Source organism: Salmo salar, chromosome ssa17 (assembly GCF_905237065.1).
Source record: "Salmo salar chromosome ssa17, Ssal_v3.1, whole genome shotgun sequence".
Classification (NCBI taxonomy): domain Eukaryota; kingdom Metazoa; phylum Chordata; class Actinopteri; order Salmoniformes; family Salmonidae; genus Salmo; species Salmo salar.
Window position 1 is genome coordinate 13,375,117 of NC_059458.1, and position 56,988 is coordinate 13,432,104.

General features: G+C 43.3%; 3 protein-coding genes across 8 annotated transcripts; 1 reads left to right on the top strand and 2 right to left on the bottom strand.

Moving 5' to 3' along the window:
• Positions 1 to 2,346: 2,346 nt before the first annotated feature.
• Positions 2,347 to 8,166, bottom strand: LOC106575193 (ras-related protein M-Ras). The gene is made up of 6 exons (XM_014151527.2): positions 8,024 to 8,166; positions 6,261 to 6,472; positions 5,810 to 5,963; positions 5,561 to 5,660; positions 4,240 to 4,319; positions 2,347 to 4,026 (listed from the first exon to the last, which is right to left on the bottom strand). The coding sequence occupies exons 2-6, from the start codon at positions 6,451 to 6,453 to the stop codon at positions 3,927 to 3,929; spliced, it is 627 nt and encodes a 208-aa protein (XP_014007002.1). The 5' UTR covers positions 6,454 to 6,472; positions 8,024 to 8,166; the 3' UTR covers positions 2,347 to 3,926.
• An 812-nt stretch (positions 8,167 to 8,978) lies between these two features.
• On the top strand, positions 8,979 to 45,246 carry LOC106575192 (tyrosine-protein phosphatase non-receptor type 4). Of its 4 annotated transcripts, none has more exons than XM_045698817.1 (26): positions 8,979 to 9,410; positions 13,648 to 13,802; positions 24,803 to 24,910; positions 25,556 to 25,598; positions 25,695 to 25,773; positions 25,902 to 25,946; positions 26,057 to 26,109; positions 27,376 to 27,496; positions 27,780 to 27,867; positions 28,071 to 28,159; positions 29,048 to 29,111; positions 30,155 to 30,327; positions 31,464 to 31,532; positions 31,769 to 31,915; positions 32,143 to 32,256; positions 33,778 to 33,934; positions 34,043 to 34,183; positions 34,309 to 34,468; positions 35,326 to 35,516; positions 38,617 to 38,707; positions 38,856 to 38,920; positions 39,212 to 39,358; positions 39,546 to 39,674; positions 39,853 to 40,001; positions 40,283 to 40,418; positions 41,065 to 45,246. In XM_045698817.1, the coding sequence occupies exons 1-26, from the start codon at positions 9,326 to 9,328 to the stop codon at positions 42,307 to 42,309; spliced, it is 4,044 nt and encodes a 1,347-aa protein (XP_045554773.1). In that variant the 5' UTR covers positions 8,979 to 9,325; the 3' UTR covers positions 42,310 to 45,246. The 4 variants fall into 4 exon arrangements, with proteins under 4 accessions (XP_045554773.1, XP_045554775.1, XP_045554771.1 ...); XM_045698819.1 differs by having other exon boundaries at positions 32,146 to 32,256; XM_045698815.1 differs by having other exon boundaries at positions 8,980 to 9,410; positions 32,143 to 32,304.
• A 494-nt stretch (positions 45,247 to 45,740) lies between these two features.
• LOC106575191 (ras-related protein ralB-B) lies at positions 45,741 to 55,825 on the bottom strand. Of its 3 annotated transcripts, none has more exons than XM_014151519.2 (5): positions 55,530 to 55,665; positions 54,026 to 54,207; positions 53,639 to 53,847; positions 51,152 to 51,329; positions 45,741 to 45,847 (listed from the first exon to the last, which is right to left on the bottom strand). In XM_014151519.2, the coding sequence occupies exons 2-5, from the start codon at positions 54,137 to 54,139 to the stop codon at positions 45,806 to 45,808; spliced, it is 543 nt and encodes a 180-aa protein (XP_014006994.1). In that variant the 5' UTR covers positions 54,140 to 54,207; positions 55,530 to 55,665; the 3' UTR covers positions 45,741 to 45,805. The 3 variants fall into 3 exon arrangements, with proteins under 3 accessions (XP_014006994.1, XP_014006993.1, XP_014006992.1); XM_014151518.2 differs by lacking the exon at positions 45,741 to 45,847 and adding an exon at positions 50,047 to 50,903 and having other exon boundaries at positions 55,613 to 55,825; XM_014151517.2 differs by lacking the exon at positions 45,741 to 45,847 and adding an exon at positions 50,047 to 50,903.
• Between the last annotated feature and the right edge of the window lie 1,163 nt (positions 55,826 to 56,988).

Genomic DNA, 56,988 nt, shown 5'->3' on the forward strand with positions numbered 1-56,988 from the left:
CAGAAACCACTCCTCAGTAAAAGGAGTTTGTGGGCACATGACAGACCATTTGGAGTTTGCTAAAAGGCACCTAAAGACTCTCAGACCATGAGAAACAAGATTCTCTGGTCTGCTGAAACCAAAATTGAACTCTTTGGCCTGAATGCCATTCGTCACGTCTGGAGGAAACCTGGCACCATCCCTATGGTGAAGCATGGTGGTGGCAGCATCATGCTGTGGGGATGTTTTTCAGTGGCAGGGACTGGGAGACTAGTCAGGGTCGAGGCAAAGATGAACGGAGCAAAGTACAGAGAGATCCTTGATGAAAACCTGCTCCGGAGCGCTCAGGACCTCAGACTGGGGCGAAGGTTCACCTTCCAACAGGACAACGACCTTAAGCACATAGCCAAGACAACGCAGGAGTGGCTTCGGGACAGGTGTCCTTGAGTGGCCCAGCCAGAGCCAGGACATGAACCAGATCAAACATCTCTAGAGAGACCTTAAAATAGCTGTATAGCAACGCTCCCCATCCAACCTGACAGAGCTTGAGAGGATCTGCAGAGAAGAATGGGAGATACTCCCCAAATACAGGTGTGCCAAGCTTGTAGCGTCCTACCCAAGAAGACTCAAAGCTGTAATCACTGCCAAAGGTGCTTCAAAAAGTACTGAGTAAAGGGTCTGAATAGTTATGTAAATATAATATTTCCGTTTTTTATGTTGAAGAAATTAGCAAAAAAATCTTCACAAAATGTTGAAAAAGTCAAGGGGTACTTTCCAAAGGCACAGTATGTGAAAACAGCGCGCTTCTAGGATCTGTGGTTAAAAAGATAAGGTCCTAAAAAAATGCTTAGAAGTAAAAAAAAACGGTGATTTTCAAAACCTGGAACGAGTTTCTAGCACAAGGTAGGGTATTCTCTTGCTCCCCACATCCCCTTGAATCTCATATTGTTTGAAAATCACTGTTTTTAAAAAACATTTTTTACTTTTGATGATGTCATCGGGTAGAACATTTCAACTTAATATTTCATTCTATGAAACTTAGAAATGAGCCATTTTCACATATGTTGACACTGATATTGTGCTGGAGATAATGCAAATGACGTTGAAAAATTGTCCTTTAAAGCAAATTACCTGCAATTCTACCCATTTTGCCATGGGGCAGAGATAAAAAAAAATCTCACATTTTATAACAAATGTCATGCAATTGTACACATTTGCCATGGGGCACAGAGATATTTTAGCAGTTTTAAAGAACGTTTTCTGCAGTTATACACTTTTGCCATGCAGCAGAGAGAAAATGTTGCAATTTTATAACAAATTCTATGCAATTCTACTCATTTTGCCATGTGGCAGACAATTTTTTTTGTCGTTTTAAAGCAAATTTTCTGCATTTCTACAGATTTTGCCATGACTTACAGTATGCCTTGATAATATTATCTGAGTGAGAGTGACTAACAAAATCAATAGGGGCCCCCCGGCGATCAGGGCCCCTGGGCACATGCCCCAAGTTTAGATAATTGGCCAGACAATTGACTGACAAAACAAGAGAAAAACTGCTGACGCAAAACCACATTTTTAACTTGTGCCTTGTGTATTCTACTATTCTAACTCGCAACAGTAAGTTCAGACCCCGACTGAGTTCCCCAAAAAACACACATAAGCGACTGCTTATGTCGCTTATGCCTGGAGCCGGCCCTGGTAGTGACTTGGTACTGATACACCATCCAAAGTGTAATAATAACTTCACCATGCTCAAAGGGATATTCAATGTCTGCTTTTTTTGTGTTTTTTTACCCATCTACCAATAAGTGCCCTTCTTTGTGAGGCATTGGAAAACCTCCTTGGTCTTTGTGGTTGAATCTGTGTTTAGAATTCACTGTACGTGTGGGGTATAGAGATGAGGAAGTCATTCAAAAATCATGCTAAACAATAGTATTGCACACAGTGAATCCACGCAACTTATGTGACTTGTTAAGCTAATTTGTACTCCTCAACTTATTTAGGCTTTCAATAACAAAGGGGTTGAATACGAATTGACTCAAGACATTTCAGCTTTTCATTTTTAAATAATTTGTAAACATTTCGAAAAACGTCATTCCATTTTGACATTATGGGGTCTTGTGTAGGCCAAAGAAACAAAATCTAAATGTAATACATTTTAAAATCGGACTGTAACACAACAAAATGTGGAAAAAGTCAAGGGTTGTGAATATTTTCGGAATGCAACCCAATATCCCCCGGAACAAAGGGCCAAATGTACAACCATGCTGAATGTTGTTCCATTCTTGCAATGACATTTATATCCACTGGAGGGCACCATCAACACACTAATATTCACTGAGATTGACAGAGACAGACAGTCTTCTGTGTCATTATAATTATGGTTTTATCCAGACAAACCAGTTTACCCAAGATGTGTACACATATAATAGAACACAAAATGTATTAACACACATTCATACTTTGCTTACACATCTTTTGTTCCTTCAATTTCTTAGTTAAGCTCTGTGCTTTGTGCCTCTCTGGAGTAGCCTTGTACTAATGATAACACAGTAATAAATTACTTATATAAAATAAATACTGAAATAGTAGCAAGGAAAACTAATATTCACATGTGAACATTAGATTTCATCGTCTAGGCCACAACATATCCGGGGCACTCACGCACACACAAACACACACACACACACACCGCGTTTTGAGAGGTACACAACTACATCCAGCGAGCACTGATAAGTCAAAATGGTCATGGTTCATAAGTGTACATTCAAATAAGACATTTGGTGTGTTCAATAAGCTACAATACAGTTATATAACAGTCTTGTTCAGAGATTATAAAGACGTTCTCCATGTATAAATTATGGGGCTACACATTGGCTGCCTCCCAGGCTTTGACACAATGTCTGGAGTCCCTTTGCCAGATGCTATCCATTTGGAATCTCTCTTTCTCTCTCTGTGTCTCTTTCCTCACTTTCCCTTCTTCTCTCTGTGTCTGACAGGCCCACTGATTCCAACACAAACAGACACATCCTCTCCCCTCCTCTCACTCCCCTCTCTACTATACTCCCCCTTGCTGGGGAAAGCTCTCCGTTTCCTCCCTCCTTCCAGTGCTTTACTCAGTGGCCTCCATCCTAATGATAGGGACTATCACAATAAAAAAATAAAAATGGACCAAGTTTTAAAGGCCTACCTCTTAGTAAAACAATGTTTGTGTGACCGTGCTACAGTATGTCCTAATTATTTACAGATTATCTTTGTGAGCCCATATGTCCAGTTTCTCTGTCAAAGAGCTTCATTGGTAGATAAAGGCAGTATTGATGCCACTTTATCGCCATGTAGTTGAGTAAGTTAGTGCACATTCCCAGAAGAGCTGTAAATTATTCCACTGGTCGAGTCAGTCACATCCCATGTCTGGGCAACTCATGTGCTGTTGGACCTGACCCTACAACCTAACTCCTGTGCTGTTGGACCTGACCCTACAACCTAACTCCTGTGCTGTTGGACCTGACCCTACAACCCAACTCCTGTGCTGTTGTACCTGACCCTACAACCTAACTCCTGTGCTGTTGGACCTGACCCTACAACCCAACTCCTGTGCTGTTGGACCTGACCCTACAACCCAACTCATGTGCTGTTGGACCTGACCCTACAACCTAACTCATGTGCTGTTGGACCTGACCCTACAACCTAACTCCTGTGCTGTTGGACCTGACCCTACAACCTAACTCCTGTGCTGTTGGACCTGACCCTACAACCCAACTCCTGTGCTGTTGGACCTGACCCTACAACCTAACTCCTGTGCTGTTGGACCTGACCCTACAACCTAACTCCTGTGCCAGGGTAAATGGTACAAACTGCCTCATGGAACTCTGTGTAGAGAGTAAACACTCCTAAATGTAATCATCTTCCCCTTGTCCTGTAGCGAGCAGCTGTACAAGTAAAAGCCATCATAGGACAACACAGTGCAGTCTGTGGGAGACAGTGGACCTGTCGGCCCGCCACTTGGTTTTCCTCTTCTTCTTCAGGCTCCTCTCTGGAATCTGTTGCCTGGGTGTGAGAGAGAGAGAGAGAGAGAGAGAGAGAGAGAGAGAGAGAGAGAGAGAGAGAGAGAGAGAGAGAGAGAGAGAGAGAGAGAGAGAGAGAGAGAGAGAGAGAGAGAGAGAGAGAGAAAGAGAGAAAGAGAGAAAGAGAGAGGCTCTCATAGGTTTTGTATCAAACAGACAAACCTTCTCTAAATAATCTGTGGTGGTGGTAACATACCTGATTACTCTAACTAACTCGTGGAACGCCTTGTCAACATTCATGGCTGGGTCCTTAGCACTTGTTTCAATGTAAGCTATCTGTAAATTAAAAAGCTCAGAATTGAGTATGGAGATCAAACAATGTCTGTAGATTACATACAGTGGCAATAAAATGTATGTGAACACTTTGAAATTACCTGTATTTCTGCATAAATTGGTCATACAATTTGATCTGATCTTCATCTAAGTCACAACAATAGGCAAACACAGTGTGCTTAAACTAATAACACACAAATTATTGTATTTTTCTTGTCTATATTGAATACATCATTTAAACATTCACAGTGTAGGTTGGAAAAAGTATGTGAACCCCTAGGCTAATGACTTCTCCAAAAGCTAATTGGAGTCAGGAGTCAGCTAACCTGGAGTCCAATCAATGAGACGAGATTGGAGATGTTGGTTAGAGCTGCCTAGCCCTATAAAAAACAGTCACAAAATGTGCATTTGCTATTCACAAGAAGCATTGCCTGATGTGAACCATGCCTCGAACAAAAGAGATCTCAGAAGACCTAAGATTAAGAATTTTTGACTTGCATAAAGCTGGAAAGGGTTACAAAAGTATCTCTAAAAGCCTTGATGTTCATCAGTCCATCAGTAAGACAAATTGTCTATAAAAGCTATGCACTGTTGCTACTCTCCCTAGGAGTGGCCGTAAGGAAAAGATGACTGCAAGAGCACAGCGAAGAATGCCCAATGAGGTTAAGAAGAATCCAAGAGTGTCAACTAAAGACTTACAGAAATCTCTGGAACATGTTAACATGACAACGACCCAAAACACAGAAGTGAATCAACAACAGAATGGCTTCAACAGAAGAAAATACGCCTTCTGGAGTGGCCCAGTCAGAGTCCTGACCTCAACCCGATTGAGATGCTGTCTCATGACCTCGAGAGCGGTTCACACCAGACATCCCAAGAATATTGCTGAACTGAAACAGTTTTGTAAAGAGGAATGGTTCAAAATTCTTCGTGACCGTTGTGCAGGTCCGATCCCCAACTACAGAAAACGTTTGGTTGAGGTTATTAAATCAGTTATTAAATCCAAGGGTTCACATACTTTTCCCACCCTGCACTGTGAATGTTTACACGGTGTGTTCAATAAAGACATTAAAAAATGGTTTGTGTGTTATTGGTTTAAAACAGACTGTGTTTGTCTATTGATGTGACTTAGATGAAGATCCGATCAAGTTTTAGGACCAATTTATGCAGAAATCCAGGTAATTCTAAAGGGTTCACATACTTTTTCTTGCCAATGTATATGTAAAGTTCACACATTCACTCACACTGTGTTTACTAGCCATCTCCTTCCCCTGATCACTGGGTATTTTACGTAAGTGCAGCAGATCCACTTTGTTGGCCACAAGAACCATAGGAAAGGATTCCCTAAAAAAATAAGGAAAATAATAATGAATAAATGAACGAATGGATGGATGGACGGAGTAATAAATGCGTGAACGCATGGATAACTGAATGAATGAATGACTGTTGTCCTGGCTACGGCCACCAGTGGGAAGTTAAGTCGTAAATCCCACCGGTCCTTCACCCTGAGGATGAGTTGATGGAAGCGGTCCACATGTTCAAAGCTGGCCTTGTCTGTGACAGAGAACACGATGAGGAACCCGTCTCCAGTCCTCATGTACTGTTCCCTCATAGCACTGAACTCCTCTTGGCCTGCTGTATCCAGAACTGCAGAGACAGACACATGCACGATCAGACAGGTCACACATATAACATCTACACTGAGAACAGTACTATGAATGATCCTGGTTATTCATAAATATGTGTAACTGTGTGCTGATCCCTCACATCTAACAATGGCAGCACAATAATGTTATCCTTTTTTCTCCTTATAACAGAACATTCAATCTTGTTCTTCAGTACATTACAAAGGTTATTTCTGGGAAAACGACATAGTACTTTTGGCCAGATTAACAGGTTGGGCTTTTTATTTGTAATGTATGTGCTATCTATAAATCCATTTACCATCCAATATGACCCACTGGGCATCAATCTCAGTGTGTTTGAGGTAGGAGTCCTCGATGGTGGGGTCGTAATCAGGGACAAAGATCTTCTGAAAGAACTGAATGGTGAGAGCACTCTTCCCCACTCCCCCATCCCCCACCACGACCAGCTTATACGTGGGGAGATTGTCGCTGGGAACAGCGCTCGTTGCCATAGTGACAGCTATGCTATACCTGGAACACAGAGAGAAGACGGAAGATGGTGTATGTCTGACTGATGCCATTTAGAATGGGCTTTTTGCCCCTCTCTTACTCTGGGCAAAAATACTTGACAAAAATCACAAATGAAATGGCACAGGTAATAGCGAGGTAATAGATCAATACAAATCTTAAATTAATATTATAAAAGCAGAGATCCTTCTTTTTCACTGCAATGCATAGAAAACACGATCATCACAATGTTTATCTTCCATCCCTTACATAGTTGCTTCCTCACTGGGCCAAAACAGTATCATTCTTATGCTGGAAAACCCACACTTTTTTCACTGAAAACATCAAACACTCAAACAAGGCTGAGGTCTGTACTGTAGCTGTCTATTCCTTGTCTGCTGGATCTTCACTGACGTACTTAAGTCAGGGAATTACCCACCCACACACACGCCATGAGTAAGCAAACCCAGCCTGCAGCTCCATACAATGGCACTGGTCTAACAGGATGGGGTCACACAGAGAGTTCTTCCTTCCTGCAGTCAACAATGGCAGGAAGTGGAAGGTTTACTTTCTCAGTGGATACTGTAGCCTGCATCCCTGGCCAGAGCAGGAACGGAACCCAAATGCCTGTGGAAATTACAGGCCCTCCAGAACAATATTGCAGCCAGAGAATGGGACAAGGGCCGACCAACCAATAACAATTCTCAGTCGAACCTGGGGCCTGGGGAGACCTTATTCTGGGGGGTACTTCTTTGGGTTCCAAGAGGTATCACATTCTCTAGGGCAGGGAAACGTTTTTTTTACATAAAAGGCTGTAAAAACACCAGGAAATCAGCTCCAAGTGATTTTAATGTAATAAGTCTGTTCCCAAGTATTCCCACGCATAATAGAGAGTTACACGTGATCTCATACAAATGTTAGCGAGTTATTAAATGACTGTTTTAGGCAAACATTATATCTATTTGGGGTTCTTGTGGACAATTTGTTGTCTACAAATGATTTGTAATTATGTTCCAGCCCCCGACCACCAGCTCAAGTACAAATCGTCCCGCGGCTGAATCTAGTTGATGATCCTTGCTGTAGAGTATTATGAAAAAATATATATTTTTCAAAGTATGCAAGATAGGCCTTTAAGTTATTTTTCAGTTATATGTCATCAAAGGCTGTTCTAATCGCATATTATGTAGTACTACCTGCCCAGCACAACCTGTTGATCGAGGACTATGTAGCCTGGGTGATTCCTTATTTCTCAGACACACTTCGCGCACACATACACCTCATTGGTGATCAGTCAGCTCTGTGATTCACAAATCCCATATCCCCACTGAACAGTTTTGTTTTTATAGTGCCAAATTCGATCCCATAACAAAGTTGAACAATTATTTGCTTAGGCATAACCAGATAAAGTGGGATTCGGTATTGTAAAATGCCTCGCCATACCATATTATTCCAAGGTATAATTGGACTTTCACACACATTTCAGTAGGATACAGCTAGCCGTGACTTTACATCTGAAAACACCAGACATCCCAAAGCATCACAATCTGTCGTAGCCGATTAAATAAAATAGCTTACCCCAATATATTTACTCTAAAGTCGCTTACATGAAGTCACATTTCCTTCCTTCTCATGTTGTAAAGTTGACTTCATTCAGATCTGTACATTTATATCTAATCCATTTCATATCACAGCTGCGGGAAAGTCCAGCATCTGCCACAAAAATGTAAGTTACTTTGCGTTGCAACAGCTGATACGATAGGTTTACTTCACGCGGGAGATGGGGGGTCAACATTTCTTATTTTAGCGCAAATAAGCCATTATTTTAATGATTATAGGTCCCATTTAGAGTTTGTCGGGCTTAATATAAATGCTTAAATGATTTACTTTCAATGTGTTATGTTTTTAACCTGCCATTTTTGGAGGTAAAGTATAACAATATTTGAACAGCATCCCCCTGTTGTAGAAATGGAGCATTCCATAGTGACTCAAATCCAGATGTGACCGTATAAAAAATTATTAAATGTTCAACCAATGTATAGCCTATTGCTTATTTACAAAGTATCTATAAACTATCTACAAAAACGAATAAAGAACTATTTATTAACAACTTACAAACTCCCATGAATAATTTTAAGTAGGCCATACCTTAATGTTTCTTACGTGTTACCTAAAAGTGGGCAGTTCGAAATGGGAGTGTACAATGATGTGGATCACTATCAGTGTTTCTGCGTTTCATTTTGAAACTATATACAATATACCAGTTATTACCATTCATCTCAAATAGAAGTGGCATGGACATAGAATTGTGGCCACAAGATGGGAGTATAGGATATTTATTTGTAAAGGTAGCTAAATGTTTACTAAACTTTTAATATATCACACAAAAACTACGTTCATGGAGAAAAAAAATATTTGAAGTTACCTACAATCTAATAATAATAATAATAGTATTAATATGTCTCCCATTTCTCAGGCTGCGCGCGTGCGTGTTGTGAAACCTGCGCCTCAAATGCCACGCCTACTAGTTTGACAGACATCAACCCCGTTCAAAAAAAAATGTGTTGTGGAGTTTACGCCATGTTTCGTTGATGCCCCGTGGTTTATGCTTCAGCGATTATAAATGATAAACGTCTTCAAAACGGGGTTGTCTTTGAATTGAGCTACAGTTTGGGGACCGCGGAAAGGAAGCTCTGGTTTTTCTGGGTGATCATACCTACCTGCTGGTGCTTGCCTTGCCCGCATTACAATGGTTGCGTCCTGTATTGACGTTTGCCTGGGTCCATCGTCGCTGTGGTGCTGAAAAGAAACGAACCCGTGCGGCCGTAGCTAGTGCATGCTGCTGCGAACGATGAGGAGGTTTCTGTGGACCTGCAGCGGATGAATTGCACCACCTCGCCCACTTATTGCTGTGTTCTTGATTTTATCCCTCAAAACCTGGACTCTACCGGCGCAGTTTATGAAGGTAACGTTAAGCAGCCTGCATAATAATAACGTCATGCCATGGTTAGCTTGCTAGCGTGCATAGCACAGCTGATGTAGCAAGTTAGCTAACTAGCTGTTCATCTATCCAGAGACAGTATAGCTACACCTCTACGTTAGCTGATGCTAGTCTTAGTGACAGTGACAACTATTTGATAGGCTGGTGGCTGGCTGGCTTTCTAGCTAGCTAACATCAATGTGTTGTTATTTTTCTGCCCCTGTCATATGTCAGTTGACAGCCTTATAGGCTACAGTTAACTAGAATAGAACCGAACAGAATAGAGTGTGCACTTCTAACCTATGTCTGGTTCTGGGAGAGAGTGTAGGCCAGGGGAGAAGGTAGAGGCTAAATATATGTCTGTGTCAATAGATGGATTAACCTCTTTCTTGAATCAGTACACAGAGAGACCCCACTGATTCTGATTTACAGGTAGGCTACACACTGGTTTAGCTGGTTGACATAATGAACTCCACTCAGAATTACATACAAGTCTTGTTTGTCTGTAATAATGCAGTTATGACACATATTTATGTTCTATTCATGCTGCTGGATGCAAGACCCCGTGCTCGGTCCTACCACAAGAAATATAGACGCTCTAGTTTATTTCACCGACTGACTTCGTAGAAACACTAGGCTTCTAATCGACATGCTGCCACAAAGAAAGGCTGAGCGAATAGAGCTTCACCGAAATGGCACCGTCCTGGAATCTATAGAATCCCCAGTGATGTCATCATAATATTCCCTTCTCTGCCTCCTTGCTGACCATAGTGGAATATAGAGGAGCAGCCATTTGCTATCACACAATCTCAACTGTCTCTCTCTCTCTCTCTCTCTGATAAAGAGCTGCAGGGCTATAGTGGAGAATGACGAGAAAGAGTGGAAAGAAGAGGAGGATTGTATCCTACCCACACGGCTCCGTCTCTCCATCTCTCTCCGTCTGTCCAAAGCGGCCTCACGTTTTTAGAGACTGGGTCAGTTATTGTCAAGTGCAAGGCTTTTTTTTTGACAGTGCAGTGAATGAGAGTGATGGAGTACATGGGATTTGATTGGGGAGAAGGGGGAGTGTGCTGAAACAGATGAAACCGAGCAACGGGGTGTGTGCTGCAGACAACGGAGAAGTGTGTGGTAAATGACATAAAACACATATGTGCTCATGAAGCTCTAAAACAGGATGATTCACTAGGGGGTCTACACTGTAGTGTCCCCACCTCCACCGTTCGGGGTGGTGAGTTACTAGCTACGCTGCTGCTGGGGCTAAATATCTGAATGAATGAGATCGGTAGCAACAAACGCCTCTGGAGCTTTAAGAATGGGAGAGGAGGAAGGAAGGAATCAGGGAGAATGAGAATGGCCTCAAAGGGGGTCCTATCAATGGCAATGCTCTCTAACCGCTAGCTCACAACATAATTGTGTTTCTTAGGCTATTCATCATTATGCTCAATTCTGTGTGGACATATGTTGCAAAGGAATGCAGCTGATTTAATTTGCGACCCCAGAAGCCTTTTCAGGGAGAATCTCTTCTGTCGTGAACAATGTTGTTTAGATTTGTGCCCAGGGTTAAATGGCTTGTTAGCTACTGTTGGCTTTAGCCTCACAATGCTAAGAAGGATTACTAGACCACGCACGGAAAGAACTGAGAATAGTGGAAAGAGAGAGAAAAAAAGAGCGCATACGCTCTCTAGTGTCACGCATGAGTGTGTGATCTGTGATGCATGTGTTGCGCTCCCCAGTTGATCTGCTGATGGTAGCCCTCCAAATGGCCTCCTATCCCCTACATAGTGCACTACTTTTGACCAGAGCCCTGTGGTGAATAGATGCCATTTGGGACTCAGCTGTGGTGACTGAGGTCTGCAGAGTGGAAGATCTGAGAGGAAGGGGAACTCCCTTTGTGTGTGGAACATAACCTACCTGGGTTGTGTTCAGTAGGCCCCACTGTAGCAAAACGTGTTGAAACGAAAAAAATGAGTGTTTGTTATTGGACAAGTCCAAGCAGTCCTTCCTTGTTTTATTTTTTTTTCAAAATCTGTTTCATGCCTAATGAACATGACCCTAGTTGTTTGTACTGTATTCTCTTGGGGGAGAGATGTGTCTGAGCTGTACACACAGCATGCTAATCCAGTGCTGGAGTGGGTGGGTGTGTTTGAGGAGCCAAGGTTTAATAAAACGATTATGTCCCTTAGCTGTCATAACAGTTTATTGTGCACAGATGCTTTGAAGAATGACTGTAGCCTAAGTACATAAGATATTTCTGTTTTATAACCCATAGTTATACTGTGTCAGATAGGTAATGCTGTCCCGTTATACTTGGTGTGAAAATACTAAGACAATGGTAGGTCCAATATATCACCAGGTGGATCTGTAAAGCAATGTGTAACCTAATTTATTAAGGAGTGAGGTTACTAACTTCGGTCTATGGCCTAGGGGATTGGGATTCAAGGTAGGCTAGCTCCTCTGCATTTGGCACGGTGTCCGTCTGGTCTCTCCACCCAGCTCCAGTAATCCAGAGCTCTGGCTCTATTACTGAAAGGTCACTCAGCCCCATAGACTCAGCCTATGATTTGAACTCTGTTATGGTGGGTGGTGGTGTTGGCAGGCGAGCCAGGTTGGAAGCGGGTTACACTGACACTGACACACAGTCTATCTGTTCCCATCCCTCAAGTTCATGTTTATTGGATGGACCCACCCCACACTCAAGGCTAGCTGCCATGGCCATTCACTGCCAACTTTGTGTGGTTGTCCTGGATGCTATGGGGACAGAAAGTGCAGTAAACAAACACAGTGACAGACAGTAAAGGTCAAAGTAGGTATTTATGGATCAGTATGTTTATTAGGATTCTACTGTGACTGTTCCATGTGTTGACATCTGCACACTGTAGGTGATGTTTTTGGACTGCAACTTCGTTCAAAGGAGGGCCGACGTTGTAAACAACCTTAGTCTTAACCTGAGAGTCGTTGGGACATTTGGCTTTTTTCTATTGGTAGGCGTAAACAAAAACGGTCATGTCCTGAATAGACTTGAGTAGATAATAAGGTATGATTCAGGCCAGGACAGCTCCACTCCCTAGATATTGTTTAGCTAGTAGGTTTTGAAGTGTCTGATCCCCCTGATTTAACCTCTAACTGTGAGACGTTGAGACCCGTGAAAGGGTATTGACCCATGTGGGAGTTCTGGAGACGGGTCCAGTGTGACAACACCGTACAGCGACTCAGCGTGTCTTTGTGTGTTGCACTGTGACATTCACAGGAACACCATTGTCACTGACTCGGGACCTTTCTGTGTGCAGTCAATGGATGATGTCATGCAGGAAAAAGGTCAAAGGTGATATAGCCTATCCTAGTTGTTTTAAAACAATTTCTATGTTTCTGCTGTCACTTTTCTCCCTAAAATTAGATATGATTGTGAAATAGGATTTTAATAAGTATTTATCACCCTTCCCCCTGTTATTACAACTTTATAACTCAGAATTAGGCCTAACAGCGTCCATCAAAGAGAGAGAGTGTGTGGTGTGTGGTGTGTGGTGTGTGTGTGTGTCTGTGGGGACTCTGGTGGGGACGTGAAGACTGCTAACCCTCCTGGGGAAGTCCTCTTTAGTGTGTGTAGCTCTCTTCCTCCCAGCAGCAGTGAACTGGGTCATGCCTCACTGAATCCTTTCATTGTACTGCAGCCTGACTGTAAGAGCATGGACCATAAAGGATCAAGGGTCTTGCATCTGACGGGGATCTCTTTCTAGATAATACTAGAATGAAGGATGACATCATCAGCATCGGTCACAGATTTAAGGAGGAGTGCGTTGTCTTTATTCTTTTTACTTGACTCAAATATGCTGTTGCCGACGGTTTAAATAAAAAATGAAAATGAACAACATTTTGAAAAATGGTATACTGGTGTTGAAGAGGAGGCTAACCGTTCTCCATTGCAGAATTTTAATTTTTATTTAACCTTTATTTAACTAGGCAAGTCAGTTAAGAACAAATTCCTACCCCGGCCAAACCCTCCCCTTAACCGGACGACGCAAGGCCAATTTTGCGCCGCCCTGTGGGACTCCCGATCACGGCCGGTTGTGATATAGCCCGGGATCGAACCAGGGTCTGTAGTGACGCCTCTAGCACTGAGATGCTGTGCCTTAGACCGCTGCGCCACTCTGGAACAATGTAATGTATTTAAATGCAGTATAATATAAGGTCCCTAACCCTGTTGTTTTGTTTCTCTGTGTTGCAGACCCAGTGTGGACAGTAATGACCTCACGCTCCCGGTTGCCATCTGGCAGTAACGACAATGTCCGAGCATCAGAGCTGGCACAAGACAGGCAGCACACAGAGGTGGTCTGTAATGTTCTTCTGCTGGATAACACAGTTCAAGCCTTCAAAGTTAATGTAAGTACTGTACTATACTACTCCCGGCATCTACACTGACTGTACAGCCATACATTTCACCATAGGGAATGACTGGGTTAGGGCCTTCAACCTCTTCTCGAAACCAGTTGTCTATCAATAGGCTACGCAGTAACCAGGTAGTCCTATAAAGATAAATTAGACTTTGTTTAAAGGGTTTTCAACCTCATATTCATTACCTCCAGAACCATAGCAGTGTCTGCATATGTGAAAACGGCCTGATTCTATGATCTGTGGTTAAAAAGATAAGGAAGGTCCTAAAAAAAATGGTTCTCTTTGACATCACAGGGTAGGATTAAAACGAAGAAAAAAATTGTGGTTTTCGAAACCTGCAGTGAATTTCTAGCCAGAGGGAGGGTATTTTCTTGCTCCCCACAAATCTTAGTGTTTAAAAATGTCATCGGGTAGAACTTTTTAACTTCAATATTTTTCTTCAAAATGTTTTTCACATACAGTGCATTCGGAAAGTATTCAGACTAGTGATGCACCGATATGACATTTTTGACCGATACCGATATTCCTTGCCCAAAAAGCAATACAGATATTTAACATTTTAGCGGCCTTTTAAGCATTCTAGTACAGTTAAATAGTTAACACACACACATGGACGCAGCGGTCTAAGGCACTGCATCTCAGTGCTAGATGCGTTACTACAGACCCTGGTTCGAATCCAGGCTGTATCATATCCGGCCGTGATTGGGAGTCCCATAGGGCGGTGCGCAATTGGCCCAGCGTCGTCTGGGTTTGGCAGGGGGTAGGCCGTCATTGTAAATACGAATTTGTTCTTAACTGACTTGCCTAATTAAATAAAGGTTACACACACCACACTGACCAAAAAGTTATTTTATTGGCATTTACGTATGTCCCCATTACCAGTAAAACATAGTCAAGACATATTTCTTTCACTTGCTTGCTGTGCTGTTTTGTTGTTCATTTGTTAAGTCGTTTCATTCTCAACCAGGATTTCTATGGAACACCGTTTGGGTCTTTGCTATGGAACGCCGTTTGGATCTTTGCGTGTCAAATAAGCTTGTTGACCAATCAGGACCTGAATATGACTCCACGTCACCTAATAATTTAACGCGTTCATACACATTTTACATAGTTATTACACATTGATTACACTATCACTCGTATTTCATATGTCACAACGATTCATCGATACGTCTGCTATGATGCTGGTAAAGTGGTCTCGCGCACCTGCAGTGCTGGTCATAAAAAAAAGCTAGCTAGCTCATGGATGCAAACAATGTTCTTCCCCCAAAACATAGCAAACCGACATAATCTGTTTCAGTAGCTATAGTTATCTAGCTGTCATCAGCTAAAATAACCCTAATTTATGAGACAGTTCTTGTTTGATTAATGGTGAGCGGACCCATCTATGTGAAGCCAACCACAATAAGGATTAGCCACAATAGTGGACTTTGCTGTTAGCCTTCAAAATAAAAGTATGACATAATTATACTATTTGTATTCGTTTGCATCACTATCAATGACGTACTTTTACTTTGAAGGCAAACCGCAAATTCCACTATTGTGTAACTACGGTAACTAGGTATGTACGTCAGCTTTGACATCGGTTTTGCACTTCCGCGTTAAACTAGACATCTAGATATGTTCACGATATATCGTGCATCCCTAATTCAGACCCCTTGAATTTTTCCACATTTTGTTAAGTTACAGCCTTATTCTAAAATAGATTCAATAGTTTTTTTTCATCATCAATCTATACACAATACCCAATAATGACAAAGTAAACCGTTTTTTTTGTATTTTTTGCATATTAAAACAAAAATAATAATAATAATGAAATATCATATTTACATAAGTATTCAGACCCTTTACTCATTACTTTGTTGAAGCACCTTTGGCAGCGATTACAGCCTCAATTCTTCTTCGGTATGACGCTACAAGCTTGGCACACCTGTATTTGGGGAGTTTCTCCCATTCTTCTCTGCAGACAAGCTCTGTCAGGTTGGATGGGGAGCGTTGCTACACAGCTATTTTCAGGTCTCTCCAGAGATGTTCGATCGGGTTAAAGTCAGGGTTATGACCAGTACTGTAGGTGCGCGAGACAACTTTACCAGCATCATAGCATACGTATCGATGAATCGTTGTGGCATATGAAATACGAGTGATAGTGTTATGACTTGTTCCAAAGTCACTCCATCATTGTCTTGGCTCTGTACTTAGGGTTATTGTCCTGTAGGAAGGTGAACCTTCGCCTGAGTCTGAGATTCTGAGCACTCTGGAGCAGGTTTTCATCAAGGATCTCTCTGTAACTTGGTGGTTCCAAAATTCTTCCATTTAAGAATAACTGAGGCCACTCTGTTCTTTTGGACCTTCAATGCTGCAGACATTTTTGGTACCATTTCCCAGATCTGTGCCTCGACACAATCCTGTCTCGGAGCTCTACAGACAATTCCTTCGACCTCATGGCTTGGTTTTTGCTCTGACATTCACTGTCAACTGTGGGACCTTATATAAACAGGTGTGTGCCTTTCCAAATCATGTCCAATCAATTGGATTTACCAAATGTTGACTCCAATCAAGTTGTAGAAACATCTGAAGGATGATCAATGGAAACAGGATGCACATGAGCTCAATTTCGAGTCTCATAGCAAAGGGTCTGAATCCTTATGTAAATAAGGTATTTATGTTCTTTTTTTTTTAAATAAATGTGCAAATATTTCTATAAACCTGTTTTCACTTTGTCATTATGGGGTATTGTGTGTAGATTGATGAGGAAAAACATTTAATTTAATCCATTTTAGAATAAGGCTGTAACGTAACAAAATGTGGAAACGTCAAGGGGTCTGAATACTTTCCAAATTCACAATAGTATATAGACACTGGTATTGTGCTGGAGATAATGAAAATGTATCTGAAAAGTGGTGGAATTGCACATTAAAGTACAGATGCATTGTAGTAGTAGGGACCAAAGGAGCCTGGGTAATTTTAGATATCTGTCAATATCGGGTGTATGAGAGGCGAAGTCAGGTGCAGGAGAGAAGCGAAATGTAACCAAGCGCACTTTATTATAGTTCCAAAATACGAGAGCACTACATAAATAAAAATGCGCTCAAAACCACGGAACATAACCAAAGTGAAGCGCGTAAATCAAACACCACGAAAAACATGAAACAATTACACACAAAACATGATGGGAAACAGAGGGTTAAATACAAGTAGATTGATTGGGGAAATGATAACCAGGTGTGTATGGAAACAAGACAAGACAAATGGGATAATAGAAAAATGGAGCGCGATGGCTAGAAAGCCGGTGACGTCGATCGCCGAACGCCGCCCGAACAAAGAGAGGAGCCGACTTCGGCGGAAGTCGTGACAATATCTGTCATTAATAGCAGCACAGCAGAGACATAGCAGAATGTCTGGCATTCTGGTTTTAAAGGAGACTCCTGGGGTCGCTATCTAATGGAGTAAACACTTACACCAAGACTGAACTGCAAACATCACAATGGCTTTTCCGAGCCAAGCGTGGGGGATATCTGGCCCGTGTGGTGCGCTGTGGGGAACGGGGGCAGAGAGTCACGATGTTAGTGCATTCCCCCTAATTATAACCGACACCCACAGCACCTCAGTCAAACCCACGACCATCTCTGTTGCCCCGATACTCTTTGTTCTGTTCTGGGTCAAATCTACTCAGCTGCTGCCCACTAATCCCCTGGTCATGAATTAAGATGAGTCCATTTCAGGGACTACGGAGCTGCCGTTATGGAGTCCTTTGTCTTTACTAGTGCCATGCGGGGCTAAACCAGGTCAACGCTTCACTGCCAGTCAGGATTAGGTGAATACAGGCCCTCATGTTTGTGTGCATATGTGTTTCATATGGTTGGTTGGCGGTGATGTCGGTTCTATCCTCTGGGAACCATCCAGTGTGCACAGACACCCATCATGTATACACAGGGGAAGTCAGTACTGAATGACAACTGACAGCTCCTTCATCATGCCCCCTGGCATTCTACCGCCATGCGGGAACCACCTCCAATACCGGCACTGCACAGGGAATATACAGAAGGCTTCTAACAGGCATCTGTTTAACTTCTGGAGCTGGAGAACTTCAGTGTTTCAGTAAAGCCCCTCGTTAGCTGGTAGTTTGGTTCCCCAACGTGGCTGCTGTGCTTTAGCCTAGTGGCTGGAGAGAGTATGACCTGATCGCTGCTGACCGCTATGGTTAGAGCTCATCTCCAGGTTGAGGCACAGCACTCTGATCTCACCCGTTAGCGCCACGTAGACTTGTGTGTGTGGTGTTTAGGGATGTAGCGGTTACCGTATTACCACCCCAACGGCAGTCATGAGTCACGTTGACCGTAGTAAAATTCCATGTGACTCGTAATCTCCTCTTATGCACTCTGGACATGTTGTGGTAGTACCCAACTCACTAACGGTAGGGGTGCTAATGGCCTGGTACTCAGGGCTCTGTTGTCCCTTCATCAGGTCCTAATGGCCTGGTACTCAGGGCTCTGTTGTCCCTCCATCAGGTCCTAATGGCCTGGTACTCAGGGCTCTATTGTCCCTCCATCAGGTCCTAATGGCCTGGTACTCAGGGCTCTGTTGTCCCTTCATCAGGTCCTAATGGCCTGGTACTCAGGGCTCTGTTGTCCCTCCATCAGGTCCTAATGGCCTGGTACTCAGGGCTCTATTGTCCCTCCATCAGGTCCTAATGGCCTGGTACTAAGGGCTCTATTGTCCCTCCATCAGGTTCTAATGGCCTGGTACTCAGGGCTCTGTTGTCCCTCCATCAGGTTCTAATGGCCTGGTACTCAGGGCTCTATTGTCCCTCCATCAGGTCCTAATGGCCTGGTACTCAGGGCTCTGTTGTCCCTCCATCAGGTCCTAATGGCCTGGTACTAAGGGCTCTATTGTCCCTCCATCAGGTTCTAATGGCCTGGTACTAAGGGCTCTATTGTCCCTCCATCAGGTTCTAATGGCCTGGTACTCAGGGCTCTGTTGTCCCTCCATCAGGTCCTAATGGCCTGGTACTCAGGGCTCTATTGTCCCTCCATCAGGTCCTAATGGCCTGGTACTAAGGGCTCTATTGTCCCTCCATCAGGTCCTAATGGCCTGGTACTAAGGGCTCTATTGTCCCTCCATCAGGTCCTAATGGCCTGGTACTCAGGGCTCTGTTGTCCCTCCATCAGGTCCTAATGGCCTGGTACTCAGGGCTCTGTTGTCCCTTCATCAGGTCCTAATGGCCTGGTACTCAGGGCTCTGTTGTCCCTCCATCAGGTCCTAATGGCCTGGTACTCAGGGCTCTGTTGTCCCTTCATCAGGTCCTAATGGCCTGGTACTCAGGGCTCTGTTGTCCCTCCATCAGGTCCTAATGGCCTGGTACTCAGGGCTCTGTTGTCCCTCCATCAGGTCCTAATGGCCTGGTACTCAGGGCTCTATTGTCCCTTCATCAGGTCCTAATGGCCTGGTACTAAGGGCTCTATTGTCCCTCCATCAGGTCCTAATGGCCTGGTACTAAGGGCTCTATTGTCCCTCCATCAGGTCCTAATGGCCTGGTACTCAGGGCTCTGTTGTCCCTCCATCAGGTCCTAATGGCCTGGTACTAAGGGCTCTATTGTCCCTCCATCAGGTTCTAATGGCCTGGTACTCAGGGCTCTGTTGTCCCTCCATCAGGTCCTAATGGCCTGGAACTCAGGGCTTTATTGTTCCTCTAACCACTCTGACATCAATGCAAATGCGGTCGAAAATCACATCAAACACTTATCATCAAAATAGTATGTGCTTTTAAACTCGCCTGACTGTGATGATCAATTTGAAGAAAGGAGTTCAACAGCAGGTTGAAGCTGAATGTGAAACATGGTCGTTGTGGATGTTGTTTCCAAGCCTAACACAATGTAATGGACAGCGCTTTCTAAGGTTGAGGATTCATTCAAAACACCCATACGCATATTAAGAGCATATTAATCAAAATTATATTTGTGCCGTTATACAACTTAGCCTACCGCATATTATGCATGGCAAAAAGACTAAACAGATTGAAGATGTCTTTGGTCCATAATAGGTCTAGCCTCTTGAGGATCGGGATTGGTTGAACAACAACCAGTGAGATAGCACGGCGCGATATTCAAAACAAAATAATCTCAAAATTAAAATTCAAGTATTATACGGCATTTTAAAGATACTCTACTCGTTAATCCAATCACATTGTCCGATTTCAAAAAGGCTTTACGGTGAAAGCAAAACATTAGATTATTTTAGCATAGCACCTCAGCAAAAAAAAAAGCAATTTTCCAAGCACGATAGCCATCACAAAACCAGATATACAGCTAAAATTAAGCGCTAACCTTTGACAATCTTCATCAGATGACACTCCTAGGACATCATGTTAGACAATACATGCATTTTTTGTTCAATCAAGTTTATATTTATATCCAAAAACCCAATTTTTACATTGGCGCGTGACGTTCAGAAAATGTTTTCTCCCCATAACTTCCGGTGAATAGGCACATTTAATGTACAGAAGAACTCATAAACGTTGAAAAAATTTATAACAATTATTTAAAGAAATAGAGATAATCTACTCCTTTATGCAACCACATTGTCAGATTTCAAAATAACGTTACGGAAAAAGCACATTGTTCAATATTCTGAGTACAGAACTTAGCCTTCAATGCTAAGCTATACAGTTAGCCTATTTACTTACCTTTGCTGATCTTCGGCGGAATGCACTCGGAGGGGCACCCACTTCCACAAGAAATGTTCATTTGTTCTGCAAAGTCCATAATTTATGTCCAAATACGTCCGTTTTGTTGACCCATCCAGAATACTTTACAATGCCATGTGGCGTGGACGCAAATCCATAGACGAAATGTTCAAAGTTCCATTACCATTTGTAGAAACACGTCAAACGATGTTTACAATGAATCCTTTAGGGTATTTTTTTACGTAAAATTGCGATAATTTTACAACCGGGCAATAGGTATTCATCCCAGAAGAAAAATTAAAAAACAACGAAGTCACGTGCACGCGCATCATAAGACACCTCTCCTCAGACTGGCCAATGATTGACTGAGCCATAATTATCTGCCCAGTAACAGCTGACGGTTGAAACCAGTTCCTAAAGATTGTTAACAGCCAATGGAAGAGTTAGGAGGTGCAACGTAAATTGTAGTTTTGTCATTGTAGTTTTTCAAGGGATTCAAAACAAAAACTACATTTCTAATTTCTCCCACTTCCTGATTCAATTTTTCTCAGGTTTTCTGCCTGCCATATGAGTTCTGTTATACTCACAGACACCATTCAAACAGTTTTAGAAGCTTCAGAGTGTTTTCTATCCAAATCTACTAATAATATGCATATTCTATTTTCTGGGCCAGAGTAGTAACCTGTTTAAATTGGGTACGTTTTTCATCCGGCCATGAAAATACTGCCCCCTAGCCCCTAGAGGCTAGCCTATACTCCAAAATGAAACGCATTCGAGTAATCGCCTTTGAGAGTATCATTATACATACTGGATAGACTGGTTACCTTATGCTACACTCCAACATTTCTATCCACAAGTCTGGGAGGGAACTTATAGCCCTAGGCGATGCTGTTGGTTGTGCAGGGTAGCTAACAGTTATCCTCCAATTATAGTGCATTTTTATTTTGAATGCCCTAGTAATCGGGTTTTAAAAAAATGATTATTATTAATTGTGTGACATGACCTTTTAGCTCCAGAATATCTCACCACCGTGCGTTTCCATCTCCTCCTCTCTCTCCTTCATTCCTTTAGCTGCATACTATCTCACCACCGTGTTTCCATCTCCTCCTCTCTCTCCTTCATTCCTTTAGCTGCATAATATCTCACCACCGTGTTTCCATCTCCTCCTCTCTCTCCTTCATTCCTTTAGCTGCATAATATCTCACCACCGTGCGTTTACATCTCCTCCTCTCTCTCCTTCATTCCTTTAGCTCCAGAATATCTCTATTTTAAGAATGTGAAATGTCAGAATAATAGTAGAGAGAATGATTTATTTCAGCTTTTATTTCTTTCATCACATTCCCAGTGGGTCAGAAGTTTACATACACAAAATTAGTATTTGGTAGCATTGCCTTTAAATTGTTTAACTTGGGTCAAACGTTTCGGGTAGCCTTCCACAATCTTCCCACAATAAGTTGGCTGAATTTTGGCCCATTCCTCCTGACAGAGCTGGTGTAACTGAGTCAGGTTTGTTGGCCTCCTTGCTCGCTCACACTTTTTCTGTTCTGCCCACATATTTTCAATAGGATGAGGTCAGGGCTTTGTGATGGACTTTGTTGTCCTTAAGCCATTTTGCCACAACTTTGGAAGTATGTTTGGGGTCATTGTCCATTTGGAAAACCCATTTGCGACCAAGCTTTAACTTCCTGACTGATGTCTTGAGATGTTGCTTCAATATATCCACATAATTTTGCTTCCTCATAATGCCATCTATTTTGTGAAGTGCAGCAGTCCCTCCTGCAGCAAAACACCCCCACAACATGATGCTGCCACCCCCGTGCTTCACGGTTGGGATGGTGTTCTTCGGCTTGCAAGCCTCCCCCTTTTTCCTCCAAACATAACGATGGTCATTATGGCCAAACAGTTCTATTTTTGTTTCATCAGACCAGAGGACATTTCTCCAAGAAGTACGATCTTTGCCCCCATGTGCAGTTGCAAACGTAGTCTGGCTTTTTTATGGCGATTTTGGAGCAGTGGCTTCTTCCTTGCTGAGCGGCCTTTCAGGTTATGTTGATATAGGACTCGTTTTACTGTGGATATAGATACTTTTGTACCTGTTTCCTCCAGCATCTTCACAAGGCCCTTTGCTGTTGTTCTGGGACTGATTTGCACTTTTTGCACCAAAGTACGTTCATCTCTAGGAGACAGAACGCGTCTCCTTCCTGAGCGGTATGACGGCTGCGTGGTCCCATGGTGTTTATACTTGCGTACTATTATTTGTACAGATGAACGTTGTACCTTCAGCCGTTTGGAAATTGCTCCCAAGGATGAACCAGACGTATGGATCTCTACGATTTTTTTTCTGAGGTCTTGGCTGATTTCTTTTGATTTTCCCATGATGTCAAGCAAAGAGGCACTGAGTTTGAAGGTAGGCCTTGAAATACATCCACAGGTACACCTCCAATTGACTCAAATGATGTCAATTATCCTATCAGAAGCTTCTAAAGCCATAACATCATTTTCTGGAATTTTCCAAGTTGTTTAAAGACACAGTCAACTTAGTGTATGTAAACTTCTGACCCACTGGAATTGTGATACAGTGAATTATAAGTGAAATAATCTGTCTGTAAACAATAGTTGTAAAAATGACTTGTGTCATGCACAAAGTAGATGTCCTAACTGACTTGCCAAAACTATAGTTTGTTAACAAGAAATTTGTGGAGTGGTTGAAAAACGAGTTTTAATGACTCCAACTTAAGTGTATGTAAACTTCCGACTTCAACTGTATTTAGCACAACTCCGCTATAAAACCGAAGAAGCCTATTCGCGTGCATACGGATTGCTCCCCCCCTTGCCACTGTTCCTGCCACTGTTCCCGGCCAATCTAAATCAAAACTAATTTTACATATTAGACAAGATTAAATTTAGAATAATCTGATGGGTGAAAATATGATCACTTGATGAGAGAACAGCTGTGCAGCCTGAGGCAAGGAACAGAGCACAAGGTTCTTCTTTTATGTGACTCTCTCAAATCATCAATATCCTATAGTCAATCACCACCTTCCATAGACACCTGAAACCCCACCTCTTTAAGGAATACCTGGGATAGGATATAGTAATCCTTCTAACCCCCCCCCACAAAAAAAAGATATAGATGTACTATTGTAAAGTGGTTGTTCCACTGGATATCATAAGGTGAATGCACCAATTTGTAAGTCGCTCTGAATAAGAGCGTCTGCTAAATCACGTAAATGTAAAATGTAAATCATGCATCCCATATATGTTTTCATTTCTGAGACATTAAGGTTTGTGTCATTGACAACTAAAGTTGCCAAATAACTCAAAATCTAGTGTATAGTACTTGTTTCAAATGATCACTTTACCCTCAACATATCCACTTAATGGGAAAAATATCCTTCTATTTTATTCAGCTAAATTCTATTACATTCTTCTTACTATTGCACGACAATAACCAGCTGACAAAATGTCATGACTGCCACAGCCCTTGTGGTGTTTACTTATTTATGCAGATACTGAAGGTTTTCAGTTATTATTAATTTCCTCTACATTATTGATCACTTAATGCCAGTGACACAGTCAAACAGAGTTAGGGAAGTACTTCCGTTTCAGTGCATGGGGGATTTCCATGGGGATTTCCATGGAAATCACTGTTTCACTGAAACATGCCAGTCAACTGGTTGGTCCAGTTTCTTTACATTACTGAGAGATTGGCGTATGTAGTTAGGCGATTGAAACGTGCTTTTTCTGCTTTCCTGCCTGGTTGGCATTACAAGGTAGACTGTGATTGCGGAGCCTCAGTTGAGATTGAGACGTATGGTGTTCCTCAAGGCTCCATGTGCGGACCAATGGTCTTCCTACTACTAGTAGCCTAGTGGGTAGCCTATATGACATGGGCCAATCAAATCAGGCAAAGAGAAGTCACTGTGTGTAGTATAGTTTGTGTTCCCTCCTTCTCCCAGCTCTCTGTAAATAATACATGGTCTGGTTCAGTGTTCCGGATGCCTGTGGCTGCACATTGCCCTGACACTTCTAGAAAGCAGCTGTGAGGCCTTGTTGTGAAACGCTTGCAATGCCCAACCTCCAGTCAGAAACCCAGTAGGGTAAGCATTACACATAGTTGTGTGATAGTTTTTCAATAGCCCTCTATCAATTAAGTATTTTTAGGCTACTCTGTATTGGAGGTGTCAATCACTTTACGGCCAACACACTTCTCAGTCCTACGCTGCTTCAGTCATCTGTATTATGAGATAGTCATATATCTGTACTACAGGATTGTGAAGGTCTGTCTGGTTTCTCTCGCCTGCAGAAGCACGATCAAGGACAGGTCCTGCTGGATGTAGTGTTTAAACACCTGGAGCTGACGGAGAGAGACTACTTCGGCCTCCAGCTGGCCGACGACTCCTCAGACAGTCAGGTGAGGCCTCTAATCAGGACCCAGAACCAAATCTTGCGCAACGCTCGGTAATTAGCTAGCTGCTCGATTGACTCGTTTATTTCAACAGGCTGTCGCAAGAGTTCAGGTGAGGCCACCTGAGATTGTGCACGTTAGACTACATTGCAGCGGCGCAGAATCACTGATCTCCAAATCAACTGGCTTCCGAAATTACTGATTGTTATGTGATCAGGATTAGCAGATCTACGCAGAGCCCTGCTCTGGCTGATCCCCTCAAACACTCTGACTGGCAGCATAGCAGCATCTCATGAATAGGCTCTCTCCAGCCCTGTCAGCAAACTGTGGCGTATTTGCAGCAAACAGTTTGAGATAATAAGAAGGTTATGGGTCATGATCTGCAAACAATAGAGTTGAAACAGCGTCTAGAATAGTGTTTAGAGGCTACAGATTGTGTTTCGGAAAGTTCACAAAATAACAATGCAAATATTCATTTGTGACTGCTGAAATTCAGACTTTGATACGTATGTATATTTTTGATGATGCTATCTCGCAGGACAGTTTGATTTCTATTCTGAACTTTCTCTAATGTTTTGAGTAAAAATGTATCTTTCATTTTCCCTCTTGTCCCCTACTGTGTCTGTGGTTTTCTCTATCCATATTTTACAGAGGTGGCTGGATCCAACCAAACCCATTAGAAAGCAATTAAAAAGTATGTTTGATACATTTGGAATATTCTCTAGTATTTTCAATATTATATTTATCGCTAGTTTTAGTTCCATTAATCTGGTTGTTTGTTTTTCTTCAGGGAGGTCTCCACACAGTTTGAATTTTAGGGTTAAATTCTTTGTAACCGACCCCAATAAACTTCAGGAGGAGTATACAAGGTAAGTTCTTAATGGGTGGCACTGTGACAGAAGTAAGCAGTACTTCCTCTATGCTATTCTCCATACAGTTTGATTAAAGTGGACTTAAAAGGTTTTGTATTGATCTTGCTGTTTTGGGTCCCCTTTAGGTACCAGTACTTTTTGCAGATTAAACAGGACATACTTAGTGGAAGGTGAGTGTGGATTTTATAAACACACAGCTCTGTATTTGGTTGGTTTGTTCAAACATTTGAATAATCTTCATGTGGTGAATTTGAGTTATAACTGAATCCTTGGCTCGCAGGCTGCCGTGTCCGTACATCACAGCCGCTCTTCTTGCTTCATACGCCGTTCAGTGTAAGTACTTCAATTATTCCTCTCAGCTATTCAACTAGAACTGTACTACTGACTTATGGTCGCACACATTCTGCCTGAAACCTTGTCACTAACTACTATTGATAGAACGTGTTCAGTAGTGTATTTTCCCTATCTCCGTCCTAATATCCACCATAGGATTTCAAGCATTGAGAGTATGGGGGATCTGGCTATTACAGTAGCTTGGAAACCTCAGACCGTAGTATTACTTCATACTGAACTTGTCTTGTAATGATGCTGCTTTCATGTGGCCTGGCTGCTGCAGGTCTTTGTTTACACATTGACCCCAACACGCTGCTGAGGGGGGAGGAGTAACAGCACAATCACCACAACCAGGCTGGCAGCAGGGCAGAAGAACACTGCTCATTGGTTGTTAGCTTAATAGGCTGGCTGACTGACTGACTGACTGACTGACTGACTGGCTGGCTGGCTTGCTGGCTGACTGGCTGGCTGACTGGCTGGCTGACTCTCTCGTGGGGTTGTAGTAAACGTATCATGCTATATGGGAGGTATAGAAGTCACAGGAGGAAATGGAAAGTGGCCATGGTGGTCTCACCGCAATTACTATAATAACAACAATAGAATGGAGGACATTTCACATGTGCCAGTCTGTATGTCAGTCACAGGTCTGAGCAGGATAGTTAGTGTATACTGGGCTATTACTGTTCATTTTTCCCACTGTTTTCACATACTGATGTAGTTTCTGTTAAAATGATTTATTAATTGATTCACATTATTGTGCTACATACTTTTCTTAAAGGGCTTCGGAAATAGTGGCACTTAACCCCCAACTTCCTTATGTCTGCTCCCTTTTCATTATGGAAGACGCGTCGTATCCCAAATGGCACCCTGTTCCATAGAATAGTGCACTATTTTTGACCAGAACCCTATGAGCCCTGGTCAAAAGTAGTGCACTATATAGGGAATAGGGTGCCATTTTGGAAGAAGGCAGACTGTTTATACAGAATGGAAACACTGAGACACTCAGCAGGACGACTCATCTCTCTGTCTCTCTTTTCTAAACATTGACAAAAAAAGGCAAGTGTTTGGCTCCTCTCAAGCTGCAAAAGTCCTGCTTCTTTCCGTTTGCACACAAAGGACAAGTTTGACCAGAAAATGTGTGAATGAATGGGAGCTGTGCAGGAGGGAGAGGAGGAGAGGAGTAAAGGCTTCCTTGTGCTTTGTGTCACACACACACACACTTACACTTACACACTCACACACTGTGTGCTTTGTGTTGTGTTGCAGCTGAGCTAGGGGACTACAGTCAGGACGAGAACTTGCCCGGCTACCTCTCCGGATACTCTTTCATCCCCAACGCACCACATGACTTTGAGAAAGAGATTGCCAAACAGCATCAGCAACACAAGTAAGAAGCAATCTCTCAGCTGATATTGTGTGAGGGTGTGGATACATTGGTGTAAAACGGGAAATGCACAGAAAATATCAAATAACTTGTAGATTAAACGGGGATGGACTCTGCTCATTCACAGCAGCTGAGATTGAGGCGGCTCAGACTTTGTGCCCAGGTCAGAACAAGGGCTGTCATTGTTTATCGTCTCACGTAGATGGTAGGGTGGCCTACTCTCTGAATGGCCTGTGTGGAGCCAACTGAAGTCGCTATCTCTCACTCTCACTCTTTTTCCTTTCAGGGGACTGCCTCCTGCCCAGTCAGAGTTCAATTATCTAAACACAGCACGGACGCTAGAGCTCTATGGAGTGGAATTGCACTATGCCAGGGTAAGTGTTCAGTTGTGAAATGGAGTGATGCATGCATACTATGCTCCCCAATCAACCTTCTTTAACGTGGTTTCATTAGACAGTGTGGCGGTTAGCACCCTCCTCCATTGCCCAACTATAGGGTTTCTGTTAAGTAGGACCCATCCACAGGAAGTCTGGGCACCTTACAATCCTCCCTGTCCTTTTTCCCTCCTCCGTTACAGGATCAAAGCAACACTGAGATTTTAATCGGAGTGATGTCAACTGGGATTGTCACCTATAAGAACAGGGTACGAATCAACTGCTTTCCATGGTGAGTCAAGTCAGTTGAGTATGTTTCCACATTCAGCCACATTCTCCATATAGGGGAGCCATTGGATGGGACGCACAGAACCTAAAGAGTATTATAAATTGGGTGGTTCGAGCCCTGAATGCTGATTGGCTGACAACTGCGGTATATCAGACCGTATACCACGGGTATGACAAAACATTTATTTTTACTGTTCTAATTACTTTGGTAACCAGTTTATAATAGCAATAAGGCACCTCGGGGGTTTGTGGTATATGGCCAATATACCATGGCTAAGGGCTGTATCCAGGCACTCCACGTAGCATTGCGACTAAGAATATTGTATATTGGCCATATACCACACCTCTTCAGGCCTTATTGCTTAAGTAACAAACAGTAGTAGCAGACATAGCATGAAAGCGGTTATGAATCAATAGCATTTACGATGCTCTACTTCTTTTCATGGCCCAGATTCAGCCATAACTTACTCCAGCTCTACTGTAAAGTGACAACACGAGCCCTCTCCCCGCTGTTTGATCTTGCCCTACTCCCTTTGATGGTACAGCACAGTGAGAGTTTATCTTCATGAAAAGAGACTTCTATAGAAATGAGTAATAGCGTAACTGTGTCAGGTTGGGACACAGTGCGGTCTATATTTAGATTCTCTCTCTGAGTCATGCTTTAAGGAACCAGGGAAATAGGCCAGCAGGCACAGTGGAACTATAGAACACTGAACATGATTTGTTTCTGATTAAAGAATGGAAGGGATTCTTATGGATGATAACATGGGGAGTATGTATTCTCTATGCTTGTCCAGTGGCTTCAGAACGCTGGATAAGTTCGCTGTTATGTCGGAAATAAAGGAGAGATTCCATCCTATGGGTGACAAAAGCTTATTTTTCTTTCTTTCAGGCTCCAGATTGTAAAGATCTCGTTTAAATGTCGACAGTTTTTTATTCAACTCAGAAGAGAATTGGTAAGTATGTCCTGGTTTCAACTGGGATTACATCCCTACTATTTGTGCGAGCTCAAATTCTCTCTCGTCATTATGAATAATACATAATACATACATAATGCACTTTGTGGGTGTGCTAGGCTGGTCATATGAAACTAAATCTAAAATGATTTGATCCCAACTAGGGCGTCTGGTAGTGGAAGACACACAAAAACACCTGGTTGAATAATGCAAGTCAAGGAGACCTTTTAAAAGCAGTTGTACAGTACTTGATATCTAGATGAAGTGATGTCATGCGCTATAATTCATGTATCTGAGTAGAGAAGTACTACCGAGCACACAATAGTGTCTGGCCTAGAAGAAGCTATCTCATGGCCAGCTATGCAAGTCGAAGGGTGATTTCTTCCTCTGCATCCATGTTCTTTTAGCTAGATCTGTGTGACATCAGTTGATCATGTGTGATAACCCAATCAAATTGTATTGGTCACATACACATGGTTAGCAGATGTTATTGCGAGTGTAGCGAAATGCTTGTGCTTCTAGATCCGACAGTGCAGCAGTATCTAACAGATAATGTCTAACAAATCCACAAAACCTAATATCAAACAAATTCCACAACAAAACCTACTACACACAATCTAGTAAAGGAATGGGATGAGAATATATAAGTATAAAATATATGGATGAGCAGTGACAGAGCAGCTAAGATGCAGTAGAAAGTAAAGAATAGATAGTGAGGGGTACAGTATACAGTAGATACATATGAGATGAGCAATGCGAGATATGTAAACATTCTTAGTGGCATTTAAAGTGACTAGTGATCATGTTGATCATGTGTGATAATCACACACACCTACTGTACCGTGCATCATGCAATACTGTACGCCTAAGTGTGCTGAGCCCACCACTAACCTCTCACTCTCTCCCTCGCCCTCTCTCTCTCACGCTCTGTCTCGCCCTCTCTCTCCCTCTCTTTGTCTCTCTCTCGCCCTCTCTCCCTCGCCCTCTCTCTCTTGCCCTCACCCTCTCTCGCCCTCACCCTCTCTCCCTCCCTCCCTCTCCAGAATGAGAGCCGTGAGGCGCTGTTAGCCTTTCACATGGTGAACTACCGAGCCTGTAAGAACCTATGGAAGGCCTGTGTAGAGCACCACACCTTCTTCAGACTGGACCGACCCTTACCACCACAGAAGAACTTCTTTGCACACGTCTTCCAACTGGGCTCCAAGTACCGCTACTGGTGAGTGGGCCTGGGGAATGTGTGACTGTGTCCCAAATGGCACCCGATTCCTTATATAGTGCGCCACTGTAGACCAGGCCCCGGTCAAACGGAGTGTACTATGTAGGTGAATATGGTGCCATTTTGAAGTGCATAGTCTCTGGTGACCGTTAGCCTTCAGCAGATTTGGTCCTTGGTGCTGAGGTTGCATATTAAAATGTGTTTTGAAAGAGAGTCCGTGATCAAGTTGGGATCCCAGCAGGCAGAACTGGCTGTAATGATGGCGTTTCAACCAGCCTTTCCTGCTAAGATTATGTTTGTTTGTCAATGTTTACATGAGTCTTGTCAATGATAGTGTGTGTAACTGTAAAACTGCTGTCTAAAGGTGTCTAAACCTCACCAGAGAAAACAGTACTCTCTTAGAAAAAAGGGTTCTGCGGTTGTCCCCATAGGAGAACCCTTTTTGGTTCTAGGTAGAACGCTTTTTGGTTCCATGTACAACCCTCTGGGGAAAGGGTTCTACATGAAACCCCAAAAGGTTCTACCTGGAACCAAAAGGGGTTCTTCAAAGGGTTATCCTATGGGGACAGCCGAAGAACCCTTTTTGGTTCTAGATAGCACCTTTTTTTCTAAGAGGTTACACATTACCTAATCCTTTCAATTTCCCCTGACTCACTCCGTTCAGATCCAGTCCTTCCTAATTCGTGTTGCCCTCAGGATAACACCATCATCATTTTGCTGAAGCATATTTACATTTTTGTACCACTCACGACGGTGCCATTTGACCCATTGTGCCGCGTATCACAGAAATCGTGTGGGCTGGTTTGCATAACACAGGAATATGTTTACCGTGCCTCCTACAACTGCCAGTAGAGACCCAAAGCTCCAGTCCTCTCAGCTTTGCCAATGCCTTGTCACACCGTATGAGTGACTGACAAATAGTGTGACAGAGTAAAAAGAGCTGCGGTTTCACACACTGGGGTGTGTCCCTATTAATACTTCCTGCTGGCTCACTACACACATTAAAATGTCTAAATGGTAGGTAGTGCAACACTGGTTTGGTCTCCTCTTACTGCAGGATATAGAAGTGTGAGGGCAGTTGGTGTATGAATGTTTTCCGTTTTAATGTTAAAAAGATGTTTCTGTGTTATATGCAGTGGTAGGACAGAGGTGCAGTCTGTCCAGTACGGCAAGGAGAAGGGCATCAAGGACAGGGTGTTTGCCAGGTAAGACACTTTCTGAAGCCTAAATGAAGTGACACTATTGCTTACTGATAACTAAGAGAATCAGAAATGTGAGAACATGAAGAGACAGGGATGGAGGAATCTTACACTGAATAATGAGCAAAAGTCTAGTGAGTTGTAAGCCGTTTTCATCCTGCTAAATTGAAATCTGATGAACGTTTTACCTGCTGCAATGCAATCTAACAATAACAATGACCTCCATATCATCAACCAATCAGGTCTCCCAGTAAGCCCTTGGTGCGGCGGCTGATGGATGGAGGGATGGACTGGGAGTCAGTCAGCCGGAACTCCAGAGCCTCTCTGTCTGACGACCGCCTGGAGACCCAGAGCCTGCCCACACGCTCCCCACCAGGCACCCCCAACCAGTGAGTAGCCCTAACCCGTAGTGTAAGCAAACAGTACATTCCTTAGTTTCAAATCTATGAGTGGGACTGAACAAGTGCACACTTCAAGGGAGATGAAGGGGGAAGGAAATTGGGCTAATCTACTGTTGAGGAGGAGGAGCGATGTCAAGTACCTCTAAAAACCTTGGATAACAGTACACTCGGGTACCTTACATGTCCCTCCCTCCTCCTCTCTCCTCTTGTCTCAGCAGGAACTCCAAGTTTGCACAAGAGCGCCCGCGGCCGTCCTCCGTGGGACACCTGCTGGACCATGTGATCTACCACGACCCTGCCTCGCCCTGCCAAACCTTCACCAATCACAAGTCAGCCTCCTCAACCCAGGCCAACTCCATCAGCCTAGATTCTACCCCGTATGTCTGTCTGCCACACACGCCAACGCACACACAGCCCTGAGTCATTTCAAACCAAAACAGAAAAGAAAGAAGAAACCTGCACACTGCTCTTGATAGTATCACTGCTCTTTAATAAGCTTTACGTATTGACCTCAAGGCCTTTGTCATGCACCTGCAACAAAAATAGCTCAGATGTGCGAGTGCCTTTTGAATTTTCAAACCAAAAGACCGGGCCATGAGCATCTCTTTCATCGAGACTTGATTGGGTTGAATGTCCTCATACCGTAAACACACATACACCGGCCTCTAATTTCTATGTCTTTACAAACCGTTTGTTTTTATTATGTAAATACCCCGGGGCTGTAGCACCAAGCTCTGCTTGCCTGAAGACTACAAAATAGGCCTCTTTCATGACTGTCATTTAAGCGTCCATAATGAGCATGGTGCTTGGCAGGCTGGCCGAAGCCAAAGCGCTGCAGCAGTAGGTTGGGGCTGCAGGCACATCACAATGGTGAATGCTTGGTATGTTAATAACACAGGTAGAGTGGGCTGAACCATTGCAAATCTTCTCATAACTTCAAGGAAATATGCCATTACCCCGTTTCTCTTTCACTCTTGAGAGACAGTATTCTCTGCATGTGAATTTGAGAAAGAGCAGAATTATTTGAAGTGGTTTGGTGTGTTTGTTTCGACTTGGATCATTTTTTTTCTTCTCTCTCTCTCTCTCTCTCTCTCTCTCTCTCTCTCTCACCTCTCTCTTTCCCTCTTTCTTTGGATAGGCACTTCTTCGGTGTAACTGTGCGTGTCGTTTTTGACCTTATCGCTCTCTGTGGTCCTCTGTGTATCTCTGTGTAAACTCCTTTTGAGGAGCCCATAGCGCTAGACGCTGTTTGTTTTGGTGAGTGCTGTCCCAACCGGTTAACCTCCACCAGGGTCTGCTCAGGGCTGCTCCGAGGCAGACAGCGGGCTAGACAACATGGATGCTCTCTGACTGGGGGAAGTACATGAACAGTACATGAACACATCAAGCTGAGGGTAATATGCTGGTAGGACACGCAGCGCCTCTCCAAGGGGCTCGTAAGCTGTTCTAGTCCACAGGTTGAGGCTATAGCACTGAGCAATGATAGGAAATAGGGGGAAGAGTTTCTATGAACTGAGAAAACCCTCTGCTCTGACTGAGCCCTGTAATGATTCAGTGTACACAGAAGATGATCATTGCCTTCTGAGAAATGGGTCGCGTGAAAAGAACATGTTCCATTTAGAGGTTAAGCTCTGGAACATTACAGTTTCTACTGTGTAGTTAATGTTGAGTCGGAGTGTGTTTCCAGGTTCATATATAACCCTCAAAAAGGGGAAAGCACACGCAATAACACTCTTCATTTATGTATTTATTGACTTGTTCTCAATAAAGCCAGCACTGGGGTTGATGTTTGGATATATACTGTATTCCAATTTTGCCGCAAGGACTCATTTGGATTTGCCTGTGTCCAGGTCACCAGACTCGACCATCGACGACCAGCCGCCCGCTCTGCCCCCTAAGCAGACCAGGAGGCCTCTGTCCAGCCAGTCCCAGTCCCACTCTCAGCAGGAGTTGGACAACCACATCAATGAGCTGTATGACACGCCTCTGTCAGAAGACAAGACTATGGTAGGAGAGAGACCTACGCGCACACAGACACACACTCACACACACACACTGTTATTTCGTTGGACTTAAACGTTGTTTTGTCCTCTGTGTTTCTTCTCACTCTCACAGCCCAATGGAGTGCTTCCTCATGACAATCTGGTATTCATTAAAATGTGCCCCGACGAACAAGGCCGATTTGGATTCAATGTGAAGGGTGGGCTGGACCAGAAGATGCCTGTGATCGTGTCCCGAGTGGCCCCGGGAACAGCGGTACGTGTCCTACTACCTGGGCCACCGTCACTGCCAAACCCCTGAACTTCTCAAATGACCTTCACAGGTAATGAATAATGATAACCACACTGTTCTCTTGTATTCTGTGTTAATGCCCTCCCCAGGCTGACCTGTGTGTTCCCCGGCTGAACGAGGGAGACCAGGTGGTTCTGATTAACGGTCAGGACATCTCAGAGCACACCCACGACCAGGTGGTCATGTTCATCAAGGCCAGCTGTGAGGAGAGCGACTCAGGAGAGCTGAACCTGCTGGTCAGACCCAACGGTGAGGAGAGAACAGAACAGCCCTCTTAACAGGCCTTGTGGTCCTTTACGGTCATTTATGATCCTTTGCGGTCCGCTGTAGCTCAGTTGGTAGAGCATGGCAACGCCAGGAGAGTGGGTTTAATTCCCGGGACCATCCATACATAAAAAGTCACTTTGGATAAAATCTTCTGCTAAATGGCATGTGTTATTATTCCATTTTTTTACAGCAGTGTTTGTAAAACCATAGCTTGCCTGTCCCTGAAACAAGAGGGAGTGAGGGACCATAGTGGACCCCAGGAAGAGTAGCTGCTGCTTTTGCAACAGCTAATGGGGATCCTGATAAAATACAAAATACCAAATAGCTTGCCTGTCCCTGAAACAAGAGGGAGTGAGGGACCATAGCTTGCCTGTCCTATATTGGGTCAATACAAATCCACTATACTATGGGCATTGGTTTGATTAAAGTTGGAGTCCTTTGCGGTGAAACTGCCACGTCCGTCTGGGATATTACAACAACAAAGACATTACTTCATATGACAAACACTGTTTTATTCCCTCGGACATTGTTGCACGCTCGATAGAACAGAAGAGTATGTACTACGATATATATTTTTTTATTGCGTTTCCGGATGCTCTTCTCCTCCTTTTCAAAACCAAAACAATAACAAATGCGCCTAATGCGGATCTCAGCTTTAAGGCAAAGCATCCGTCTGACAGTGTATTCACTTGGGAGGGACGTTTTTAATTTGGCTGCTGCCTTTCTGCCGTTCCCTTTTCTTTGTTTTGCTGTTGTCGCTTAGTTTTTCTGAGTTCCTGTCACCTGCAATGGATGTGCAATGTTCAATCACGCTGTCATCCTTCCTGTCGTTCCTCCAGCCATGTATGACCTGGTGGAGGAGGAGAAGCTGGAGGATGGAGATACAGAGTCTAACTACCAGTACTCCCCAGAGAGGGCTCCCCAGGACCAGCCCCAGGACCAGCCAGACCACCACCCATCCTGCTGGAGAGACTCCATACTACAGCTGAAAGAAGGCTTGAGCACTGGGGCCGTACAGCAACAGTTTGATGTTAGTCCACATATACTACAAAATATAGTTCATGTTTAGCTGAAGGAGGGCCTGAGTACTTGGAAGGTTGACGTTTATTGGGATAAATCTTGTCCTGGAGGCAGAGCTGAGCGATTTCTGGTAGATGGGCCAGTTGCAGTCAAAATTGGCTATATTGTAATAATGTATGAAAACAAAAATGTGTTTTTTGGTCTTAATGTAAGGTTAGGGTTAGGCATAAGGTTAGCAGTGTGGTATTATTATTAGATATTTTTGTGGTTAATGTTTTTTTTTTGTGTGGTTAACGTTAGGGTTAGGTTTAAAATCAGATTTTATGACTTTGTAGCTGTGCCAGCTGGTGACTTCCCTGCAGAGCTGCCTCCTATACATGAATCATCCCAAGAAGAGATTTCATTAATGAGGGTTGCAGGTAGCCTAGTGGTTAGAGCGACAAAGTGAAAAATCTGTCGATGTGCCAACTTAACCCTAATTGATCCAGGGTCGCCGTTGACAATGGCTGACCCTGGTCGTGACCTCACTCTCCAAGAGGTGTCTCAGAGGGAGTTGGGATATGCAAGAAAACACATGAAATAGGACTAATATAAGAACTCACCAAATATTATAATATTATATATTATAATTAAATGCCAACCTGCGAGTACTGGGTCCATACAGGTACAGTTTGATCAAAGATTTTGATAACTATTTGCATTATTCCATTGGGGAACGGCTACTCTGTGAAGTGCTCGTGTGCAATAACTACATTCGCCCTTGCATTCCTTCTAAACAATGCCATTTTTGGAGAAATTGGCAAAGGGTAAAGTTCACAAACTTAGTCCACTCTGTCTGTAAACAGATTCTTGTTCTGGGAACAGAAAACTTAATAGAGATGCTTCTTTGATGAGAAATCGTACAGAATGTAGGCCCAGTTCCATCTCACTCCGTACTCTCCCACTGCCGGCCACCAGGCTTCCTCTCCTCACCATATTTGGTGGGGAGTGGACATTAACTGGATGCTTCAGATTTATACAGTGAGGGGAAAAAAGTATTTGATCCCTTGCTGATTTTGTACGTTTGCCCACTGACAAAGAAATGATCAGTCTATAATTTTAATGGTAGGTTTATTTGAACAGTGAGAGACAGAATAACAACAAAAAAATCCAGAAAAACGCATGTCAAAAATGTTATAAAATGATTTGCATTTTAATGAGGGAAATAAGTATTTGACCCCTCTGCAAAACATGACTTAGTACTTGGTGGCAAAACCCTTGTTGGCAATCACAGAGGTCAGACGTTTCTTGTAGTTGGCAACCAGGTTTGCACACATCTCAGGAGGGATTTTGTCCCACTCCTCTTTGCAGATCTTCTCCAAGTCATTAAGGTTTCGAGGCTGACGTTTGGCAACTCGAACCTTCAGCCCCCTCCACAGATTTTCTATGGGATTAAGGTCTGGAGACTGGCTAGGCCACTCCAGGACCTTAATGTGCTTCTTCTTGAGTCACTCTTTTGTTGCCTTGGCCGTGTGTTTTGGGTCATTGTCATGTTGGAATACCCATCCACGACCCATTTTCAATGCCCTGGCTGAGGGAAGGAGGTTCTCACCCAAGATTTGATGGTACATGGCCCTGTCCATCGTCCCTTTGATGCGGTGAAGTTGTCCTGTCCCCTTAGCAGAAAAACACCCACAAAGCATAATGTTTCCACCTCCGTGTTTGATGGTGGGGATGGTGTTCTTGGGGTCATAGGCAGCATTCCTCCTCCTCCAAACACGGCGAGTTGAGTTGATGCCAAAGAGCTCCATTTTGGTCTCATCTGACCACAACACTTTCACCCAGTTGTCCTCTGAATCATTCAGATGTTCATTGGCAAACTCAGACGGGCATGTATATGTGCTTTCTTGAGCAGGGGGACCTTGCGGGCGCTGCAGGATTTCATTCCTTCACGGGGTAGTGTGTTACCAATTGTTTTCTTGGTGACTATTGTCCCAGCTGCCTTGAGATCATTGACAAGATCCTCCCGTGTAGTTCTGGGCTGATTCCTCACCGTTCTCATGATCATTGCAACTCCACGAGGTGAGATCTTGCATGGAGCCCCAGGATGAGGGAGATGTGTTTCTTTCATTTGCGAATAATCGCACCAACTGTTGTCACATTCTCACCAAGCTGCTTGGCAATGGTCTTGTAGCCCATTCCAGCCTTGTGTAGGTCTACAATCTTGTCCCTGACATCCTTGGAGAGCTCTTTGGTCTAGGCCATGGTGGAGAGTTTGGAATCTGATTGATTGATTGCTTCTGTGGACAGGTGTCTTTTATACAGGTAACAAGCTGAGATTAGGAGCACTCCCTTTAAGAGTGTGCTCCTAATCTCAGCTCGTTACCTGTATAAAAGACACCTGGGAGCCAGAAATCTGAGAGGGGGTCAAATACGTATTTCACTCATTAAAATGCAAATCAATTTATAACATTTTTGACATGCGTTTTTCTGGATTTTTTTGTTGTTATTCTGTCTCTCACTGTTCAAATAAACCTACCATTAAAATTATAGACTGATCATTTCTTTGTCAGTGGGCAAACGTACAAAATCAGCAGGGGATCAAATACTTTTTTCCCTCACTGTACATCCAGTGTAGCATCTGTTTCCTTGCTCTATCTGTGGTGTGATGTTAGTCCACTCATCCTAACTATAGTATTATGCTTGTTGTTCACATGGGCCAAATAACAAGCGCTACCGCTGTGGCCCAATGGCCCCTGTGTCTCTGAACTGCTCCGATCCACTTTGATATTATCAAATGCAGTTGGTTATTCAAAGTTTCCACTTGCTCTAGAATGTATTTCACATTGCACATGGCTAAGACTGATCACATAGCATATAAGTCATTTACCAGAAAGAGAGATGGACGAGAGTGAAATAGAGAGATGAAAGGAAATATTGAAAGTCTATTGCTTCCTGTTGTTGCTCAACATGGTCTCAAACGTTTCCTGTTTGTGTTCCACTGATGGGTTATCAGTGAGAATTGTGGTTTAGTGTAACCTAGAAACCAAGCTCATGTCATGGCCCGGTCTGAACTTCAGTTAACTTAGGACAAATGTTAACCATTGTTTTTTTGTTGTGATATTTCTCAGCAACTCTACCGGAAAAGGCCTGGATTGACAATGTCATTTGCCAAATTACCTCAGAACATTTCCAAAAATCGATATCGAGACATTTCACCGTGTGAGTATACTATAACCATCAGAATTGGCATATTCTGTCACATATGCTGTACTTCCTCATACAATGATGTAAGTAAATGCCCTCTGTCTCAACTGCCACCCCTTTCTTCTCTCATCCTCTCTCTCTTCCTGTATCTGCCGTCTCACAGATGATGCAACCAGGGTTATTCTGAAGGGCGAGGATGGGGACTATATCAATGCAAATTACATCAATGTGAGGGCCTTCTCCCTTCTTCTTTTCTTGATACTCAACACTCTTTGATATATGCCACAATCTTTGATTTTATTACCAAGACCGGACACCTTCCTTCGACTAGGTAATGAATATCACACAGACAAAAACACCCCCGGAAAGAGATGGACTTTTCTTGACAGATACTCAACACTTCTTAAAGTGTGTGTACATAGACTGAAACATGGATTATGTTTACATATATGAATTTGCCAATATGCAGCTATACGTATGTGTATATTTGCCAACCCATGTCATTCTCCTGGCCCATAGATGGTGATCCCAGCGTCCAGTGCTGTAAACCGTTACATCGCGTGCCAGGGCCCGCTGCCCGCCACCTGCTCTGACTTCTGGAGGATGACTTGGGAACAGGGCTCCAACATGGTGGTCATGCTCACCACGCAGGTGGAGAGAGGACGGGTATGTCTCGTCCCCAACCAGGGTTCGCTCTCTCCATTTCAGCCCCTTCCCAATGCTTTTGGTCTTGTTTTGGAATTTCTTGTGGTAACGTATGAGGTGAAAACTGAAGACGTTTCCATTCCCCACAAAGGAAATAGACAAACTATTCCTCCTCTTATCTCCAATGATCCTTTTGTTTCATTCCAAGGTGAAGTGTCATCAGTATTGGCCCAACCCTGGTGCCACTGCTACCCATGGGGACTTCCTGGTGTCCTGTGTGACGGAAGAAGAGCAATCAGCATTCCTGGTCAGAGAGATAACTCTCACACACCTGGAGGTAAGGACCATTTCTTGTATCATCTCTCGTGGACAGACTACATAAACATCGAGCATCTGACCAAAATGACTGGAGATTTTATTTCTGGGTTAACCGAGATTACGTCTTGCACTTAGTGAAAATTGTATGGGGAAAAAAGTATAAAAACATAAAAATACATTTGATTGATTTTATTCAGAGTGAAGAGAGCAGGCCGCTGACTCAGATCCAGTACATGGCCTGGCCTGACCACGGAGTACCTGATGACTACACTGACTTCCTGGACTTTGTCAGTCTGGTCCGCAGGAAGAGGGAGGGCAAGGAGGAGCCAGTGATAGTACACTGCAGGTAAGGTCTAGTTCTTATCCCCTCAACTAACATCTGTAAGCCATCTCGCTGTTGATACAGCTTTGAAGTAGGCCTTTGTACATCTGCCTCATAACCTGGCTTAAAGAAAAACATGTTCCCATTTCCTTCGAATCAGACGTTAAGACACTTTGCATGTTGTTGTAGCAACCGTGATTGATTGCAGTGTAAGTAGCGGGAACGAGGATTTGAATCCTCTTCTCTCATTGCTGCCATCTTCAGCCTCATCTCACTCACCTCGTCCTCTGTGTCTCTGTGTGCAGCGCTGGGATTGGTCGGACGGGGGTGCTCATCACCATGGAAACAGCCATGTGTTTGATTGAGTGCAATCAGCCCGTGTATCCGTTGGATATCGTGAGGACAATGAGAGACCAGAGGGCCATGATGATCCAGACTCCGGTAATCTGATCTGTGATGCATAGAAATGAGACTAAGAGAAGAGCAGAGGCTCTATCCTCAATAGACGGGTTGGTTGTTTAGGAACAAAGCCCACACGTGCACAACTATGGGGCAAAACAGACGGAGCCGGCTTAGACCAGGGGTCTCCAAACTTTTCTAGCATAAGAGCTACTTAAAAATAAATTAACATGTCGCGAGCTGCTAATTTCTTATTTTATAGCTTTCAAATCGGCACATTCTTCTCTACACAGCAACTTCCCCGGGTCCTTGGTGTACAAGATATGTATTTTCTGTCAATATACCTGGTAAAATAATGGTTAATAAACAATTCTAAGGGGGCCCGAATTTAATTTTCTCCGTAAATTTTTTTCTTCAGTTTTTACCTTTCAGTATTACAATTATTCATAGACAAACAACGGAAATTGATGTTCTAAGTCCATGTCAGTGCCTAAATCACATCCGAAGGCAAAAAAATACTAACAAATTTGGATTTGTGTGTAATTCTAGCGTATCTAGCAAGAGAGGAATGTGTTGGCCTAAGCTATGTTTCTGCTGTTAGGCTGAATCTAGTTACTCTATGACCTTGCTGTCATCAGTACTGTTCACTCCCATTTAACCTCGGTCTCTTTGCTCTGTTTGCTTCCAGAGCCAGTACAGGTTTGTCTGTGAGGCGATCCTCAAGGTGTACGAGGAGGAGCTGGTCAAACCCCTGACGCCCACAAAGCCCCTGACACCCGTAGAGTCTCTGACGCCCACAAAGCCCCTGACACCCGTAGAGTCTCTGACGCCCACAAAGCCCCTGACACCCGTAGAGTCTCTGACGCCCACAAAGCCCCTGACACCCGTAGAGTCTCTGACGCCCACAAAGCCCCTGATACCCGTAGAGTCTCTGACGCCCACAAAGCCCCTGACACCTGTAGAGTCTCTGACGCCCACAAAGCCCCTGACACCCGTAGAGTCTCTGACGCCCACAAAGCCCCTGACACCCGTAGAGTCTCTGACGCCCACAAAGCCCCTGACACCCGTAGAGTCTCTGACGCCCACAAAGCCCCTGACACCCGTAGAGTCTCTGACGCCCACAAAGCCCCTGATACCCGTAGAGTCTCTGACGCCCACAAAGTTCCTGACGCCCACAAAGCCCCTGACACCCGTAGAGTCTCTGACGCCCACAAAGCCCCTGACACCCGTAGAGTCTCTGACGCCCACAAAGCCCCTGACACCCGTAGAGTCTCTGACGCCCACAAAGCCCCTGACACCCGTAGAGTCTCTGACGCCCACAAAGCCCCTGACACCCATAGAGTCTCTGACGCCCACAAAGCCCCTGACACCCGTAGAGTCTCTGACGCCCACAAAGCCCCTGACACCCATAGAGTCTCTGACGCCCACAAAGCCCCTGACACCCGTAGAGTCTCTGACGCCCACAAAGCCCCTGATACCCTTAGAGTCTCTGACGCCCACAAAGCCCCTGATACCCGTAGAGTCTCTGATGCCCACAAAGCCCCTGACACCCGTAGAGTCTCTGACGCCCACAAAGCCCCTGACACCCATAGAGTCTCTGACGCCCACAAAGCCCCTGACACCCGTAGAGTCTCTGACGCCCACAAAGCCCCTGATACCCGTAGAGTCTCTGACGCCCACAAAGCCCCTGATACCCGTAGAGTCTCTGACGCCCACAAAGCCCCTGACACCCGTAGAGTCTCTGACGCCCACAAAGCCCCTGATACCCGTAGAGTCTCTGACGCCCACAAAGCCCCTGACACCCATAGAGTCTCTGACGCCTACAAAGCCCTTGACGACCTTAGAGCCCCTGACACCCACAGAGCCCCTGACACCCACAGAGCCAGAGGTAGAGACAGAGAGAGTCAGCTTTATCCCTCCTGGGACTGACTGACTGACACAGGGCTGCATGGGCCTAAGCACCACCCTCTTCTTCCACAGCCTGTCTGTCTATCTGTCTGTTTAGAGCCTGTCTGTCTGTCTGTCTAGAGCCTGTCTGTCTGACTCCCTCAGTCACAATAGTTTCTTCCCACATCCACCATCTTGAGTCTGGCAAGAGAGACGACATTCATAACCATGGAGACGACTATGGACAACCACTCAAACTGGCCTGGGAGGGGAAACAAAGCACTGTTGCACTTTATGACGACAAAACGCGATACTTTGGAGAATTAAAGGAAGAAGAAAAAAAGAAACAAAGTTACGATGATCAACTGGAATTTGGGATATTAGCAAGTGTCCAGGATCAAGAGAGAAGTGAGAAACAGAACAGTATCTGGATTGGATAATATTGCTGTAGTGTCATTACTTTCAGACAAACCTTCATAATGAACCAGACCACTCAATGGAAAGTGGACTGACGTTTGTTTTCAACCCGTCAGTGCATCATCACCAAGTGTCACATCAGTGGTTCCTTCACAGACTAGTCTTTCTGTCTTTGATTACACCATAGACTTAAGAGTCCATTTTCTTTTTTAAAATACACTATTCATCAACTAAAGATCCATTCAGAAGTGGGTTGACCCCTCTATGTGAGGTCCTAGTAAAGCACTCTGACTACTCTATGGTACTACTCATCTTACCATCTCGTTATTTCTCTCATTGAGGCTATTGGTTGTCAGATGGGTACTTTTGGGCTTTTATGTTAATTTGTCTACAGATTAGAATCATCTCCAGGGTAAGTTCTTACAACTCCAAGTTGTAAGTCCTTTGTGAAGGATTTTCCCCAAACCAAGGTAAAAGGCGGGGTAGGTTAGGAGCAGTGGAGGCTGCTGAGGGGGAGGACGGCTTATAACAATGGCTGGAGAGCAGTCATTGGCGTGGCATCGACCACATGGAAACCATGCGTTTGTTACCGTTCCATTGGCTCTATTCCAGCCATTGTTATGAGCCGTCCTCCACTCAGCAGACTCCACTGGTTAGGAGGAGTCTGTTGACTCCTCCCTCCTCCTTTACCATAATCTCATTAGCTGATTACCTGTCATTGAGCTCGGCCCTATGTGGTGGTGGTGGTGTTGTTGTTATTTTTGAGGCAGCTATTCAACTTTGATTCAGATGGCTCAACATGTGACGGTACATCGGTCTCTCGAAGATGCTATACCACTAGCCCAAAACGGGTAGTATTTAAATGCAGGTTTTGTTATTCCTAGTAACATAGAATGACCTTGCCATGCAGGATTGGGTTGGTACAGTACATAGGTGGTTTATCAAGTGTCATTGCATCAGATTTTGAAATTGAATATGAGGTATTCAGAGCTCTCTGAGAGCATCGGGGTATTTGGTACCATGGTACTGTACATCAGGATTTTAGGCAGTACATACAGACGGTACATACATTACATAAAACGACTGAGCTTTCAGGACCAATAGGTTTTTAGCCTTGTGAGTAAAACAAAAAGTTTTCAAATTGTGTTGAAAAGCGATAAGGCTCAAGCTATAGATTTGCTTCTGATATTTTTTATAAGAGACCCTTTTTGCTTCTTGGGAATGGACAGCACTTTTCAGCTGAACTTGTAGCATATTTGCTGCTATGTATGATTAGACCCCCAAAAATTATTTTGGAATTGTATTTAGCATTTTCTTAATATTTGTTGGATATAGACACCTCTATGGGAAATTTAAGCTATATGGTGTCATCTAGAGTTGTGTAATGTAACTAGTGTACATTTACCATGGTAATTTATAAGGTTTAATGAAATTTAAAATAATGTGAGACTAAGTTATTTTTTATATGAGCAGAAAAGTTCCAAACTTTTCCACTTGTGTAAAGTCCTGCTGGAATTAGAAATGATTGTTATGGGAAAGCATTGCAATAGATGCATGCTGTGTAAAAGTGCTCTCCATAAATCCAGTGGCAGTGGAAAGAATTGGGACCGGCAACATGAAGCTCTGTACACTGACTAATAGATTAATCACCATTAATACTGTTCTTTTTATGACAATTGAAACCCACAAAGTGATTTTATTCCCATGACCTCTGGTTGAATCAATAGATGCGATTGTGCTTTTGAAATCAGAAAGCTGGCTTGGTCAAACTTCATTTTGCTGATACTTCTGCAGTGGGTTTATGCAGTACTATTGCTGACAATGTTTACAAAATGGTTCGTGAGTTGGTTCTGTGATTTAAAAAGGACGTGTATCTACTGAAAGTCGGTGTGTTTACAAAAAGCTGTTGTGCGATGGGGAACTTCGGCCCAATCAGATCACTCGCCGCTGCGTCCCAAATGGCACCCTATTCCCTATACAATGCACCACTTTTGACCGGGCTCTAGCCAAAAGTAGTGCACTGAATAGGGAGCCATTTAAGACTTAGACGGTGTCTACCACTTCACCATGAAATGGACTGAGGCACTGGAATGCTTATTTTACCAGGTTGTCCCCATTAAGGTCAAACACTTCTTTTTCAAGGGAGACCTGGGTGGTGTGTTTTTTGTTTTGTTTTTGCACGATGCTTTTCTACCTTATCATCACTTAGTAATAGTACAACATTCTGCACAACTGTGATGTAAATATAAGCTTAAAATCTGTGAACTAGTGAAATATATTTGAAGATCATAATCAGGAGGATGTACAAATGTAATGTTTGTTGTGAAGCTGTACAGAAATGGAATGTATCGAGCTAAAGCTTTTAGTTGTTCGAAAACTTAAGGGATGTACAATTTGACTTTTGGAGGGGAAATATTTTTCATACTACTGTACTTGTAAATGCAGGTAAATATCAGTCTGGCCTCTGCCTGGTCTGCGACCTGCTCTGTGTTTTTGTTGTAAATAGGAGCAATATCATGTCAGTAAAGTGCCAATGTTCTGTAAGTAAAGTCAAATTTCTGTTGTATTTTTTGGTTGACATGGTCCTTTCTTTCTATGCCTTGACTGTGAATATGTACACAGCAGACTCATTTGCCTTTCCACATTCACCATTCTAGATTCAACACCGCAGCAACAATCACCATAGAATCAACAACCATTCAAAACATATTTATTTATATAGCCCTTCGTACATCAGCTGATATCTCAAAGTGCTGTACAGAAACCCAGCCTAAAACCCCAAACAGCAAGCAATGCATGTGAAAGAAGCACGGTGGCTAGGAAAAACTCCCTAGGAAAAACTCCCTAGAAAGGCCAAAAACCTAGGAAGAAACCTAGAGAGGAACCAGGCTATGAGGGGTGGCCAGTCCTCTTCTGGCTGTGCCGGGTGGATATTATAACAGAACATGGTCAAGATGTTAAAATGTTCATAAATGACCAGCATGGTCAAATAATAATAATCATAGTAGTTGTCGAGGGTGCAACAAGCACGTCCGGTGAACAGGTCAGGGTTCCATAGCCGCAGGCAGAACAGTTGAAACTGGAGCAGCAGCACGGCCAGGTGGACTGGGGACAGCAAGGAGTCATCATGCCAGGTAGTCCTGAGGCATGGTCCTAGGGCTCAGGTCCTCCGAGAGAAAGAAAGAAAGAGAGAATTAGAGAGAGCATATTTAAATTCACACAGGACACCGGATAAGACAAGAGAAATACTCCAGATTTAACAGACTGACCCTAGCCCCCCCGACACATAAACTACTGCAGCATAAATACTGGAGGCTGAGACAGGAGGGATCAGGAGACACTGTGGCCCCATCCGATGAAACCCCCGGACAGGGCCAAACAGGCAGGATATAACCCCACCCACTTTGCCAAAGCACAGCCCCCACACCACTAGAGGGATGTCTCCAACCACCAACTTACCGTCCTAAGACAAGGCCGAGTATAGCCCACAAAGATCTCCGCCACGGCACAACCCAAGGGGGGGGGGCGCCAACCCAGACAGGAAGACCACGTCAGTGACTCAGCCCACTCAAGTGACGCACCCCTCCCATGCACGGCATGGAAGAACACCAGTACGCCAGTGACTCAGCCCCTGTAATAGGGTTAGAGGCAGAGAATCCCAGTGGGGAGAGGGGAACCGGCAAGGCAGAGACAGCAAGGGCGGTTCGTTGCTCCAGCCTTTCCGTTCATCTTCACACTCCTGGGCCAGACTATACTTAATCATAGGACCTACTGAAGAGAGAAGTCTTCAGTAAAGACTTAAAGGTTGAGACTGAGTCTGCGTCTCTCACATGGGTAGGCAGACCATTCCATAAAAATGGAGCTCTATAGGAGAAAGCCCTACCTCCAGCCGTTTGCTTAGAAATTCTAGGGACAATTAGGAGGCCTGCGTCTTGTGACCGTAGCGTACGTGTAGGTATGTACGGCAGGACCAAATCGGAAAGATAGGTAGGAGCAAGCCCATGTAATGCTTTGTAGGTTAGCAGTAAAACCTTGAAATCAGGAAGCCAGTGTAGGGAGGCTAGCACTGGAGTAATATGATCAAATTTTTTGATTCTAGTCAGGATTCTAGCAGCCGTATTTAGCACTAACTGAAGTTTATTTAGTTCTTTATCCGGGTAGCCGGAAAGTAGAGCATTGCAGTAGTCCAGCCTAGAAGTAACAAAAGCATGGATAAATTTTTCTGCGTCATTTTTGGACAGAAAGTTTCTGATTTTTGCAATGTTACGTAGATGGAAAAAAGCTGTCCTTGAAACAGTCTTGATATGTTCTTCAAAAGAGAGATCAGGGTCCAGAGTAACGCCGAAGTCCTTCACAGTTTTATTTGGGACGACTGTACAACCATCCAGATTAATTGTCAGATTCAACAGAAGATCTCTTTGTTTCTTGGGACTTAGAACAAGCATCTCTGTTTTGTCCGAGTTTAAAAGTAGAAAGTTTGCAGCCATCCACTTCTTTATGTCAGAAACACAGGCTTCTAGCGAGGGCAATTTTGGGGCTTCACCATGTTTCATTGAAATGTACAGCTGTGTGTCGTCCGCATAGCAGTGAAATTTAACATTATGTTTTCGAATGACATCCCCAAGAGGTAAAATATATAGTGAAAACAATAGTGGTCCTAAAACGGAACCTTGAGGAACACCGAAATTTACAATTGATTTGTCAGAGGACAAACCATTCAAAGAGACACTGATATCTTTCCGACAGATAAGATCTCAAAAAAAAAAAATTATAATCAGAATTCTGATCATTGAAATCAGAATCCTGGCAATTCTATTTCTACTGTATATACGGTCTTTTCTATGACAGTATGTTTACAGTAACACTAATAACCAGGTCAGGATAGGGCAGTCAGCTGGAAGGAGGCCTGTCTGGTGACAGACACGCCTAGTTGTCCATGTTCAGCAGAAGGAAACAAAAATAATTCTTACCTTCCTATCAAGATTCTCTGCCTCCACCATGTGTTCAATTTCAGACTGCTGTGGCTGATGATCGAGGCAAAACGACTCAACTAGGCTACAGCAAAGATGTATTATATTCCTCTCTGACCGCAGGAGGACATGATATTGCAAAATCCTGACATCTACAGAGAGGCTATAGGTCTGATGAAGCTGTGGCTCTTATTTTGTGTTTAGTGACTGAATGACTTGAGCCAGTAGAGGGCTCTCTTGCCAAGCTAGAAGGGTCTTCAGAACTAGTTGAGGTTTCTCAGGCCATAGGTGTTGTAGAGTGTAAGTGAGATAGGATGTACTTGGGCGTGGGAAGAGGTTAGCCAGCCGTCAATGGAACATGCCATCTGTGCGCTACTGAATCTAAGGCCGACCTGGATCATATTCATTAAGCACCAAACGGAAGAAAGCAGGCTAAAACAGGGAGGAACTACCTGGACTTGTCCAATAAGATACACTTTAGTTTGGTTTAGTTTTATGCAGCAAAAATGGTTTGCTACAATGTGCACTAATGAATATGTCCCTGTCCTGCCGCTTTGCAACAGAGTGTTAACAGACTGAAGGCCACATAAGGCCTCTGTCGTCCATTCATTCAAAGTCAAGTTGTACAGCACCGGAATGGTGTTTTATGACACTCAAACATAAAACCTTTTGGTGCTCTGCTGCCCTCAAACACATCAAAGGCACTAGTCAAACCACACCAGCAACAAAAAGTCCAGCACAGCCGACAAGGATGCAATTCTTTACTGCACTCTTTTCATGCAAATTTTGAACAGCACCTTTGACCTTGAATAACTGGCAACTGATCCTCAGGAGGTGACAGACCCAGAAGTTGGACTGCAGGGTTGGGGTCAATTCCATTTAAATTTAGGATGTACAGGGGCTTCTTTTAAAAACTGAGCCACACTACAAATTCATTACAAAAGAGAACTTTATTTGGTAACAAAAACTGTTTGTATATAACACATAATAAGTGTGCATAGAAACAGGAATTTAGTTGAATGCTTCAGTTTCAAGTGTAGAATTAGAAAGGCAACACTGAAACATTTACATTTTTGTGGAGAAAAAGTGCAGTCGACAAAAGATTTTCATTAAAAAAAAACAAAGTACCAGTCAAAAGTTTGGACACACCTACTCATTTCAGGGCTTTTCTTTATTTTTACTACATTGTAGAATAATAGTGAAGACAAACTATGAAATAACAGATATGGAATCATGTAGTAACCAAAAAAAGTAATCATCAAAATATTTCATGAGATTCTTCAAAGTGGCCACCCTATGCCTTGATGACAGCTTTGCACACTCTTGGCATTCTCTCAACCAGCTGCATGAGGTAGTCACCTGGGATGCATTTCAATTAACAGGTGTACCTTAAAAGTTAATTTGTGGAATTTCTTTCCTCTATTTTTTTTGAGCCAATCAGATGTGTTGTGACAAGGTAGAGGTGGTATGCAGAATATACCAACTAGGGCTAAAAGACCAAGTCCATATTATGTCAAGAACAGCTCAAATAAGCAAAGAGAAACGACAGTCCATCATTACTTTAAGACATGAAGCTCAGTCAATCCGGAAAATTTCTTCAAGAGCAGTCGAAAAGACCAAGCGCTATGATGAAACTGGCTCTCATGAGGACCGCCACAGGAAAGGAAGACCCAGAGTTACCTCTGCTGCAGAGGATAAGTTCATTAGAGTTACCAGACTCAGATTGCAGCCCAAATAAATGCTTCACAGAGATCAAGTAATAGACACATCTCAACATCAACTGTTCAGAGGAGACTGCGTGAATCAGGCCTTCATGGTCGAATTACTGCAAAGAAACCACTACTAAAGGACACCAATAAGAAGAAGAGACTTGCTTGGGCCAAGAAACACGAGCAATGGACATTGGACCGGTGGAAATCTGTCCAAATTTGAGATTTTAGGTTCCAACCGCCGTGTCTTTGTGAGACGCAGAGTAGGTGAACAGATGATCTCTACATATGTGGCTCCCACTGTGAAGCATGGAGGAGGTGGTGTGATGGTGACACTGTGATTTATTTAGAATTCAAGACACACTTAACCAGCATTGCTAACACAGCATTCTGCAGTGATACGCCATCCCATCTGGTTTCCGCTTAGTGGGACTATCATTTGTTTTTCAACAAGACAATGACACAAAACACACCTCCAGCCTGTGTTAGGGCTATTTGACCATGAAGGAGATCGATGGAGTGTTAAATCAGATGACCTGGCCTCCACAATACCCCGACCTCAACCCAATTGAGATGGTTTGGGAAAAGTTGGACCGCAGAGTGAAGGAAAAGCAGCCAACAAGTGCTCAGCACTAGATGATTCCATATGTGTCATTTCATAGTTTTGACGTCTTCACTATTATTCTACAATGTAGAAAATAGTAAAATAAAGAAAAACCCTTGAATGAGTAGGTGTGTCCAAGCTTTTGACTGGTATTATATATATATGATGTGGATATAGTACATGTTGGATTGTACATGTGGACAATATGTTGGATTATGAATAAGGTGACTTAATTATGACTGATTTTCATGCGGTGGACCATAAATAAATAAATACGTTTTTTAAAAATGGTGTAGTAGTGGTAGTAGGAATATAAAATTGATTGCAGTGCAAACAGTAAGACATCAAACAGCATAGCCAATTTCTCTTGGTGATGAGGCTACCTATTCCTACAAGTGAGCATCAAACCAAGGCCATATTTAAGTAGTGTGCGAGTGAGTGATTGTCTGCGATCATAACCTATATATTCACAATCAATGTTGAGGCACTTCATCTATACAGTCCCCTCTGGACCCGTCCCCAACAGCGGCACAAAGGATGGTTTGCATAACTAGGTTAGACCACCCCTCTGACTGCCACAATGTGAGAGGTACTGTATATGGATTTGATATGCGTGTGTTAAAAATGGCAGAAGGCTCAGTTCAGTGGGAAGGATCTGTAGATCTGGTTTGTGGGAAGGATCTGTAGATCTGGTTTGTGTTCAGTAGGCAAGAAAATGCTCCAAAGGTGCAGTATGTCCTAATGAACTTGTCCCTGTCTAATGCCACTGTGCTGCGGAGGCTCTGGTCTGGTTTGGCTCTGTGTGTCTGACTGAAAGGTCTGGTCTAGATCAAAGCAGACAACATTTGAAAGCCTTCTTGATCTTGCCTTCTTTTCCACCCTTATCCTTGCTCTCTGACATTTTCTTTTTTCGCACCTCCCTCATAAGATCAAAGAGCACCTGAAAAGGATGGACAGTTGATAGTTCAACACTATAGTTACATTGACAATGGAAGTTGATTTACTGTAAATGTTGTTTTTAATCATGCTTGCTTGTAGTTTCTGATATCTCTTGTCCGGAAACATATTTTGATAACATAATCCCCCATCTAAAAAAGTATAAATCCTAAGAAAGAAATTACATGAAGGTATATTGTTCCTAGTCCTACTGTAGCAAAGTGGACAGTATGTTTAAGTTTGGTTACATACCTTGTCGACATTGGCTCGTGTCTTGGCTGAGGTCTCCACGTACTGCACCCCCCACTCCTCTGCCTTGGCCCTGACCTCCTCCAACGACACCTGCCTGCGGTCCTCCAGATCCGACTTGTTTCCCACCACCAACAGAGGGATGGTATCGTTCTCTGCTTTCACCCGCATAATCTGCTCCCTAGGAAGACACAATACATTAGTCCTGATGAAGACCCAGTTGGATCTAAAACACTGTCCTTCATTTTTTTTTACAAACTTAGCACTGGGGCACAATTAGCATTGTGCAGATGTATTTTTTGTTCTGGGCTTTTCCATATAAAAGTGACCATGAGCACCAACATGAAGTTAGGTGTCAAATTAGGTGTCAAATGAAAGCTAAGAGTATATTTTGGGGAAATGAAGGCGTCTTTTTTCTTTTTCTTAAATGGCATAAGTAAAGGCTTTGATTTGTGGATAAACAAATGGAAAAAGTATTTTAAAAAGTATCAGAAATACATCAAAACACAATGTTGACGTAAAGACCCCTGCCAATTAATATCAACATATTTATTGGCTTGTTTATTACGTTACCAAAAACACATCTTTAAGGTATTTCTAAGTTTGCTCCCTCATCAGGAGAGAGGAGAATGAAAGTTCACAGAAGTAACAAGTAAACAATTAGTTATAGGGATTTTACTGATACACATTTTGTTTGAATTAAGTGATTAAAACTCGTAATTTCGTTACCAAATTGGTAACGGAATTACCACAAAAAAATGATCAGTAACTGAATTACTGCAACTGAATTGGCTACAATGGGAAACCATAAGTCACAGACTACAGTTGAGTTACCTGCCACTGTCATACTATTACTGTATGTTCAGCGCATCACTTTCCTTTGTTGTCTGGTGGTCAAACCAAGAGTCTAAAACAGTCATTCTGGACAGACAGAGGCTCACAATCACTCACTCACCCAGAAAGACTCACAGCTGTAATCACTGCCAAAGGTGGTTCTACAAAGTATTGACTCGGGGGTGTGAATACATTTGATATTTTAGTATGTAATTTTCAATCAAATGTGGCAAAAAAAAATATAAAAACACATTTACAATTTGTCATTATGTGTATTGTGTGTAGATTGGTGACAAACATTTTTTTGAATCCATTTTCAATTCAGGCAGTGACAACAAAATATGGAATAAGTCAAGGGGCATGAATACTTCCTGAAGCTACTCTATGTTCCGGTCCACAGACGGACCAAATCTGAACATATCATAGACGTATGTTTCACAAGTTTGAATAGCACAGTACAGTGAGTAGAGTACGATATAGTACAGTGAGTAGAGCGTACAGTAGTAGTACAATAACATGGGTCACATTAGCTTTAGTTAAATAAAGGTTAAATACATATTTTATTTTTATTTTTAAGTACAGTAGAGTATATTGTACTTTACTGTAACTGAACTCTACCTTACTTGTAAAACATGAGGAGAATGACATATCCATAATTATGCATCTGTGTAGTACAGATCAAGGACCCATGATGTAAGTCCTTTACCGGATATAAATCCACTTCACTTACTAAAAAAATATTTATTTTATTTTACAAATGGGCAACTTCAGCGTGCATAACTAGTCAACCCCCCCCAAAGTCAATACTTTGTAGAGCCACCTTTGCAGCAATTACAGCTGCAAGTCTCTTGGGGTATGTCTCTATAAGCTTGGCACATCTAGCCACTGGGATTTTTGCCCATTCTTCAAGGCAAAACTGCTCCAGCACCTTCAAGTTGGATGGGTTCCGCTGGTGTACAGCAATCTTTAAGTCATACCACAGATTCTCAATTGGATTGAGGTCTGGGCTTTGACTACGCTATTCCAAGACATTTAAATGTCTCCACTTAAACCACTCGAGTGTTGCTTTAGCAGTATGCTTAGGGTCATTGTCCTGCTGGAAGGTGAACCTCCATCCCAGTCTCAAATCTCTGGAACACTGAAACAGGCTTCCCTCAAGAATTTCCCTGTATTTAGCGCCATACATCATTCATTCAATTCTGACCAGTTTCCCAGTCCCTGCAGATGAAAAACATCCCCACAGCATGATGCTGCCACCACCATGCTTCACTGTGGGGATGGTGTTCTCGGGGTGATGAGAAGTGTTGGGTTTGTGCCAGACTTAACGTTTTCCTTGATGACCAAAAAGCTCAATTTTAGTCTCATCTGACAAGAGTACCTTCTTCCATATGTTTGGGGAGTCTCCCACATGCCTTTCTGCAAACACCAAACATGTTTGCTTATTTATTTTTTTAAGCAATGGCTTTTTTCTGGCCACTCTTCCGTAAAGCCCTGTGGAGTGTACAGCTTAAAGTGGTCCTATGGACAGATACTCCAATCTCCGCTGTTGAGCTTTGCAGGTCCTTTGTTATCTTTGGTCTCTTTGTTGCCTTTGATTAATGCCCTCCTTGCCTGGTCCGTGAGTTTTGGTGGGCGTACCTATCAGCATAGACGTACCTGAACTCTGAGGCGGCAGTGAACGACTCGTGTTCGGTGATGGAGAAGACTAGCAGGAAGCCCTCTCCGCTCCTGAAGTAGTTGTCTCTGATGGCAGCATAGTCCTCCTGTCCAGCTGTGTCCAGGATGTCAATCTGGACCTCCTGTCCATCCAGCACCACCTTCTTCCTGTAGCTGTCTGCCTTGGTGGGCTCGTAATCCTCCACAAACTAGGAGGTGGGAAGGAATCATTTTATTTACAGAATCGTAAACTCTTTTCAATGGAAAAGCAGTATTGGAGGTTTGAGTGGCAGCTTGCCCAAGTCTCTCTTTAGCCTCAGCGTCCACCACCTGCTACAAAGGGAGCAATGTACAGAGTCTGGTAAGGACCAGACTTATCGCTCTTACCTCATCATACATGAACTGCAGAGTGAGGGCTGACTTCCCAACACCGCCACTTCCCACCATGATCACCTTGTGCAGCACCAGAGAGCTCTGGTTCTTACTTTTTCCAGTAGCCATCTTTGGATTTGGACACTGTCCACAGCTACTAGACTAATGGAAACTGCCTCCACCAACACCAGAACTTCCTACAGTTGGACACAAACAATGTAAATTCGCCTACAAAACTAAACATTCAAACATAAAAAAAAGTTGCAGAAAAGTGTTCAGAGAAAGAAGGCAGGGTTTTGTATGCGTACGTACATCTAATGTCAAAACAGATCCACATGGACCTAAAAGGTTGACAAAACAGCCAATCTCAAAATGGCAGCTGACTGAAACATAGGCTATGGAAAAATCCTATTCGACTGACCCTATAATTTCATTCATGAGGGCAGCAGTGGTGTGGCAGCCTTCAATGCCAAACTTATGTAGGTTACAATGATAACACAGGCATGTTGTAGCCTACTACAACCTAGCCTACTGTATTTTCAGTACACACCTTCACAGAAGTTTTTTTTAAACGAACCTCCGACTCGCTATGCAGTCGATACGTAAAAAAGTGTATATTCTTAAACCCTTACCGTGTACCTATGTTTGTCATCTGTTGAAGCGTGTCTTTCTTTGTTTGCTGAACCCCCCCCCCCCCCCCCATTTAACATTTTTATGGAGTAGAGACGTCCCAAGGACCCCAGATAGCAAGGACCAAAGTTCAAATAATCTGAAGGAATGACATCAGTAGATCATGCAATGGATTTATAAATCAGGCATACAACAAGAAGAGAAAGCAGAAGAAAGTGTGAGAGAACCTCTTGTAAGTGTCCTCAACTGAATGTTGCCATCATGTCAAGTGTAGCTGCTGCTTCTGCAAAAGCTAATGATCCAAATATGATTTTTTTTTTTAATTATTAAATTAACAATGTATTGCAACAAGACCCGAGGAAACATTCCCACAACGTAATAGGCCTTATTGTCAGTTGCAAAACAGAAACTAAAATCATAATAAAACACTGCTCAGAGGAACTATAATACCATAACTTCCCCATAACTTGTGGCTATTTTAAAAACAATTCTGCTAAACATATGTCCCTTTTAACTGCCCTAACTTCTGCCCTAAAATCCAGGGGCCAAACTTTGGGGGGGGGGGTGGGGGGGTTGTCCAGTCAGATAAACACTCCCAACAGCCTACCCGACTGCACCCCTGCCAAAATCAAAATAGGTCCAAATAAATTGATTTCAGACTTCTGCTACTTTCTACCTGCCACTTTCTCTCAAGGAGCAGCTCTCGACTAGATATAAATTAGAAAGATGTGGTCAACCGAATATTGGATGAGAATCTGTCAATCAACAGACGTTGCGCAAACAGTGGTATGTTTGGCCAAGATAAAATATAAATCAAAATCCGCTTCTGATATCGATTTCCACTTGTACATACTTCCACAAAAGTGCATAGCGATATCAAACGTCTCACCTCGTAATGGGTTTGGTGTCTTTCTTTGCTTTTATCCGGTATTCACCATGGGAACGCTAAAGTAGAGATCAAGTTCCACTTACCTGCCGCAAATGCGGATATTTTGACCACTCCCGGACGTCGTGTGATAACGATTATATCAACCGGATGTGACGTCATGTGAAATTGTGCCACCAAAGACAGTACAATATGGGCTAGAACTGTTTCTCACCGATCACACTTGTAGGCGATGTCATGGCAACGTTGAATAACTAATACCGCGTTAAAAACAAACCATGGTGTCTTGGCGCACACCATACATATGCATTTTTGCCTTTATAAATCAAACTATCATTAAAACTCCGCCTGAAAAACGCCCATCATTCACCTTTTATGGTGACAATAATGCCCTCGTTTGCTGCATGCTTTGGATGTATAGAGTAGGGGAGATGGGGTGGTTGTAACACTTTTCACCTTTTCATCAGTTTCTCAGAGATTGTTTATGGTGGTGTATTCGAAACTTGATACAAACAACCTACATCTGTCCACACACATTGGTGTCGTTATTATATATGTAAATGAAATGGCAAATGCATGGTGTTGTCTTAAAAACAAGGAGTGAAGTGTTACAATTTACCCCATGGTCTGGGTTAGTAACAGTGCTTGGGGTGAATTGTGCCAGAATGAAAAAGTGCATAAATCATGACATGCAACTAATTATTAAGTGTCTTTATTGAGACCATGAGAGCAACATTGCCATGTTTAAAATTTTGTTGGGCAGAAATAATAATAACCTTAAATAATAAAATGTGTATTATTTTACCCTCCACTAAATGGTATTTCTCAACCAAACAACAACTAGGCTAAACGAAACACCTACACCTGAACGTTTGTGGTGTGTGTCTGTGAGTCTGTGTGTGTGACTGTTGGACATGCTCACTTAATCAGAGTCACAGTTGTGACAGGGGTACAGGCTTGGTGGGCCCATAATTTGCATTCCCAGCACTGCACGCAGACCTCATTGGAATTGTTAAAGTGCTCCATGCACACGCGTTTTCCTCGTTGGAGGAATCTGAATCTTCTGGTTCAATCTGCTTTGTTTTGTCTTTTTTCTTAGGCAGGACTGTTTTTTGTTGTTGTTCAGTGTGGTTTGTCTTGGCTTGCTTCTTTCCAGCTGTTGTTGTAGGCAGGACAATTTTTATTTTTGTCTTCTGAGTGCTTGACTCTTTATGCTCTTCTTCCAGTGCCTGCGTGACGGGTGTATCTGTCAAAATCACAGTTTTTCTCCTCTTCCTAATCCTTGTTGTAATTTTCCTGAACCCTGCTTTTGGGAAGGGGCGTACAACTGGGTTGAAATCAGAAGAGTAATCAGGTGTTTCCCAGCCACAGCCTGATACATGTGGGGAGGTGCCCTGTGAAGTGACTGGAGAGGTGGCCTGGGAGGCAGCTGGAAAGGTGGCCTGGAAGCCAGTTGGAGAGG

Bases quoted from the DNA above. Each gene is read 5' to 3' on its own strand.
- LOC106575193 (XM_014151527.2), bottom strand. From the start codon at position 6,453: ATGGCAACGAGCGCTGTTCCCAGCGACAATCTCCCCACGTATAAGCTG. The intron at 5,964-6,260 runs GTAAATGGATTT...CTGTCTCTGCAG, and splicing joins CCAGTGGGTCATATTGGATG to TTCTGGATACAGCAGGCCAA. The intron at 5,661-5,809 runs GTGGGATTTACG...TTATTTTTTTAG, and splicing joins ATCCTCAGGGTGAAGGACCG to GGAATCCTTTCCTATGGTTC.
- LOC106575191 (XM_014151518.2), bottom strand. From the start codon at position 54,139: ATGGCTACTGGAAAAAGTAAGAACCAGAGCTCTCTGGTGCTGCACAAG. The intron at 51,330-53,638 runs GTACGTCTATGC...GTGTCTTCCTAG, and splicing joins ACTGCCGCCTCAGAGTTCAG to GGAGCAGATTATGCGGGTGA. The intron at 50,904-51,151 runs GTATGTAACCAA...CATCCTTTTCAG, and splicing joins CACGAGCCAATGTCGACAAG to GTGCTCTTTGATCTTATGAG.
- LOC106575192 (XM_045698815.1), top strand. From the start codon at position 9,326: ATGAATTGCACCACCTCGCCCACTTATTGCTGTGTTCTTGATTTTATC. The intron at 25,599-25,694 runs GTATGTTTGATA...GTTTTTCTTCAG, and splicing joins CATTAGAAAGCAATTAAAAA to GGAGGTCTCCACACAGTTTG. The intron at 29,112-30,154 runs GTAAGTATGTCC...CTCCCTCTCCAG, and splicing joins TTCAACTCAGAAGAGAATTG to AATGAGAGCCGTGAGGCGCT.